The following is a 72,089-nucleotide window of genomic DNA, read 5'->3' on the forward strand; positions in this document are numbered from 1 at the left end:
GATTTGTTATTCTGTCAGGTCTATTAGATAGTATTAGGTCTAAAAGTGCTGCTCCTCTGGTTGGATTCTGCACCAATTGTGAAAGATAATTTTTCTTGGTTATTAGCAGAAACCTGTTGCCTTTATGGGTTTCACAGGTTTCTGTTTCCCAGTTAATATCCGGGTAGTTAAAGTCCCCCATAACCAGGACCTCATTATAGGATTAGGGATTGCGGTCAGCAGAGTTCCCACGTCCCAGAGCTCGTCCTATATTATCAGTAACTATCAGGTCATTCCGTGTGCTCTTATCCACCAGGTCCATTATTGTCCTGACCACCAGGTCATAACAGTTGATACATAAAATGAGAATAATGGGGATAGTGGAAAATATGTGCAAGTGGGTTGAGAGCTGGCTCAGGGATAGGAAACAAAGGGTGGTTATTAATGGAACACACTCGGACTGGGTAGCGGTTAGCAGTGCGGTACCACAGGGGTCAGTATTGGGCCCTCTTCTTTTTAACATATTTATTAATGACCTTGTAGGGGGCATTCAGAGTAGAATTTCAATATTTGCAGATGACACTAAACTCTGCAGGGTAATCAATACAGAGGAGGACAATTATATATTACAGGATGATTTATGTAAACTAGAAGCTTGGGCTGATAAATGGCAAATGAGCTTTAATGGGGATAAATGTAAGGTCATGCACTTGGGTAGAAGTAATAAGATGTATAATTATGTGCTTAATTCTAAAACTCTGGGCAAAACCGTCAATGAAAAAGACCTGGGTGTATGGGTGGATGACAAACTCATATTCAGTGGCCAGTGTCAGGCAGCTGCTACAAAGGCAAATAAAATAATGGGATGCATTAAAAGAGGCATAGATGGTCATGAGAAGAACATAATTTTACCTCTATACAAGTCACTTGTTCGACCACACTTAGAATATTGTGCACAGTTCTGGTCTCCTGTGTATAAGAAAGACATAGCTGAACTGGAGCGGGTGCAGAGAACAGCGACCAAGGTTATTAGAGGACTGGGGCGTCTGCAATACCAAGATAGGTTATTACACTTGGGGCTATTTAGTTTGGAAAAACGAAGACTAAGGGGTGATCTTATGTTAATGTATAAATATATGAGGGGACAGTACAAAGACCTTTCTGATGATCTTTTTAATCATAGATCTGAAACAGGGACAAGGGGGCATCCTCTACGTTTGGAGAAAAAAAGGTTTAAGCATAATAACAGACGCGGATTCTTTACTGTAAGAGCAGTGAGACTATGGAACTCTCTGCCGTATGATGTTGTAATGAGTGATTCATTACTTAAATTTAAGAGGGGACTGGATTCATTTCTGGAAAAGTATAATGTTACAGGGTATATACACTAGATTTCTTGATAGGGCGTTGATTCAGGGAACTAGTCTGATTGCCGTATGTGGAGTCGGGAAGGAATTTTTTTCCCCAAGGTGGAGCTTACTCTTTGCCACATGGGTTTTTTTTGCCTTCCTCTGGATCAACATGTTAGGGCAAGTTAGGTTAGGCTATGGGTTGAACCAGATGGACTTAAAGTCTTCCTTCAACCTTAATAACTATGTAACTATACTTAGACACATCTGATCTAGGCACACACCCTCTCCTTATAAAACACATCCCCAGTGCTCGCATACAGCAACACTATCCTAGCCAAAGTCAAAACCCACTGGTTAGTGGAAATGCTATCATTAAAAAACAATAGTTTCCGCAAACAGAAATGTTTCCTAAATTATGATGAATTAAAAAAGACAGTCAATCAGTATGGTAAGGACCTGACTCTTCTATAGGAGTTGGCTCCAAGCGTACAGGTTGTACAATTTTGGTACACTCAGCATCCTCCCTCAAGGCACCTGTCATGGGTTTACCGTAACAGAGAGTGGCCAGAATACTGCAGTGTCTCATTTCATGTACTCCTGAACTGATTAGAAGTAATTCACCATCATATTAAACAGTGCAGGTTTCTGATAGCAGTGCAGGGGTCAATCTGTTCAGTTGAGAGCTTCTGGAGATTTCCTGCTTTGATGGTCTCAGCTGTTTAGTGATAGCATTTGAGTGTTGTTCAGAATACTGTTGCTTGGTGAGTTGTCTATATGCATAACCTCAACCTGTTCAATTTGTTTTTTCCTACCTTTACTTCCCAGTGTTCCACTCTGTTGTTTGTGAGTGCATATTTGCATTATTGGTATTTTCTTTTATCCCTGTACATCTTCCCTGGTTTGTGTATTCTGTTACATTACAATTCCCCACTTCCTGGGTGGAGGAGTGGATAGATAAGGGTTGACTTAGTAGCTCAGCAACACATATGGCCTTGGTGTCTTCATCATTTGAAGTAATCTTAGGAGCAGGCATAGTTAGAGTGCCCCTATATTTAGGTATAGGGTAGGGGCCCCTAGCCCTGGGATATCCTGCAATAGTGCCATGACATTAACACTGGCCCAAACCATTTTTTTAATCCATCATGGATCCAGTGAATTCTCTGGCAGGTCAACTGCAGCAGCTCAACCTGCAGGTGGCAGACCTACGCACTGTTGTTTTGCAGCACTCAAACAAGTCTGGTTTAGGGACCTTGACTTCCAGGCAACCCCTGGTGAATCCCAAGATTACTCTGTCTGACAGGTTCTCTGGAGGCAAACTTGTTGTTTTAATGGAGGTCTGTAAGCTTTACTTTAAATTACGTCCTCACTCCCCAGGAACAGCGGAACAACGGGTGGGGATAGTAATTTCTCTCTATCAGGGTAACCCCAAGCCCAGGAACTTTCTCTTCTGACAGACTCTCATTTGCTTCAGATGGTTGAGGAATTTTTACAGGCTCTGAGTAGAGATGAACGAATGTGCTCGTTGATACTTGGATATCACTCATCTATCTGGATGCTCAGGTGTGCTTGGCACTCGTCAAGCACTGGCTGATGCTCGGATTTGAAGTTCAAATCCCACTTCACATGTTTGGCGCCTGTTACACAGCCAATAAACATGCATGGATTGCCTGCTAGTCACTGTAATGCCGTAGCCATCTTGATAGTGGCATTGCTTTAATTTTCTGGCCACATGACCTCATCAGAGGTTATAAAAAAACCTGCACCGCCATGCTCGGCACACTGATGCCATTGTACAGCTCAGGGACAGATGTGATTGAAGGGAGAGAATTTGTGATTGGAGGGAGAGAATTACCAGGCCTGTGTGTTCACAGTTTAACTAATCAGAGTCCTCTAGTGTTGATACTGGTGCTGATGCTGAAGTATTATACTAACATTATATGAACAGTCATTCTAAGTGCTAATCCTGTGCTTTGATGTTTGTGTCAGATACATTCTGCATGTAGCCTAGGGACAGTTGCAGGAGCAGGGAGCAGGGAGAGTAACAGAATGCAGCATTAAGATAGGGCTTAGGGTTTTGCAATCCATTGCTAAATATAAAGCTGCTGCATGTGACCACATTCTAAATTTTGGAGGTGAAAATGCACCCCTTCTGAGGAAGAAGTGCTGAAATGCGCATTAAGGGGGGTCCACTGTTGCAGGTTGGATCTCTGGTAATTATGCCTGTCTGTATGCCTGTAAACTAAATTTTGGAGGTTAAAAAATACATACAGTCTAACGTGCTTAGGCTAAATTCACATTTGCGTATATGAGCACAGCGTATCATCTGCATGCGCAAATGTATGCCAAAACGCATGTAAATGCATGTTTACACAGCATTTTTTATTTGCATCAGCTTCTGCATAATGTCAAAAATAACCACTGCGTGTGCATACATTTTTTATGTGTTTTTTGCCAGCATTTGTGTTGTTTATGCGCATGCGTTTGATATCTCCAGGAGGGCGTGTCTCAATGGGCGTGTCTCAAACAGTTCCTGGACATGCGCAGTCCGAAGTAGGCAAGCGCATCGAAGGCATGTGTTCCCATAGACAGTAATGCGTGTTTTAAATGCACTCATCCGCATGCGCATGCCTGCACATACTTGACGGATTTTTGACGCCTCCAAAAATGCAAGATGTTGCGTTCGCGGCGCCCAGCCGTACACCGCAAAATGACTTATGTGTACGAAAAAGCGTGTCCATGTGTACACCATGATAAATATATGTATGCATGACGCATGCGGATCTATGCGGATCAAACACTGCGCAAAAAGACGCAAATGTGAAACCAGTCTTAGTGTTACATTATCGTGGTACTGTATGTAACAAGAAAGTTCAAAAATGTATCTGGATTTAATTAGTCAACCATAGACTCAGGGCCAGCATCACCAACTGGCGCACCCAGGCAAGTTCTGTAGCCCTGAGCAAGCAAGGGTGCCCACTCACCATGGAGGACACCAGCACGCTATGGGGCCCATTAGTTAGGGGGCCAGTGCGGAAGCTGCCACTGCCCCCCATCGTGTTTTAAACTGTTTGAAATACCTACCTCTCCCTGTTCCTCCACAGCTCCAGTCTCTTTCATTTCTTCTGACTCTGTGATGTCTCAGGGCAGAGGGCGAAGTGACGTCACTACAGAGTGCCCTATGCACTGAGCAGTGCAGACTGCAGACCATCAGTAGACACTGAGGAGACCGAAGCTGCAGTCAGCAAGGAGTGAGGAGAGGTGAGCATTTGATTATTTATATTTATGTATGAAGCATTTTATGGGCCTCATTATTCTGTATGGAATATTACATGGGGCCCATTCTGTATGGAGCATTATATGGGGTCTATTATTATGTATGGAGCATTATATGAGGCCCATATTTCTGTATGGAACAATACATGGGCTCATTCTGTATGGAGCATTATATGGGGCCTATTCTGTATGGAGCATTATATGGGGCCCATTCTGAATGGAGTATTATATGAGGCCCGTTATTCTGTATGGAGCAAAATATAGGGCTCATTATACTATATAGAGCAATATATGGGGCCCATTATACTGAGTGGAGCAGTATATGAGATCCATTCAACTGTATGGAGAACTATGTGGAGCCCATAATACTGTATGGAGCACTATGTGGTACTTGTAATACTGTATGGAGCACTGAGGTGACCATAATACTGTGTAGAAGACTATGTAGTGCCCGTGATACTGTATGGAGGACTATGTGGTGCTCATAAAATTGTATGGAAGACTATATGGTGCCCATAAAACTGTATGGAGAACTATCTGGTGCACTATTCTATCCAGTCTAAAATGAAATGTCTGCAGTCACTCTGCAGAGTTGTGATTCCCCCAGGAGGGGATTTGCTAGTTGTAGAATTGACAACAGATATCACTCTTGTATTGTAAGAAGTAGATGAAATCTTTGGCATTGTAATATACCTATATTTCTCTGCCATATCTGTGCTTCATCAATTGTGGTATTCGTAAAAAAAGGCCCACTGAAATTCTTTTGCCCGGGGCCTATAAAAACCTGGAGCCGGCCCTGCATAGACTTTAACGGACGGCTTAATGTTGCATTACGGTAACATAGTAACATAGTTATTAAGGTTGAAGGAAGAGTTTCAGTCCATCTAGTTCAACCCATAGCCTTACCTAACTTGCCCTAACATGTTGATCCAGAGGAAGGCAAAAAAACTCATGTGGCAAATAGTAAGCTCCACTTTGGGGAAAAAAATTCCTTCCCGACTCCACATACGGCAATCAGACTAGTTCCCTGGATCAACGCCCTATCAAGGATTCTAGTATATATACCCTGCAACATTATACTTTTCCAGAAAGGTATCCAATCCTCTCTTAAATTTAAGTAATGAATCACTCATTACAACATCACACGGCAGAGAGTTCCATAGTCTCACTGCTCTTACAGTAAAGAACCCTCGTCTGTTATTATGCCTAAAACTTCTTTCCTCCAGACGTAGAGGATGCCCCCTCGTCTCTGATTAAAAAGATCATCAGAAAGGCCTTTGTACTGTCCCCTTATATATTTATACATTAAAATAAGATCACCCCTTAGTCTTGGTTTTTCCAAACTAAATAGCCCCACGTGTAATAACCTATCTTGGTATTGCAGACCCCCCAGTCCTCTAATAACCTTGGTTGCTCTTCTCTGCACCCGCTCTAATTCAGCTATGTCTTTCTTATACACCGGAGACCAGAACTGTGCACAGTATTCTAAGTGTGGTCGAACTAGTGACTTGTATAGAGGTAAAATTATGTTCTCCTCATGTGCATCTATGCCTCTTTTAATGCATCCCATTATTTTGTTTGCCTTTGTAGCAGCTGCCTGACACTGGCCACTGAACATGAGTTTGTCATCCACCCATACACCCAGGTCTCTTTCATTGACAGTTTTGCCCAGAGTTTTAGAATTAAGTGCATAGTTATACATCTTATTACTTCTCCCCAAGTGCATGACCTTACATTTATCCCCATTAAAGCTCATTGCGGTGGTATATAAAACTAAAAAAAGTTGAAATTGTTTTCTGGATTTAATTAGTCATCCATAGAGTTTAACGTGATTAGTGTTACACTACGTTGTTATATAAAACTAAAGAAAAAGTTCAAAAATATATCTGGATTGAATTTGTCATCCATAGATTTTATTGCACTGCTTAGTGTTACATTATGGTGGTATATAAAACTCTCAAAAAAAAAGTAAAAAAAAAATTTTGGATTAAATTAGTCATCCATGTTTGTGTGGCTGGTCCTGGAACTGAGTATGTCGAGACAGCGAAGATCTCTGGCAAGCAAGTGAGTACAATGCAATGTGCACAGCACAACACTGATGGACTGGGACACGATTTGTTTGTAAAGTGCCAGGGAGTTATGGAGCAGCAGCTCGCCCACAGCTACCGTCCTGGGCACCTATGGAAAGAGAAGCAGGGAGAAGAGAAGAGATGCGTAAGCTGAATCACCGTTTTGTTTTCTCATTTGCTATTGCAAATGCCTACGTACAATGCAACAGTGAAGATAAGTTTTCCAATGGCTGCTACACACTGAGTAGGCAGTGAACCAGATAACAAAATACTCCATTATACTGAGAGATATGTCATCTTGGTTGCTGCCTATGCAGAGCACAGGAGCCATGGGAAACTCATCTCTGCTGATGTGAAACAATTGAGAATACAAAGCAGCCACTGTCTGCTGCACTGATTGAGCTAACCGCTCCAAGAAGTGGGGGGAGAGGAATTATTAATAGCAGTAAAAAGCCATGAATACAAATGAATTCATTTTTATTAAACTTTACTTACAATAATCTCTGGGTTGGGTGGAAAGATGAGACACTCCTGCCCTGGTGATGTGCTAGGAACGTCTGTTTTCAGTCACTACAGCAGCTCCCAGCGCATATCTGTTTTTAGTCAGCTGGATGAGGTTATAGAAGACTTCCAGAAAAAAAAATCTCTTTTGCATGTTAGATGCCACTGCGTTATCACTTTGTGCTGCCCATTGAGGGCAAAGTAATGCACAACATGGATGATACCGTCCCACATGGCACAGCTAATATTCTTCTCACTTTATGACAGCTTGTCATTGTTACTAATGTGGCTAATGTGTATATATAACATGTTTGTGGCTAATGTGTATATATAACAAGGTACAGCATATATACAGCATATATTTAGTAGAAAAAAGAAGGCAGCACTCCAAATCCTTTCAGGGTAAAAAACGTGTGTAGTTTATTCAAACCCACATCTCTGTGCGACGTTTCGGCTCACACTGAGACTTCCTCAAGCCTTGAGAAAGGCTCAGTGTGAGCCGAAACGTCGCACAGAGATGTGGGTTTGAATAAACTACACACGTTTTTCACCCTGAAAGGATTTGGAGTGCTGCCTTCTTTTTTCTACTTGGTATACAATTTGGGTAGATGTGTGGACCATTCTACCCAGGAGGCCAGGCACCCACTGGTGAGCATTGTGCTGTTCCAATTTTTTCAATCAGTATATATTTATATACACTGGTCAAAAAAATAAAGGGAACACTAAAATTCCACGTCCTAGATATCATTGAATGAAATATTCCAGTTGTAAATCTTTATTCATTGCATAGTGAAATGTATTGAGAAAAATAAAACCTAAAAATGATCAAAGTAAATCACAACTAATATCCCACGGAGGTCTGGAGTTGGAATGATGTTCAAAATCAAAGTGGAAAATGAAGTTACAGGCTGATCCAACTTCAGTGGAAATGCCTCAAGGAAATAATGCTCAGTAGTGTGTGTGGACTCCACGTGCCTGTATGATCTCCCTCCAACACCTAGGCATGCCCCTCATGAGGCGGTGGATGGTCTCCTGAAGGACCTCCTTCCAGACCTGGACTAAAGCATTGGCTAACTCCTGGACAGTCTGTGGTGCAACGTCAAGTTGGTGGATGCTGCGAGACATGATGTCCCAGAGGTGTTCAATCAGCTTCAGGTCTGGTGAATGTGCGGGCCAGTCCATAGCTTCAATGCCTTCATCTTGCAGGAACTGCTGACACACTCCAGCCACATGAGGTCTGGCATTGTCCTGCATTAGGAGGAACCCAGGGCCAACCGCACCAGCATATGGTCTCACAAGGGGTCTGAGGATCTCATCTCAGTACCTAATGGCAGTCAGGCTACCTTTGGCGAGCACATGGAGGGCTGTGCGGCGCTCCAAAGAAATGCCACCCCACACCATTACTGACCCACTGCCAAACCAGTCATGCTGAAGGATGTTGCAGGCAGCTGATCGCTCTCTATAGCATCTCCAGACTCTGTCACGTCTGTCACATGTGCTCAGTGTGAACCTGCTTTCATCTGTGAAGAGCACAGGGCGCCAGTGGCAAATTTGCCAATCCTGGTGTTCGGTGGCTAATGCCAAGCGTCCTGCATGGTGTTGGGCTGTGAGCACAACCCCAATCTGTGGATGTCGGGCACTCAGACAATCCTGATGGAGTCGGTTTCTAACCGTTTGTGCAGACACATGCACATTTGTGGCCTCCTGGAGGTCATTTTGCAGTTCTCAGGCAGTGCTCCTCCTGTTCCTCCTTGCACAAAGGTTTAAGTAGCGGTCCTGCTGCTTGTGTGTTGCCCTTCTATGGCCACCTCCACGTCTCCTGGTGTACTGGCCTGTCTCCTGGTTGTGCCTCCAGCCTCTGGACACTACGCTGACAGACACATCAAACCTTCTTGCCACAGCTTGCATTGATGTGCCATCCTGGATGAGCTGCACTGCCTGAGCCACTTGTGTGGGTTGTAGAGTCTGTCTCATGCTACCATGAGTGTGAAAGCACAACCAACATTCAAAAGTGATCAAAACATCAGCCAGAAAGTATTGGTACTGAGATGTGGTCTGTGGTCCCCACCTGCAGAACCACTCCTTTATTGAGTGTGTCTTGATAATTGCCAATAATTTCTATCTGTTGTCTATTCCATTTGCACAACAGCATGTGAAATTGATTGTCAAACAGTGTTGCTTCATAAGTGGACAGTTTGATTTCACAGAAGTTTGATTTACTTGGAGTTATATTCTGTTGTTTAAGTGTTCTCTTTTATTTTTTGAGCAGTGTATATATAAATGTATGTATATATATATACATATATATATATATTTATGTTGTTTCAATGTATTTACTTATATGATATTGCTTGAAGGTGCAGCTATAAAACTGAGAAAATAATTGTAAGTAGTGTTTCAGTATTTCCTGGTTAATATACCTAATATTTTTAATTTTTTAATCTAATGTATAGACTCGTTAAATCATTTACAAAGTATAGTTCTACTCAAAGTCAAATGTAAATTCAAATATATTTGTGCCTGTTAGAAGTCAACAAGGATTATGTTTCTGCAGTGGTGTATCAAGGGATCCAAATCCAGTTTGCCTTGGAACTCTGCATTAGGTTCTTGTGAGGCCTGCAGCTTAGAAAGTCTAGTTGTTTTTGTCTCAGCCCCAGATTAATTCCAACCATTTGTGCCCTGGCTACGATTTAATCGAGTGTTTTGAGGTCTGGCATGCCTCCCTAGTTTGTCCAAATACATTACTTACAGCTGCTGAAATGCCTCTGTAGAATAGTCATAACAGTGAGAAAATGTCATGCAAATGTTATTATGCTACTCCAAGAGTAAGGAGGAGCAAATGAGGATACCCAGACCGCGCTGCGGGCTGTGATGTTAGTATACAGCAGCCAAAATGGTGAAACAGACTTGTACACTTAACACTACGTTTTAATCCACATGACCTTTCTGTATTTGCTGGGTGGCTGTAACCCACACTCTCTTCCTCAGGAATAAAATCTAGCAAGAAACAGTTTGGAGAAAGCATAAAAGGATGCTTTCTTTAGCCATTATTGATACAAGCCCAATAGACATTTGACCTTTCTAAACTTTTTAATCTATTTACATAAAGTAAATTGTGAGATATAATTTCACCAACACTCCAGCATATTAGGGATAATTATGAAATACGCTCTGTTTCTTCTATGTAATGTGTATAAACCAGTCCCAGAGTATCTTATGCTATGTATTTTCTCTAGTCCCAGTGTCTCCTATGTGATGTATATGCACAAGTCCCAGTTCATGCTATGTTGTGTATATGCACCAGAGGTTAATATGTATATGCACTAGAAGTTAGGACCATCCCGATTGGGTAGGCTGGTGGGAAGGTTGTTATACCTTTTTCAATAAAAAAAAGTGTTTACTAAGTACCTTATGTTATTTATATCACTGTTGCTTTTTACTTAATTAAAGCAGAATATACAGTATGTTAATTGTGTTTCTATCTTATAGTTTTGGCCACTGGCAACAGGCTCCTAAATGTTGCATGTATATCAACTTATACTCCAGTTCATTTTTTCGGTTTTGATTTAGATTCTTGCACTCAGTGCACACAAGGACATGGCCTCTATTTCTTTGAGCTGGGCATTACATTTATTTAGCTTCACATTCCTGTGTGTCCATAGTTGAGCCCTGGTCCTCTTCTGCCCTTATTCACATAGATGTCATTTTTCACACGTTTTTATAGTAGAGGTTAGGGCTGTCCCAATTGGGTACACTTTGGCACTGGTTGGAGGGCTTTTACGCTTTTGTTATCAAAAGCAGTGTTTGCTATGTACCCTATGTTACTTATATGCATTATTGCTTTTTACTGACCTACAGCAGGGTATATGTTCATTTTGTTTCTATCTTAGGATTTACCTAACATCTTAGCCTCACCAAAGAGGAGTGGTTTCAGACATCAGATTAGGGTTAAGTTACGTTTGACCAAATATAACAGGATTAGTTTTAAATTGATAATTTTGTACGGCCTGCGACTGAAGTGATATATTTCCTAAAGGTCATTGGTAATAAAAAGGGTCCCCACCCCTATCCTAGATGGTGTCTTAATGAAACTGCCTGCACCAGGGGCGGACATACGATTGGTGCAACCACAGGGGCCCAAGAGGTAAGGGGGCCCATTTCTTGCTCCAAAGCAAGTGCAATTTTGCATTTTTAGGAGTTCTCGGGCTGCAAAGGGCCCATATATTGTTCTTGCACAGGGCCCTTTTTTGACTGTGTCCGCCAGTGGCCTGCACCATAGCTCCCGTCCCATCTTCAGAGAGACAAACACATCAGGGCTTTGTCCCAACTTCCACTCACTCTGTTCTCACTGTAGTCTTCGTCACAGCTCCTGGCTCTCCTCCTGATCCTTGGGGGGGACAGGGCTGCATCTGGCACACTTGCCTTAATTATAAAATGTTCCTCTTCTCTTGTAATCTGGTCTTCAATGGGTCTCTAACCTACAACCTCTATCTTTGCAGGCAGCAGCTAAAGCTATGATCCACAGCCTGCGCTGACAAGTAAAGGATAATTTTGTATACTAGAAGTTGCAGAGCAGGCTCTCAAGCCACAGGCAGAATACATTGGTATATAGAGATACATCTGTACATAGCATTGTATTTCCATATCCCTGTATTTTAGAAGTGAAGAAAACGTCTGATTTTTTTTTTAATATGAAACTACTGAAATAGAATGAAAAACATTTCCAAAAATACATTTTTCTCTTCTTGAGGTCTGGTCTCCCTGGGAATTGAACCCACAACCTCGATCAGCCACAGCCTTCAGTACAAAAAGTACGTATATACTCGAGTATAAGCCGAGATTTTCAGCCCACTTTTTTGGGCTGAAAGTCCCCCTCTCGGCTTATACTCGAGTCATACCCGGGGGTCAGCAGGGGAGCGGGAGCGGGGGCTGTCTAATTATACTTACCTACTCCTGGCACGGTCCCTGCACGTCCCTGCTTCTTCCAGCGCTGCAGCTTCTTCCCGTAGTGAGCGGTCACATGGTACCGCTCATTACAGTAATTAATATGCGGCTCCACCTCCCATAGAGGTGGAACCGCATATTCATTACTGTAATGAGAGGTAACGGTGACCGCTCAGTACAGGAAGAAAATGCGGCGCCGGGGAACAGACATGCAGCGACGGCGCCAGGAACAGGTAAGTATGATGGGGGGCAGTGCACGATACTCACCAGCTCCTCGTGCCACCGGTGGCGCCACTGTGTCTTCCGCAATGACGCTCAGGTCAGAGGGCGCGGTGACGCGATTAGTGTGCACCGCCCTCTTCCTGAACCTCGGCGCAGAGGATGGGAAGACACAGAGGGGAACAGCGGTGGAACGGGAAAGGTGAGTATAGCAAGTGCCGGGGACCTGAGAGGTAAGTATGTAATTTTTTTATTTTTTTAATCGCAGCAACAGCATATGGGGCAAATATCTGTATAGAGCATCTTATGTGGCCATGTGCAGCATTATATGGGGACAAATATCTGTATGGGGCATCTTATGTGGCCATGTGCAGCATTATATGGGGCAAATATCTGTATAGAGCATCTTATGTGGCCATGTGCAGCATGATATGGGTCAAATATCTGTATGGGGCATCTTATGTGGCCATGTGCAGCATGATATGGGGGCAAATATCTGTATGGGGCATCTGTATGGGGCCATGTGCAGCATGATATAGGGGCAAATATCTGCATGGGGCATCTTATGTGGTCATGTGCAGCATGATATGGGGGCAAATATCTGTATGGGGCATCTGTATGGGGCCATGTGCAGCATGATATGGGGGCAAATATCTGTATGGGGCATCTGTATGGGGCCATGTGCAGCATGATATGGGGGCAAATATCTGTATGGGGCATCTTATGTGGCCATGTGCAGCATGATATGGGGGCAAATATCTGTATGGGGCATCTTATGTGGCCGTGTGCAGCATTATATGGGGGCACATGTCTGTATGAAGCATCTTATGTGGCCATGTGCAGCATTATATGGGGCAGTTATCTGTATGGAGCATCTTATGGGGCCATAATCCACATTTGAGGAACATTATACGGGGCAAATGTCTGTATGGAGCATCTTATGGGGTCATAATCAACATTTGTGCAGCATTATATGGGGCATATTTTAATATGAAGCATTTCATGGAGTCCATCATAAACTGTATGGAGCATTATATGGGGCTCCTGATTCAATATGGATATTCAAAAACACTTAACCTACTGATGTCTCAATTAAAGGGAACCTGTCACCTGAATTTGGCGCGACTGGTTTTGGGTCATATGGGCGGAGTTTTCGGGTGTTTGATTCACCCTTTGCTTACCCGCTGGCTGCATGCTGGCCGAAATATTGGATTGAAGTTCATTCTCTGTCCTCCGTAGCACATGCCTGCACAAGGCAATCTTGCCTTTTGCAGGCATGTACTACGGAGGACAGAGAATGAGCTTCAATCCAATATTGCGGCCAGAATGCAGCCAGCGGGTAAGGAAAGGGTGAATCAAACACCCAACAACTCCGCCCATATGACCCAAAACCAGCCCCGCCAAATTCAGGTGACAGGTTCCCTTTAATTTTACTTTTATTGGTATCTATTTTTATTTTTGAAATTTACTGGTAGCTGCTGCATTTTCCACCCTAGGCTTATACTCGAGTCATTAAGTTTTCCTAGTTTTTTTGTGGCAAAATTAGGGGGGTCCGCTTATACTCGAGTATATACGGTAGTTGAATTTTGTGTACATGAACCTGCAGTGTAGGCTGTGAGCAGATTGCATTGATCCATAGAGATACACATGAATATAGTTGTGTATGCATATGTTCCTGTTTAATACAGGGAAAATAAAAGAGGTTTTATTACTCCTATAAAATTTCTAGAAAATCATGAAACACAATTACAATAATGTAATTTTGAATGCATTTATTTAAATAATAAATATTAGAAATCAGCAAACAAAAGACATATTTGGTATCCCTGCAATCTTAACAACCAGCATAACACAGTGATAAGATTATTTATGGTGATCGGTAAATGAAGTAAAAATATGGTGTGATTGTTTTTTTTTTCTCTACTAAATATCCCAAAAATGTAATAAAAATGTAACGGTGAGACTGTGTTCACCAGTGGCGTAAATGCTGCATTTTATCTACTGCTTTTTTTCTGCAGATTTCTGCACAATACAACACAATGACAATATTCTCTGAATATTGAGTGTGTTTTGCACTTCTTTTCTGCATTTCCCCGTTATTTGATGTGTTTTTGGTGCAGATTTGAAGCAGAGTTTTAATGCTTTTTTAATAGTACAAAAAACTGTGATTCTACACTTAAAAATGTTCCAATGTTTTTTTCTTTACATGTGGTTTTTCCAATCTCCACATGGAAGCAGGGGTGCAACAATCGCAGTTGCAGAGAGTCTGACCTCGACCGGGCCTGTGCTGGAGTGAACCTCAGAGCCTACTTCAGCTGAATGTGCATCTGTGGATGCACATTCAGCTAAACTGTATTGCTACAATACACACTAACAGCCAGTCAGGGGCCAGAAGCTGACGTCGGTGTGCAAGGCAGTGGCATCACATGGCACTGATGTCATGCATCACCATAGTAGGCACTCTGATGTCAGCTGTCTGTCTCTGTTCCAGCTATGGAAGAGGGTGCCACATGTCATGGGAGAGGGGGAAAGTGAGAAGAATATTTTTCTTTCATTTTTTGCTCTTTTTTGTGTACAGAACAGGGGATCTATATACCAGAAAGGGGTCAGGATGATGGACATATAATACCAGGAATGGGGAAATGTAAACCAAGATGGGTGACATATATATCAGGATCGGGGACAGTATATACCAGGAAGTGCGCAGGATGGAGCACATATATGCCAGGATGGGGGACATTTATATCAGCATGGAGGGCAAATATATTAGGATGGGAGATATATACGAGGAAGGGGCCCAGGATGGGGTAGCATATATCGTACAGGATGGGGCCTAGGACGGGGGATATACAGGTGCTTCTCACAAAATTAGACTATCATCAACAAGTTAATTTATTTCAGTTCTTCAAGACAAGTGAAACTCATATATTATGTAGAGTCATTACAAACAGATTCATCTATTTCAAGTGTTTATTTCTGCTTATGATGATGATTATGGCTTACAGCCACTGAAAATGCAAAAGTCATTATCTCAGTAAATTAGAATAATCAACAAAAAAACACCTGCAAAGCCTTTCTAAGCATTTAAAAAGGTCCCTTAGTCTGTTTCAGTAGGCTCCACAATCATGGGGATGACTGCTGACTTGACAGATGTTCAGAAGGCAGTCATTGACACAATCGACAAGGAGGGCTGTTATGACCTGGTGGTCAGGACAATAATGGACCTGGTGGTTAAGAGCACACGGAATGACCTGGTATTTACTGATAATAAAGGACGAGCTCTGGGACGTGGGAACTCTGCTGACCGCAATCCCTAATCCTATCACACACATTAGAAATAGCCGTGGATTGCTCCTAACGCTCCCTATGCAACTCGGCACAGCCTAAGAAACTAGCTAGCCCTGAAGATAGAAAAATAAAGCCTACCTTGCCTCAGAGAAATTCCCCAAAGGAAAAGGCAGCCCCCCACATATAATGACTGTGATTAAAGATGAAAATACAAACACAGAGATGAAATAGATTTAGCAAAGTGAGGCCCGACTTACTGAATAGACCGAGGATAGGAAAGGTAGCTTTGCGGTCAGCACAAAAACCTACAAAAAGACCACGCAGAGGGTGCAAAAAGACCCTCCGCACCGACTCACGGTGCGGAGGCGCTCCCTCTGCGTCCCAGAGCTTCCAGCAAGCAAGACAACAACAAAATAGCAAGCTGGACAGAAAAATAGCAAACCAGAGAAAAACAGGCAGGCACTTAGCTTCTACTGGGAAGACAGGTCACAAGAACGATCCAGGAGTGAACAAGACCAATACTGGAACATTGACAGGTGGCATGGAGCAAAGATCTAAGTGGAGTTAAATAGAGCAGCCAGCTAACGAATTAACCTCGTCACCTGTGGAAGGAAACTCAGAAACACCCACAGCCACCAGAGGAATTCCATGGATAGAACCAGCCGAAGTACCATTCATGACCACAGGAGGAAGCCCGACAACAGAATTCACAACAGTACCCCCCCCTTGAGGGGGGTCACCGAACCCTCACCAGAGCCCCCAGGCCGACCAGGATGAGCCAAATGAAAGGCACGAACCAGATTGGCAGCATGAACATCAGAGGCAAAGACCCAGGAAAAATCTTCCTGACCATAACCCTTCCACTTGACCAGGTACTGGAGTTTCCGTCTCGAAATACGAGAATCCAAAATCTTCTCCACCACATACTCCAACTCCCCCTCAACCAACACCGGGGCAGGAGCATCAACGGATGGAACCACAGGCACCACGTATCTCCGCAATAACGACCTATGGAACACATTATGGATGGCAAAAGAAGCAGGAAGGGCCAAACGAAATGACACAGGATTGATAACCTCCGAAATCTTATACGGACCAATGAAACGAGGCTTAAACTTAGGAGAGGAAACCTTCATAGGAACATAACGAGACGACAACCAAACCAAATCCCCAACACGAAGTCGGGGACCCACACAGCGCCGGTGGTTAGCGAAACATTGAGCCTTCTCCTGGGACAATGTCAAATTGTCCACCACATGAGTCCAAATCTGCTACAACCTATCCACCACAGTATCCACACCAGGACAGTCCGAAGACTCAACCTGCCCTGAAGAGAAACGCGGATGGAAACCAGAATTGCAGAAAAACGGCGAAACCAAAGTAGCCGAGCTGGCCCGATTATCAAGGGCGAACTCAGCCAACGGCAAAAAGGTCACCCAATCATCCTGATCAGCAGAAACAAAGCATCTCAGATATGTTTCCAAAGTCTGATTAGTTCGTTCGGTTTGGCCATTTGTCTGAGGATGGAAAGCCGAGGAAAAAGACAAATCAATGCCCATCCTAGCACAAAAACATCGCCAAAACCTCGAAACAAACTGGGAACCTCTGTCAGAAACGATGTTCTCCGGGATACCATGTAAACGAACCACATGCTGGAAAAATAATGGCACCAAATCAGAGGAGGAAGGCAATTTAGACAAAGGTACCAAATGGACCATCTTAGAAAAGCGATCACAAACCACCCAAATGACCGACATCTTTTGAGAGACGGGGAGATCCGAAATAAAATCCATAGAAATATGCGTCCAGGGCCTCTTCGGGACCGGCAAGGGCAAAAGCAACCCACTGGCACGAGAACAGCAGGGCTTAGCCCGAGCACAAGTCCCACAGGACTGCACAAAAGAACGCACATCCCGTGACAAAGACGGCCACAAAAGGATCTAGCCACCAAATCTCTGGTACCAAAGATTCCAGGATGCCCAGCCAACACTGAACAATGAATCTCAGAGATAACTCTACTAGTCCATCTATCAGGGACAAACAGTTTCTCCGCTGGGCAACGGTCAGGTCTATCAGCCTGAAAATTTTGCAGCACCCGCCGCAAATCAGGGGAGATGGCAAACAAAATTACCTCCTCTTTGAGAATACCCGCCGGCTCAGGTACACCCGGAGAGTCAGGCACAAAACTCCTTGACAGGGCATCAGCCTTCACATTCTTAGAGCCCGGAAGGTACGAAACCACAAAATCAAAACGGGAGAAAAATAACGACCATCGAGCCTGTCTCGGATTCAACCGTTTGGCAGACACAAGATAAGTCAAATTCTTGTGATCTGTCAAGACCACCACGCGATGCTTGGCTCCTTCAAGCCAATGACGCCACTCCTCGAATGCCCACTTCATGGCCAACAACTCTTGATTACCAACATCATAATTGCACTCAGCAGGCGAAAACTTTCTAGAAAAGAAAGCACATGGCTTCATCACCGAGACATCAGAACTTCTTTGCGACAAAACAGCCCCTGCTCCAATCTCAGAAGCATCAACCTCAACCTGAAACGGGAGCGAAACATCTGGCTGGCACAACACAGGGGCAGAAGAAAAACGACTCTTCAACTCCTGAAAAGCCTCTACAGCTGCATAAGACCAATTGACCACATCAGCACCCTTCTTGGTCAAATCAGTCAACGGTTTAGCAACACTAGAAAAATTAGCGATGAAGCGCCGATAAAAATTAGCAAAGCCCAGGAACTTTTGCAGGCTCTTCACAGATGTCGGCTGAGTCCAATCGTAAATGGCCTGGACATTAACAGGGTCCATCTCGATAGTAGAAGGGGAAAAAATGAACCCCAAAAATGAAACCTTCTGAACTCCAAAGAGACACTTCGACCCCTTCACAAACAAGGAATTTGCACGAAGGACCTGGAACACCATTCAGACCTGCTTTACATGAGACTCCCAATCATCCGAAAAGACCAAAATATCATCCAAATACACAATCAGGAATTTATCCAGGTACTCTCGGAAGATGTCATGCATAAAGGACTGAAATACTGATGGAGCATTGGAAAGCCCGAATGGCATAACCAGGTACTCAAAATGGCCCTCGGGCGTATTAAATGCTGTTTTCCATTCATCGCCTTGTTTAATACGCACAAGATTATACGCCCCTCGAAGATCTATCTTGGTGAACCAACTAGCCCCTTTAATACGAGCAATCAAATCAGACAGCAACGGCAAAGGATACTGAAATTTGACTGTAATTTTATTGATAAGGCGGTAATCAATACAAGGTCTCAAAGAACCATCCTTCTTGGCCACAAAAAAGAACCCTGCTCCTAACGGTGATGATGACGGGCGAATATGGCCTTTCTCTAAGGATTCCTTTATATAACTCCACATAGCGGCGTGCTCTGGCACAGATAAATTGAACAATCGGCCCTTAGGAAACTTACTACCAGGAATCAAATTAATTGCACAATCGCAATCCCTATGAGGAGGTAGGGCACTGGCTATGGGCTCATCAAATACATCTCGATAATCCGACAAAAACTCTGGAACTTCAGAAGGAGTGGAAGACGAAATAGACAAAAATGGAACATCACCATGTACCCCCTGGCAACCCCAGCTGGACACAGACATAGATTTCCAGTCCAATACTGGATTATGGACCTGTAGCCATGGCAACCCCAAAACGACCACATCATGCAGATTATGCAACACCAGAAAGCGGATATCCTCCTGATGTGCAGGAGCCATGCACATGGTCAATTGGGTCCAGTACTGAGGCTTATTCTTGGCCAAAGGCGTAGCATCAATTCCTCTCAATGGAATAGGATACTGCAAGGGCTCCAAGAAAAAACCACAGCGCCTGGCATACTCCAAGTCCATCAAATTCAGGGCAGCGCCTGAATCCACAAATGCCATAACAGAATAGGATGACAAAGAGCAAATCAGAGTAACAGACAATAGAAATTTAGACTGTACTGTACCAATGGTGGCAGACCTAGCGAACCGCTTAGTGTGCTTAGGACAATCGGAGATAGCATGAGTGGAATCACCACAGTAAAAACATAGCCCATTCCGACGTCTGTGTTCTTGCCATTCAGCTCTGGTCAAAGTCCTATCACTTTGCATAGGCTCAGGCCCATGCTCAGATAGTACCGCCAAATGGTGCACAGCTTTACGCTCACGCAAGCGTCGATCGATCTGAATGGCCAAAGACATAGACTCATTCAGACCAGCAGGCATGGGAAATCCCACCATGACATCCTTAAAGGGACACTGTCACCTGAATTTGGAGGGAACAATCTTCAGCCATGGAGGCGGGGTTTTTGGGTTTTTGATTCACCCTTTCCTTACCCACTGGCTGCATGCTGGCTGCAATATTGGATTGAAGTTCATTCTCTGTCCTACGTAGTACATGCCTGCACAAGGCAATCTTGCACAGCGCAGGCGTGTACTATGGAGGACAGAGAATGAACTTCAATCCAATATTGCAGCCAGCATGCAGCCAGTGGGTAAGGAAAGGGTGAATCAAAAACCCCAAAACCCCGCCTCCATGGCTGAAGATTGTTCCCTCCAAATTCAGGTGACAGTGTCCCTTTAAACAACAACCACAAAACAAATTTCATCAACCAAGGTATCATTTTAATCAGCACAATGGCACCAACCTGACACTGTCTGTAGGTTACTGTGCACAATCCTGCAATAATTAATAATATTAATTCAATATGTTTTCTTTTAAATTATGTATTCTTAGGTAAAATATTCTCTTTTTGACATACACCTCCAAATCCTTGTTTTTTTGAGGTTTTGTAATTTGAGAGAATTGAACCAGTTTGATGTGGATCAAACACAAGTTGAATTTTTTGAAATTTGCAGGTCTCGGCAACTTGAATAAAAATCAATTTGATTTAAAATTACACAGTTTTTACTAATTTATAATGCACTAGAATCCAGCAAGACAGCACAGTTTTGTGGTGCAGAAAAAAAATGAAACCAGTTGTCAGTCAGAGAAAGAGCTCTTGCTAGTCACAAGCGACTGTACAGAGGTTTTGCTTTTCTTGTGCAATCCATTTTGTGAAGATGAAATAATTTTTTTTAATATAAAAAAATACATTTGTCCAAAATACAGACATTAAACTGCGTTTATCTACCTCACAAAGTGTGCATATTTCCAACAATCTTTTTTTTTGCACTGTTGGTTTAGTTGTCAAATTTTACATCTGTACATGCCATACTGCACACTGATGCAGTCAGGGCCGACTCCAGGTTTTTGAGAGCCCCAGGCGAAAGAGTCTTAGTGGGCCCGCCCCTTTAACACATACCACGATTCATGATGCAACAGATACAGCAGAGAAATATAGGTATAGCACAATGCCAGATTTCAATTCTTACATGAATGATAGCTATTATAAATTCTACAATACCATACAGCAGAGGGGCTTTGTATAAGTCAACACCTTATATGCCAATTTTTGTGACCTACTCCCTCTTCCTCAGTTACCAGTAGGCATTTTATTGTTAGCTAAACTTGCTGCAAAGAAAAAACTGCATACATTGAATATGACAATTTTTTAATGGAAAACTTTTTAAAGTAAACATTAGAAAGTATTAACACAGAAGATTTGTAAAAGTGCAAAATGGGTAGCATGTAACAGCCACGTAGTATATAGCACAGCCCACGTAGCATATAGCACAGCCATGTAGTATGTAGCACAGCCACGTAGTATATAACATAGCCCACGTAGTATATAGCACAGCCCACGTAGTATATAGCACAGCCATGTAGTATATAGCACAGCTCATGTAGCATATAGCACAGCCATGTAGTATATAGCACAGCCCACGTAGCATATAGCACAGCAATGTGGTATTTAACACAGCCCACGTAGCATATAGCACATCCATGTAGTATGTAGCACAGCCACGTAGTATATAACACAGTCCAAGTGGTATATAGCACAGCCCACGTAGTATATAGCACAGCCATGTAGTATATAGCACAGCTCATGTAGCATATAGCACAGCCATGTAGTATATACCACAGCCCCCCCGAGAATGGCCTCACAGTCCAGTACTCACTGTTATAGTAAAAAAAACTCCTCACCTCTCCTCGAGTTGCGCTGGGGCATGCTCCGGTCTTGGCTGCTGCCACTGCACTGCCTGGCGCACAGTGAGTGCGTTATGACGTCATCGCACACCCGCAGAGTCAGCGGCAGAGCGGCGAATGATGGGAGAGTGCAGACGCTGGTATAGTTCAATGTGATGGCGGGGGAGTTGGAGCTGGTGGCAGGTGGGCCTCCCTGCCTCACAGGGGCCCCATAGCGGCTGCATGATGTGCCGCTAGCTGAGGGACCCTGGGGAGCAGGGGCCCTAGGCAGCTGCCTGCCCCCAACGCTGGCCCTGAATGGGCCCCCGATCTCGCCAGGGCCCCGGCACTTGCCTGGGTGTGCAGGGTGCTGACGCCGGCCCTGGATACAGTGCCCTGCTACAGGTATGGACGTTTTGGACGTGTACCTACCTAGCATTTTGTATTACACCATTTTTAGGAACAGAGTTGAATTTTATTTAAAAAAAACTTAAAATGTTTTAAAAGTGAAGGATTTATAGTAAGTGTGATTGTCTATTTTTGCACACCTGTTTTATTAGTTTAAGTAAACAATCATACGTGCCACTCTGCAACCACATTTTTTTTTCGTATGTGTGCATACTTAGAATTTCTTGTTTTAACTTTTTTTTTTGCAAGAGCTCCATAACTGGTGTTGAAAAGTTTACAAAAAAAAATAATTTTAGTATTGCACAAAATGTATGTTAAAAAAAGTGGCAATAACAATGGACGGGGTGATCTAAAAAAAAAAAAAAAAAAACTAGACAAGATTGCCTTGTGCAGGCATGTACTACGGAGGACAGAGAATGAACTTCAATCCAATATTGCAGCCAGCATGCAGCCAGCGGGTAAGGAAAGGGTGAATCAAACACCCGAAAACCCCGCCTCTATGGCTGAAAATTGTTCCCTCCAAATTCAGGTGACCCTTTAAGGGCCCCTTTCCACTTGAGAGAAAAAAAACGGTCCGAATTACGGACCAAAAAAACGGATGTAACGTCTGAGAGTGTCATGCGAGTGTCATGCGAGTGTCATGCGATATTTTTATCGCAACATCCATATGACATCCGTATTGCTGTCCGATTTTTACGCATGGGTCTCCCATTCACGGTGATGCGCCCTCTGCTGGTTGTCCTCATATGACCTCGAGCGTGGGAACTTTTCTGATTTTTTCCCACGCTCGAAGGACATCCAGCAGAGGGCGCATCACCGCGAATGAAGGTAACTACAGGTAATTGACCTAGTTTCCATTCATTTGCTGGGGTTTTACAGCCAGGAGCACAGCTGCATTATAGCAGAGGTCCTGCCTGTAAAAATTTTTAACCCCTTCAGATGGATTTACATCGTGGGACGTTACAGATCATCGGAAGGTATGAGATATTGTTGTTTATTTATTTTGCCTTTGTTACAGAGTGAAGGTCTTCAGGTGGATTACCAGGATAATAAAATATTCCAACCTGTGTTTTTATTTCATTAAAAGACTTTGTAATAATGTGTTTGTGTTTTTTTTAACCATTTCAGACTATTGGTTTAATAATGGATAGGTGTAATAATTGACGCCTGTCCATTATTAATCTGGCTTAATGTCACCTTACAATAGCAAGGCGACATTAACCCTTCATTACCCCATATCCCACCGCTACACGGGAATATGAAGAGACTGGCCAAGTGCCAGAATAGGCGCATCTTCCATATGTGCCTTTTCTGGGGTGGCTGGGGGCAGATGTTTTTAGCCAGGGGGGGCCACTAACCGTGGACCCTCTCTAGGCTATTAATAACTGCCCTCAGTCACTGGCTTTACTACTCTGGCGGAGAAAATTGCGCGGGAGCCCACGCCAATTTTTTCCGCCATTTAACCCTTAAATATAATAGCTAGAGCGCCCAAATTTTGCACATACACACTACTAACATTAGTAGTGTGGAATATGCAAAAAAAATGGGGATATGAGATGGTTTACTGTATGTAAACCATGTCTCATATCATGTCGAGTTTAGGAAGGAGATAGCAAAAGCCGGCAATTGAATTACCGGCTTTTAAGCTATCTAGCGCTGCATTAAATATAAATATATATATATATATAGGTGTCTCCCTGACATATATATATGTATATATACCTATTCTATGTGTATATATCTACTCTAATCTAAGCTGTCAGTGTGATTTTACTGTACACCGCGCTGAATTGCCGACTTTTCAAAGGACACCGGTGCGTAAAATATGGACAGGACTCGCATGGTGCGAGTGCTGTGCGTTTTTTCTCTCGCACCCATTGACTTCCATTGGCGAGTCTGGTCCCAGAATCGCAGCAATACGCAGCATGCTGCGATTTTTTTCTCAGTCCGATTTCGGCTGAGAAAAAAATCGCATATGGAATGTCACCTAATAAATAACATTGGTCCGAGTGCAATCCGATTTTTTTATCGGATTGCACTCGTCTGTTTTCCTCACAAGTGGAAAGGGGCCCTAAGTCAGTGTTCTGCAATGAACAATCAGCCTGATCATAAATGAATAAGATGGATAATTTTTGGACTGTTGTTTTTTTTAAAAAAAACATTAAAAGTCTGCACTGTTTAATTAAGGACTGCATTATTAAATAAGTTGATGGTTGCTACCTGGTTAATTTACATTTCTTTGGTGAGGTCAATATGATATTTCAAAGGCTGTGTTTATGTTAAGAGCTGTGAGTTTGGGCACAGTTCTAGGAGACCTCATAGTGGTACACATGCCTTTTAATGGCAATTAAAAAATTAATTGCAAATCACATTTTTGGGAAAAAATGTAAGAACCTAGCTAATTGAATTTGAAAATATTCAATCATCTGTAGCACATACCATGCTTATTGTACCCTTTCTAAATTAAACGTCATACTGTATATATTTAGCACAGTTTATTTGTCTTTTATTAGATGGGAACATAATCAAGTTTAAGAGATTAATGTGAAGCATTTCAAGCTACCGTATTTTCCAGCATATAAGACGACTGGGCGTATAAGATGACCCCCCATATTTTCTAGTTAAAATATAAAATCTTCTTAAAAGTTGGGGGTCTTCTTATACGCCGTGTGTCAACTTATAGGGCGGGTGACCAATGTTCATATGGTGGGGTGGAGTGGTCCCGATGACAAAGAGAGGGGGCGTCTCACAGGGAAGGTGTAAGTGGAGTATCCCTCTATTACCTAACTGTTACAGCGATGCTCTCCGTGCTGGGGGGTGGCGGGGATGGCTCCTCTTTGTACAGCGTGGGGCTCTGTGCTGGGGGGCGGCTGTTGAGTATCTTTGTGCAGCGTCGGGGCTCCGCCAGCTTTTCCTCAAAGCCCGGAGGCCCCGGCAGCTCCATTGCTGCGATGCGGTGGCCTTCGGGAAAATGGCATGCGCCGCCCCCAGCAGCCATTTTCCCGTAGGCCACCGCATAGCAGCAATGGAGCTGCCGGGGCCTCCAGGCTTTGAGGAAATGCTGGAGAAGCCCCGACTCTGCACAAAGATACGCTGCAGCTGCCCCCCAGCACAGAGCCCCCACGCTGCACAAAGAGGAGCCGCCCCCCAGCACAGAGAGCATCGCTGCCACAATGAGGTTATAGGGGGATACTCTACTTGCTCCTTCCCTGTGAGACGCCCCCTCTCTTCGTCATCTGGACCAATCTCCCCCACCCACCATATGCACATTGGTCCGCACCTGCCCTATAAGATGACCCCCGACTTTTAAGAAGATTTTCAGGGGTTAAAAGGTAGTCTTATACGCCAGAAAATACGGTAATTCTTTTTGGAGTATAAATACATTTTCTCTTATCTGGAATTTAACAGTATGGTTAACTAATGCCAACATTACTTAATGAAGATTCCATGTTAATGAGATCTTTGTATCCTGTTTGATTGTTACTTACAGATAAACAGTACCTCTGCCTGATACCTTACTACTGCTCTTTATTCTCTTAAGCAGGGAAAATTAAATGAGATGGCTATATGTGAAATCCAGCAGCTGATTATAGGAGTTATCTGAGTGCAGAGCTTTGACACCTACATTTATCTTTAGAAAAGCCATGGGTGAGTGCCCCAAGTGATGTACTATTAGGGCTCATACTCACATGCGAGAAACTCGGATGAGTCTCGCACGTCCATGCCCGGCACTGCAGTCGGCATTCAGGAGCAGAGCGTGCGGCTGCATATATTGCTAGGTGGCCACATGCTCCGATCCAAGTGCCATTTGTAGTGCCTGGTATTGACGTGCGAGACTCATCCGAGTTTCTCGCATGTGAGAATGAGCCCATAAACTGTAACAAGTTCATAGGTAAAATCATATTGCCCCTTTGGATGTACTTACGGAACACAAATTACATTCCATATCATACTGTCATTTGTGAAAATGTTTCTTTTAGTTAAGGAAGTGATCCGTTATCAGTATAATGGAAATCAATAACATCTGATGCTTCCCTACTGATTTGTCAGGAACATAGATCATTTTATGGCAGCCAAAAATAAATTCTTCAGTTATTACTGACTGTCACATTTTTAATATTTACTGTAGGACTATGAATTTTTAAAAGGGGTGATAGGCAAGTTGATGTTTTGGGGGGCATAAATTATCCTTGAAAAATTAAATATCTCAAAAAATCTGCCAAAATACTTTATTTTAGTCAGGTTATATACAGCTATGACCTAGGATTAGTTGAAAAATTGAACAAAAATTAAAAGGCAAAGTATTTGTATTTCCTTTTGGGGGGGGTTGAACAGATTTATAAAAAAAAGAATATTGATTACATAGACCTCATCAGAGCTTGTTCAGATGTTGGATATTTTTCTCATTAGTAAAAACACAGACCAAGTTTCATCAGTATTTTGGATCAAATTTTCATCAGTCGTTGGTCAGTTTCACTATCTGTATTTCCTCAGTTTTTTCTCATATGTCCAAAATCTAAAAAAATAAAAACTGAAAAGCTTCTCTTATATATTACAATAATAATCTCAGAGGGCACTTGAGTTGCACACACACGGCAATGTGAGCTGTCAGATGATTTTTCATGGACCCGTAGACTTGTATGGGTAATTTCATCTGTGACTTGGATCAAAATCAGGCACATCTCCATGATTCATTTTGCAAAACAAATATAGACATGTGAACAGCTCTATAGATTATAATGTGTCTGTCTTCTATCTGTGAAAATTGGACATCTGAATGAGGCCTTAGAAATTAGTATGGGCCTTCAAGTGGCGTGGCCGTAAGAGATACAATGACTTGACCACAACATCAGAAAAGCTAATGGACATTTACGTTGTACAAAATGCTGACATGACAATGGGTATAGTGGTCATGTAGTTATATGAAGTCATCACATCACGACGACCACAGCTTTCTTAATGTCTGGGTGCTTACATGTGTTCTATGGGTTACATAGAATAGAAACTATGGTCGGTGCAAGTCAACCATGATCTGTATACACCACTGTGTCTGTATTTTATTATTATTATATCTATGCAGGATTCCTACAAGTAAAAAATATGCTTTTCTTCTGCTCAATTTCAAATATATTCTAGCTTCCACACATCTGCTATTCTGTATCCCTTCCAAACAAAAACCTGTTTAAATCCTGCAGGTGTGACACGCCAGGATGGAACATCTGTGAGTTATAAGCGGAAGTGATAGAGAGCACGGCTGATGAGATCAGCTGCTCTCAACTAGTGCATGGCATTTGTACGCCTCTGCAAATTCAGCAATTACTCTGAATATACAGCTTTCAGATGAGTACTTTCTGCAGCTGCACCTCTCTGATACTGGGCATGTGTAAGCTGCATTGATTCTGCTGTGCGAGAGCTCTCCCACGACCCTTGGTGAATTTATCCCTTGTTCCTACAGCCTTTTTCATCACTGTTCACTGCACAAATAGAGCATTTTGTAGTTTCCGCCCCTTGACAAAATCGATTTCCTAAGTAATGGGTGGATGACTGATGCATTAAGTTAAAAGGCTGAAATAACAAGCTTTATTAGTTTGAGACTATATAGTGTTTACAAAATTGGGTAATTTTAGAAAATACCCTTATAGTTGATAATAGTCACGTTGCATTCATACACATGCTCATACATGCACATACAAATTGTATTAATTGATTTAAAACCTCATGACAGTTTCATTTAATGAGTTAAATAAATAAATCATCTTGTTTTTATTTTTGCTGTAGAAGAATGAAATAACACACATTATGCCCTAAATTTGTAATGCCATCTCAATCTAAATTCGCACTTTAATTACTGATAAAGCCAAATTTCCATGTTAGAGTCTATGGATGGTTACTTCATTGATTCAATGTAATCAATTAGACTTAGTATTTAGAATTCTTATAACTAAATAGAGACAAATGCAGATCCTGGTTTATTTGGCCCATCAGACAAAACTATACTGAGGGTACAACATCCATCTATACAGAACCATTATTTTTATTTTTCTACACATAAAACATTTTATCAGTAAAGTTTAATTGATAGTTTGTGAATTAAATTGCAATAAAGATCCCAAATAATATAGACAAAAAACTAAAAATGAAAAGGCTCTGGGAGAAGCATGTTTGATAAATATTAGATTTAGTGTTCCATCAAAAACATGGCACCTTGTCATGGCTGGTGGGCTCTCTTGAATTGCATTCCAAATTTCATATATTAAATGTTTGCATACATTTCACCACCTTCAATATACTGCTGTATTCTTTTGTTTGTATATTATGCAGTCATTGTTAGGTGTCGAGTTCCCGCCTCTGCACAGGGGGAATCTCGAACCATCTCCGCTGTGGTCTCCCATTCTTCTCCAGCCGCAGTAGAGTCTGCTCAGCGGAGACGTCAGTCCCAGCGTCTAGCTCAGGCTAATACTGGACAACTAGTTACTACTGCCCTTCCAGGCTCTGTTCTTGTAGCCAGCAATGTTCAGCAGTGAGCAGGTCTTTCTGGGACTAAGTCCAGATTTTCCTTTTCTGAGCATGCCCACGGGATGACCTCCCATTGTAGGTCGGGGGTCACATGCTTAGATACTGCAGCTAATCCCATTGGTCCTCTAGGAAGGTCCTAAAGGTGTTCTTCTTCTGTGGCAGACTCTCATTGGTCCTTCTCGGAAGGTGTTGTACTTGCTGCAGCTATAAAAGGTTTGCATGGCCGCATGGCTAGTATACAATTGTTATCGTGTGTGTGTTGATGAGTGCAAGTTGTTCCTTAAAAAACCCATCCTTGTGTATGACTGTTCGCGTAAGGTGTATGGCTGCAATCTAGCACCCGGCTGAACTCACAGCTTTAACACATGAAACAGCGTCTAACTGCTGTGACCGCCAGTGCAGCGCCATGTGCTATTAGAGCGCTTACCTTACCCAAGTCTGGGTGGTTAGTGGCGTCCGCTAGTGTGGCACAGCATGCACTTCTGAGCATATTAGTTACTCTGATACCCCAATTGTGGTGTCGATCGCAAGAGGTCTACACTAACTCTAATCCTGTGTCCTGGGATAGAGTTCTGTGGTTCCTTGCTCGCGCTCTCTGTGCGGCACCGCGACCCTGTGACTTAACAGGGATCGCTTTCTTCATACAGGGTGAACTTAACCCATGTTTGTATCCTCATTGTACCACCATATAGTCCGTCATTACTTAGCAGCAGGTTCCATCTCTGCACGGTGGACCCCGGGCTGCAAACGCACCTTATTACAGTCATGGCCAAAAGTATTGACACCCCTGCAATTCTGACAGATAATACTCATTTTCTTCCTGAAAATGATTGCAAACACAAATTATTTGGTATTATTGTCTTCATTTAATTTGTCTTAAGTGAAAAAAACACAAAAAGAATTGTCCTAAAGCCAAATTGGATATAATTCCACACCAAACATAAAAAAGGGCTGGACAAAAGTATTGGCACCCTTCGAAAAATCATGTGATGCTTCTCTAATTTGTGTAATTAACAGCACCTGTAACTTACCTGTGGCACCTAACAGGTGTTGGCAATAACTAAATCACACTTGCAGCCTGTTGACATGCATTAAAGTTGACTCAACCTCTGTCCTGTGTCCTTGTGTGTACCACATTGAGCATGGAGAAAAGAAAGAAGACCAACGAACTGTCTGAGGACTTGAGAAACCAAATTGTGAGGAAGCATGAGCAATCTCAAGGCTACAAGTCGATCTCCAAAGACCTGAATGTTCCTGTGTCTACCGTGCGCAGTGTCATCAAGAAGTTTAAAACCCATGGCACTGTGGCTAACCTCCCTAGATGTGGACGGAAAAGAAAAATTGGCAAGAGATTTCAATGCAAGATTGTGCGGATGTTGGATAAAGAACCTCAACTAACATCCAAACTAGTTCAAGCTGCCCTGCAGTCCGAGGGTACAACAGTGTCAACCCGTACTATCTGTCGGTGTCTGAATGAAAAGGGACTGTATGGTAGGAGACCCAGGAAGACCCCACTTCTTACCACGAGAAAAGCCAGGCTGGAGTTTGCCAAAACTTACCTAAAAATGCCTAAGAAGAAGAATGTTCTCTGGTCAAATGAGACAAAAGTAGAGCTTTTTGGGCAAAGGCATCAACAGAGTTTACAGGAGAAAAAAAGAGGCATTCAAAGAAAAGAACACGGTCCCTACAGTTAAACATGTCGGAGGTTCCCTGATGTATTGGGGTTGCTTTGCTGCCTCTGGCACTGGACTACTTGACCGTGTGCATGGCATTATGAAATCTGAAGACTACCAACAAATTTTGCAGCATAATGTAGGGCCCAGTGTAAGAAAGCTGGGTCTCCCTCAGAGGTCATGGGTCTTCCAGCAGGACACTGACTCAAAACACACTTCAAAAAGCACTAGAAAATGGTTTGAGAGAAAGCACTGGAGACTTCTAAGGTGGCCAGCAATTAATCCAGACCTGAATCCCATAGAACACCTGTGGAGAGATCTAAAAATGGCAGTTTGGAGAAGGCACCCTTCAAATATCAGGGACCTGGAGCAGTTTGCCAAAGAAGAATGGTCTAAAATTCCAGCAGAGCATTGTAAGAAACTCATTGATGGTTACCGGAAGTGGTTGGTCGCAGTTATTTTGGCTAAAGGTTGTGCAACCAAGTATTAGGCTGAGGGTGCCAATACTTTTGCCTGGCCCATTTTTGGAGTTTTGTGTGAAATGATCAATGTTTTGCTTTTTGCTTCATTCTCTTTTGTGTTTTTTCATTTAAGACAAATTTAATGAAGATAATAATACCAAAGAATTTGTGTTTGCAATCATTTTCAGGAAGAAACTGAGTATTATCTGACAGAATTGCAGGGGTGTCAATACTTTTGGCCATTACTGTACAGTATGCAGTTATATTCAGTTGCTAACAAAGCTGTCAGACAGCTTTCATTTAACATAGTCCAATGAAATTTCTTATGTATTTTGCCTTAATCTAATTAAATGTCATATTTGTCACTGAATAAATTACAATTCTAAACATTATCAACTGGAATAAAAGATAAATACCGCGTAACAAATATATTCTCAACCCCATGGGAATTAACTCTGGGCAAGTCCCAAAACACTTAACGTTTTATCTTTCAATTTGCTATTTGCTACTAAAATAAGTATACTCTTTAAAATGAAATTATTAATTAGAGGTCTTAAAACTAGCTGATCTACTGTGTATTGTAAATGGCAGAACTGAAATAATAACCTAGATACAGATTATGATATCTGTGTAGAAATTAAACGTGTAATTATATTATTATCCCTTTATGGGAGGTTCACCTGGTGGGAGGCAATCGGTTTGATTCCGGTAATTACTAATGTAAGACATTAAGAGCAGTACTTACATATTTCTAAACCTTCCCTATCTGATTTGGCCCAGGATGAAAGAATTCTCATTATTCACAATAGCAACAGTGACAATTTCAAAGCAGGGCTTTTTTTAGTTCTGTCTAAATATGAATAGTTTTACATGTTTATTTCTTCCATGATATTACGTTCTTTTATGAAGGGAGAAACTTGCATTTTGCTTTAACACTCTTGATAAGAATCTGAAAGGTGTTCAGTGATGATGAATGAAATATATCTACTATTTTGGGCAAATAAGGATCAAATTCTCCACTATTCTAGCGAAAGTAAGCCATTTGGTAGAGCAAGTCAAGGTTCACATGATAAAATGTAATTTTTCTTTTAACTAGTGAGCGCTATACTTTCCGTTAAGGATGGTATGAAGCTGTTCACATGCTTGGTGCCACACACAGGAGAACAGCTGTGCAGGCTAATTCACATCTGGAGCTTATCACCTATGCTGGAGTTACTTACAAATAGGGAAAGACCTTCAGGTGCAATGGAATGAAGATTTAATATGACAGCTGCAATATGATAATGTTTAATTAGAGGGCTTGTCTAGTTTAGAAAAAACATTTTCATAAACCGTAGTTAGAGAATTTTGAGTTAACCGCCAGAAGTCCCTGATGATCCTCATTTCTTGGAGATACTTTTTTTTAAACAGTTTTCTTACTATTTGATTCTGTATTTTTACAGCAAATAAACTTATGTCTGATGGTAGGTGTGGATTTTTAGGGAATTATGAAACACATTACAAATATAACTGTTGGCTTTTGTGTGTTTTTAGCTTTTTTTTGGTTTTCAAAATGGTATGGCTTGAGGTATGACATTATTTCACAGTGTTTTTACATAGAATATAGAATAGTAGAGATGAGCAAAATGATTCGATGTGAATAGAACATGTCAGATTTTTAGGATATTGCTGAACCTGTCGAGTTAGCACAGTTTGCGATTTGTTTGGCTGGAACTGTTTAAAATTGTTGTTGCTCTTTTACAAAACTTTTAGAGCGATGGGTCACATTACCTAAGGGAGGCTTCCTCATAATATATCTCAGCTATTGCAACTCATGTTATAGCACTGCTAATCAGAATAGACTGTCATAGCCTGGACAAAATCGGAGAATACAGAAGCTAGTTTGTGGGGAATCTGAAGAGTGAGAGGACATTACAACTCACAGTTTGGCTATGGAGATCAGGAGACTAAGCAATGAAATACTAAACAAATTGTCCAGCGCATGAGACTACATAGCAGTAAAGAATATTAGGGGGTGAGCGTAACAAAGTAATGTCATACATGGTTTCATGGTAATTGGGGGCTTTAGTGTACTTTAGATTTGCCTTGAACCTAATTTATTTGACCAAACAAAAAATTCTTCAAAAAAACGTGTAGAGGAGTACAGGATTCTCACGTTTTGCGCATTGGCTGCAAATTTTGTTACAAAAAAAGCTCTGCAACTGACCAATTCATTAGAAAAGAAAACATTCAGATGGATCGAAACCGATTTTCAGTTGGCATAAATATTTGCAACAGAATCCGCAGCATGGGAATTTACCCAAAAAGCTTGAAAATGTCGTATGGACCAGACCCCCCCAAAAATTACTCCAAAAATGTAAATGTATGTAATGATAATCTAAAAGGTTGCGAGTTGTAAGTGCAGCAGACCCCCCAAAAAATTACTCCAAAAATGTAAATGTATGTAATGATAATCTAAAAGGTTGCGAGCTGTAAGTGCAAGGCATTTAGAGCAATGATGCATGCGTACTGCAAGGATATAAATGCATCCAAGTTTACAAAAATAAAATAAGTTGTATTATTTATTGTATGTGATTGTTTTTCTCATCATGATAGGCTATAAAGGAGCTATAGCTTTTGAGACGATCAGAGGACTCTTGATATTCTACTAAATATATTATATGAAATAATACGAGTGCACTGTTTAGGCCACCAGCATCACCATAACACTAGCTCAAGTTGTCAATTTTCTGGAGTGCACTGATGCTTGGCAAGCAGCAACCAGGGACTCAAGTGAGCGGTGCGGTTATTACTAAACAACTTGAGAACAACACTTGTTTCCAATGACAGTTGTTTGTCACTTTCACAATGTGTCCTTTTCCGTGTCTTGGAGTTGTTTGTGTCCGTAGCAATTATTGAATAATAAAGACTATAGTTAACCCCTTAGTGACAGAGCCAATTTGCTGCTTAATGACCAGGCCAATTTTTACAATTCTGACCACTGTCACTTTATGAGGTTATAACTCTGGAACGTTTTAATGTTAATAACATTTCCCACATGTCTACTTTACATCAGCACAATTTTGGAAACAATTGTGAGCAATCCCTTTAAATACTCGTACACTAAGGCCAGCGTCACACTAGAGAGTTTTACGGACGTATGAGAGGCGCAAAAATGACGCATTGCACACTGACCAATAATTCTCTATGGGGCAGCTCCTATCTCTGCCGTATTTTACGGTCGTAGAAAATCGCAGCATGCTGCATTTTTCAGGATATTGCGCAAAAAATCCGCCAATGAAAGTCAATGTGGGGGGAAAGAAAAATACAGATTACACACGGACCAACAGTGTGACTTGCGAGAAATACGCAGCGGTGTTCTATAGAAAAGCTGGCAATTCAGTGCGGTGTACAGTAAAATCACACTGACAGGTTTTATTAGAATAGATAGAATAATGCAATACAATAAATACAATAGATAGAATAAATACACATAGTATAGGGGTATATATATATATATATATATGTCAGTGAGACACATATATATATATTTATATTTCGTACAGCGCTAGATAGCAGATAAGCCGGTAATTCAATTGCCGGCTTTTGCTATCTCCTTCTCAAACCCGACATGATATGAGACATGGTTTACATACAGTAAACCATTTCATATCCCTTATTTTTTAACACATTCCTCAGTAATAATGTTCCATGTGTCTGTGTGCAAAATTTGGGGGCTCTAGCTGTTAAAATAAAGGGTTAAATAATGGAAAAAATTGGTGTGGGCTCCCATGCAATTTTCTCTGCCAGAGTGGTAAAGCCAGTGACTGAGGGCAGATATTAATAGCCTGGAGAGGGTCCATGGTTATTGGCCCCCCTCTGGCTAAAAACATCTGCCACCAGCCACCCCAGAAAAGGCACATCTGGAAGATGCATCTATTCTGGCACTTGGCCACTCTCTTCCCATTCCCGTGTAGCGGTGGGATATGGGGTAATGAAGGGTTAATGCCACCTTGCTATTGTAAGGTGACATTAAGCCAGGTTAATAATGGAGAGACGTCAATAAGTCACCTATCCAATTATTAATCCAATAGTAGTAAATGGTTAATAAAACACACACACATAAGTGTGACGCCCAAGAGACCGGGGTACCCAGCACCGGACCAATGGGGTCTGTCTGTTGAGGGGGGTGTCACGGGTGGCTTGACCCGGTGCTGTGGCCTCAGGCAATGCACAGTGTAAAGGGTATCGTGAGGGAACAGGCACTTACTTGATCAGCAGCAGGTTCTCCCAGCGGTGATGATCCCAATCCTGGATAGATGGCTATTGTCCAAATGAAAGACTGAGGCACTGAAACGTTTAACCAGTTTACTTTAACAAAAAAGGATTTACAACCAGTCCTGTCACCGGTGTCTGTATGGGAACTCTGAGTTACTTTGACCCTGCCGGGGTCTTCGCCTCTTATTGTACGCAATATCTGTGTGGCCCTGCTGCTGTATGTGAACTGGCTGCCGGCCCAATCTGTCCCCTCCGGGTCCTGGTTCGACGGGCAACCCGAGTCCTTTTATCGGCTTACCCCCTCCAGGAGTACCGCTGAACTCTGTGTCTGTTGCTGCGTCCGACCCTAGTGAAGCTGATATCACCTCACGTTTTTCCGGTTGCTGTATTATATGTAATGAATACAGCCACGGATCCGGTATCCGTCTTTGCGCCTGTTCTGGGTAGTGATTAATGCTACCCGGTTCTCACAATGTCCTTTTTCTCTATCCCTCTTCTCCTCAGGCCGGTGATTTAGGCCTGGTAACAGTCAAAAGGCTGTTAGAGATTCAACTGTATGACCTCTCACTTTCAGCTCCTTAGCCCAACTGCCATTTCTTCTCTCAGACCAGAATGGATCAAGGGGAGTCTCTGGAGCTCCCCCTTCTGGCCGGAGGTGGTAGTGCAGTCTTGCTATTTTAGTATTTGTACTTACTGTCAGTAACTATTTTTGTGGCAAATACCCCTAGGGGTGCCACATAAGGAACAAAGTATTTTATTGAAATAAAGACACAGGTTGTTGTAACTACCTAGACTTGCGGTGCTGCGCTCCCTGCTGGCATAAACTCATATGAACTCGAGAATTGGAATTTTTCTGAATATTTTCCCACGCTCGAGTTCATCTGAGGTTATGCCAGCAGGGGGCGCAGCACCGCAAGTCTAGGTACATACGTTCCCCTGCTTTCCATTCATTCCCCAGTTTTTACAGGCAGGGGCGGCTGCATTAGCAGGCTCCTGCTTGTAAAATTATTTAACCCCTTCAGATGGATTTACAGCGTGGGACATGACTGAAACAGCAGAAAGGTATGGGATATTGTTGTTTTTTTAATTTTTCCTTTTTTTACAGAACGAGGGTCATCATTTGGATTAAGTGTTTAATAAACTATTACAACACCCTGTGTCTTTATTTCAATAAAATACTTTTTTCCAAATGTGTGTGTTTTATTAACCATTTACTACTATTGGATTAATAATGGATAGATGTCTTATTGACACCTCTCCATTATTAACCTGGCTTAATTTCACCTTACAATAGCAAGGTGACATTAACCCTTTATTACCCCATATCCCACCGCTACACGGGAGTGGGAAGTGGGAATAGGCGCATCTTACAGATGTGCCTTTTCTGGGGTGGCTGGGGGCAGATGTTTTTAGCCAGGGGGGGGTCCTATAACCATGGTCCCTCTCTAGGCTATTAATATCTGCCCTCAGTCATTGGCTTTCCCACACTGGCGGAGAAAATTGCTCGGGAGCCCACGCCAATTTTTTCCGTGATTTAACCCTTTATTTTAACAGCTAGAGCCCCCAAATTTTGTACACAGACACTTGGAACATTATTAGTGAGGAATATGTTAAAAAATAAGGGATACTGTATGTAAACCATGTTTCATATTCAAATCCTGTCGGGTTTGGGAAGGAGATAGCAAAAGCCGGCAGTTGAATTACTGGCTTTTCTGCTATCTAGCGCTGAATTAAATATAAATATATATATATACATACAGTATGTCTGACTGATATATATATATATATATATATAGACTGTATATATGTTTTCATGAACATTTGAGCCCATGGATCCATTGTATGTCCATTTTGCAAGCCAGCGAGAAAATCTCGCTGTACGGATGCCATACAGATTACATACAGGGGTTTAAATGTGCAAAATACGCTGCCACTATTACGGATACGGATCACTATTTTGGTAACATTTCTGCATATTACGAATGTAAAATACGGAACGTATTTCCCTACGCTGAGTGTGACACCGGCCTAATACATTTACACTGCTAGGAAATGAGAAATTGGAAGACTCCACAAATGAATTGTGTGACTTAAAATAGACACTGTACCAACATCATTGACCTAAATTCTAAAATACTTACGTTTCACATGTAAGATTTTGATGAGTAGTTTCTAGGCTACTACTTGCATAAATTTAGCATACAAATCTAAAATATATTTAGGCATTTTCTAAATAGCAAAAAGGTAAGGGAAGAAAAATACTAGAGATGAGCGAGCATTAAAATGCTCAGGTGCTCATTGCTCAAACCGAGCAATTCCTAATACTAGCATGCTCGCTTCGAGTATCGAATATAATGGAAGTCCATGGGAAAGCCAAGCTTTTTCCAGCAGACCCTACAAAGAGGTCTGAGGGACAGTGAAAATGGATGGGAAAAGTGCTTAATGGAAGGAGAACAGCATGGGGAAGACCCCAGGAAGCATCTCTGACTCCCAGATTGCTGCTGAAAACACTTTTACTCTACTTTAAGGAGTGACAATAAAACATTCAAAATCAAATAGAAATTGCATTTAACAGGAAAAAAAATGTTCAGAAACATTTTTCCTGTATAGTGACTTGTATATAAGGCAAAATTTTAAAAAAGATTTTAAAAAATAATAATTTAAGTAAACAAAAATTATTTTTTATGAAAAAATAGGAAATTTCAGTGTATTTTAAGAAGTAAGCAAGAACTGTCAAAATTATGAGACTCAAAGGGACCTCAGATACAGATACTATAAAAGTCTATCGGTGAGCAATAAGAGTATGTGCACACGTTGAGTTAAATTTCTGCAGTTTTTGCCACATTTTTGCCTGTGTTTTTTATTGATTTGAGTGCAGTCAATGGTGAAAAACGAAGGGCAAAAACGCACAGTGAATTGACATGCTGCAGATTATCAAAAATACTCAATGCGTGCATCAGGGTTAAGATTTCTCCTTTTGGAGAGTGACATACCTGATCTGGCTTGGCTGAAAATTGAGATTCTGATTTGGCTTTTCTCCTAAGTTATATTGCAAGACTCGTTAAAGGGTTGATTATGACTTTTGGTATCGCTACTCCCAGCAGGTGGTGCTATAGTGTTCAAGTCCTCTTTCTCTCTGAAGAGGCATTTTGCATATCAATGTGTGCATGACACTTCAGGTTTCTCATTCACTTTTCTGGCATCAGGTTTTGCTTCAGGCTTTCTCACAAATCTGCGCAGACAAAACATGACCAAATTTGCAACATGTGCACACAGCCTAAATTTTTTAACAAGTTTTTTGAAGCTTATATAGCAACGAAATGTACCCAAGATGTTCGCAAAGTTGGTGCATACTGGTCGACTCACTTGGGTATGTATACAATTTTTTCTTGAATTCTCCCCTCAAGTGTTTGATTGTCTTGAGGTCTGGGGACTGTGGGGTCCATTCCAGCACATCTACTTCATTGTCATTGAATCATTTCTTCACTAATCTCGATGTATGCTTCATTATTAGGACCATCCACAACTTGCGTAGTTTTAGGCGCTCGCTCAAAACTCATTTGTTCAGAGCGGCCTATCACGTTCCCTAATCAGTCATTTTATGTTTGTGTGTGTGTGTAGCCCATTCACTATCTCCATCTACCCCCCACCCCCTGAAGATGGCTGGACCATCATTGTAAATACATCATTGTAAATACACACCTGTACTTTGTATCTCCCCAACCTCATTGTAGATTGTGAGCTCTCACGAGCAGGGTCGTCTTATTTTGCTTTATTACTGTATTGTTAACATTGTTACCTATGGCTGTTGTGTTTGAAACTGTTAAACTGTAAAGCGCTGCGGAATATGTTGGCGCTATATAAATAAAGATTATTATTATTATTATTATGTTGTTGTCCTGTTGGAACACTATGTTGTCCTTTCCACATCCATAATACACTGCTAAAAAAAAAATAAAGGGAACACTTAAACAACAGAATATAACTCCAAGTGATTCAAACTTCTGTGAAATCAAGCTGTCCACTTAGGAAGCTACACTGTTTGACAATCAATTTCACATGCTGTTGTGCAAATGGAATAGACAACAGATGGAAATTATTGGCAATTATCAAGACACACTCAATAAAGGAGTGGTTCTGCAGGTAGGGACCACAGACCACATCTCAGTACCAATGCTTTCTGGCTGATGTTTTGGTCACTTTTGAATGTTGGTTGGGCTTTCACATTCGTGGTAGCATGAGACAGGCTCTACAACCCACACAAGTGGCTCAGGTATTGCAGCTCATCCAGGATGGCACATCAATGAGAGTTGTGGCAAGAATGTTTGCTGTGTCTGTCAGTGTAGTGTTCAGAGGCTGGAGGCACTACCAGAAAACCGGCTAGTACACCAGGAGACATGGAGGGCGCCGTAGGAGAGCAGCAACCCAACTGCAGGACCGCTACCTCTGCCTTTGTGCAATAAGAAACAGGAGGAGCACTGCCAGAGCCCTGCAAAAAGACCTCCAGCAGGCCTCAAATGTGCATGTGTCTGCACAAACAGTTAGAAACCGACTCCATGAGGATGGTCTCAGTGCCCAATGTCCACAGATGGTGGTTATGCTCACAGCCCAACACCGTGCAGGATTCTTGGCATTTGCCACAGAACACCAGGATTGGCAAATTCACCACTGGCACCCTGTGCTCTTCACAGATGAAAGCAGGTTCATACTGAGCACATGAGACAGACATGACAGAGTCTGGAGATGCTGTGGAGAGAGATCTGTTGCCTGCAACATCCTTCAGCATGACCAGTTTGGCAGTGGGTCAGTAATGGTGTGAGGTAGCATTTCTTTGTGGGCCGCACAGCCCTCCATGTGCTTGCCAGAGGTAGCCTGACTGCCATTAGGTGCCGAGATAAGATCCTCAGACCCCTTGTGAGACCATATGCTGGTGCAGTTGGCCCTGGGCTCCTCCTAATGCAGGACAATGCCAGACCTCATGTGGCTGGAGTGTGTCAGCAGTTCCTGCAAGATGAAGGCACCTTATGGATGAGCAATATAATACAGATACATTTTGAGTAAGTTTTTTGAGGCTTATATTCTAACGACATGTACAACAGACCATGGAAGTAAGTGGCTGGAAGAAAGATACAACTTTGCCAACTTCTGTGCATGTTATCAAGCCAAAATCACTAGGGTATGTGAACATTTGATCAGGGTCATTTGGATGTTTTGGGTTGTCATTCTGACTTAAAAAGAGAAAACACAGTAGTTTGGCAATAAATGGCTTTACCCAACCACTAACCATGAGTGTAGAAAAAGTTTTGGTGTTATCATTCATATTCTCTGAAAAAAGGCCAAGAAAGCAAAATTTCTGCCGTGGTATGTAAAGTTTTGAGCACAACTGTATATATTTAGGGACCATTTCACTTTGAAGCAACTTTAAGGGGTCATTATGTCTGAAACCCCCAAACAAGACACCATTTTAAAAACTGCACTCATCAATGTATTCAAAACTGCATTCACAAGGTTTGTTAATCATTCAGGTGCTGCACATGAATCAATGTAAAATGGAATTAAATGAAAATTAGATTTTTTGGGGGGCAAAATTTTATTTTAACCCAAAAGTTTTCTTTTCCACAAGGAGTAACAGGACCTACAATTTTTTTGTGCTATTTCTATTGAGTACTCTGATACTCCATATGTGGTTATGAACTACTGTTTGGGCACACAGCACAGAAGGGAAGGTGCACAATTTAACTTTTTACACATAATTTAGACTGCCATGTTGCATTTTAAAAGCCACTGATCAAACAGGATCATGGGGTGCATTAAAAGAGGTCTGGATACACATGATGAGAGCATTATACTGCCTCTGTACAAATCCCTAGTTAGACCGCACATGGAGTACTGTGTCCAGTTTTGGGCACCAGTGCTCATGAAGGATATAATGGAACTAGAGAGAGTACAAAGGAGGGCAACAAAATTAATAAAGGGGATGGGAGAACTACAATACCCAGATAGATTAGCGAAATTAGGATTATTTAGTCTAGAAAAAAGACGACTGAGGGGCGATCTAATAACCATGTATAAGTATATAAGGGGACAATACAAATATCTCGCTGAGGATCTGTTTATACCAAGGAAAGTGACGGGCACAAGGGGGCATTCTTTGCGTCTGGAGGAGAGAAGGTTTTTCCACCAACATAGAAAAGGATTCTTTACTGTTAGGGCAGTGAGAATCTGGAATTGCTTGCCTGAGGAGGTGGTGATGGCGAACTCAGTCGAGGGGTTCAAGAGAGGCCTGGATGTCTTCCTGGAGCAGAACAATATTGTATCATACAATTATTAGGTTCTGTAGAAGGACGTAGATCTTGGGATTTATTATGATGGAATATAGTCTGAACTGGATGGACAAATGTCTTTTTTCGGCCTTACTAACTATGTTACTATGTTACTATGTTACTGTTGTGCCAAAAGAGAAAAATTCCTCACAAATTACCTAACTTTAAAAACTACATCCTCAAAGAAGTTAACCTAGCTGTGTAGTGAACATCTTGAATCTATAAGTGACTCACTGAAGTTTATAATGGTGGTGGAAATGAAAAATTATGTTTTTTACACTAAGATGTTGCTTTAGCAAAATTGCCCTATTCCCATCTTTGGAAGGCAGAATGAACAAAACAGCATTTCAAGAATTTTTTTATGGTATTGAACAATAAGAAAGCTTTAGTCTTTGGGTTAGTATGACTTCAGATATATCACTTTAACACACTATAGACAATTTTTTACAAAAAAAAATAAAAAATTTGCATCTTAATTTTTTTTAGTGTTTTTTAATTTTCTCACCAAAAGAGCCATTTGATGGCTTGTTTTTCTGTAATGAGTAAAAATAATTAAAAATATTATTTGCAATGCAGTAAAAGTAATACAGCTCATGCTGCACTTGCCCAAAGTGGAGAGAGAGGGAGTCCCCTTCCTCTCACAACCTTCTAAATGCCACGATTACTATTGATCGTGATATCTTGGGCATTAAACAGTCAGGGCTGTTGCTGGCAGGGATAATAGAAAAAATTGGAGTCTGGCTCAACAGGACTGGATTTTACTTTTCTTTTTCTTTTCAAAAGAAAATATGGTGCATACAAAGGAAAAATGTGCATGGTCGACATGACCCAGTCGACGCGTTTCGACTGCACTAGGCAGTCTTACTCATGATGCTATACTGGTGCTGGCAAGACCTTGACTGTCAGTTTGGCCATGTTCACATGTTCAGCATTTGGTCCATATTTTACATCAGTATTTGTAAGGCAAAATCAGGACACAATCACACTCTCCTAGTTTTGGCTTACAGATACTGGTGTGAAATACTGACTAAATTTCCAATGTGTGAACGTCACCTTAAACTGAGCTCCCACAATTATCACCAGGATATACTAGTACGTCCATTTGCAGGAATTTTTCTGTACCACAGAAATTTTCACATTGCAGCATGTTTAAACAGATACTTTTGCCATTTTAAGCTTTGATCTGACAACTGAGATAAGAAATATGTTCAATTAGGCCATTCATTTTTGTGCTCAAATTACTCACAAATACAGTCATATGGCTGGCAGGCGATATCTGCACAACTTGAAGGATCTAATATGTCTCACATAATGACCCTTATTGCCAAACATGAATAAGAGCATACTCATTGTAATGACACAGCATTTCTTCTTAATGATGCATAAGTTCAGTCGGCACAGAGACATAGACTATTATCTTTATGTTGACTTTTCAGTTGATGTTTATTGGAACTTATTATCTGCTATCTTTGGATAGATGTTTGCTTAATATGTTGGTTGACCATTGTGTGGATCCTGTATCTTGTTGACCTGCAAAAGCCCAGAGACTTTACAAGGCCACAGCTAGGATTATTCTACAGAATGTCAGCTTAGGGGACTATTGCCCCAGCTAGAAGAACACAGATCTGCTCTATTGATTACTGAACCCTCAGAAACGTCTTGACAAATCAAGGTTGGGACATCAGGTCACCTTGCCATGTACCTCAGCTTCCTAAGATTTTTGTTACCTCCTCTCTCTGCTTGCCACGGGTGGGGTAGCCGGCCCTGGAAGCTCCGAAGTCACAGCTTTTATCTTCCTGGTGAGTCAATGGAGAGTGAGACTCTAATTTTGCACCATCTTGAGTACTTTTCTAGGACTGTTTCTTATGTTATCTGTTTTGTGGTTCAATAAAATATTGTCACACTATTTTACCCTCACCCTGTGTTGTCTGAGAAGTATTATGCTCACTGTAAAAGGAGAGCAGACATTCAGTGGGATGATCCCTGGTCCATGTGGTCTTGGGCCAGCGGACTAGAGCACCCACTGGACCCCGAATGTGTCACGTCAACTTGGGAGATCTGGGGGTAGAAGATCACTGTGTATTGTGAATCACAGATCTTCCATTTTGTGTTTGAATCCCTTATTAAATTAGTTGGATTTTCTTTGGTGATGAAAAGCCTAAAGAACCCTTCTATGCTGGTCATAAGCTTGCAGCTCCATTTTTTGCTGCTTCTGATTTGGTCATTATCTCTCCCTTTAAAACCTGGCCTGACCCTCTCTATCTTGCCAGTAAAAGCTTTGCTTCCTAGCTCCTTGGAGTGCTGAAATGAAGATCGTTGTTGCTACTATAGATTGTTGCATGCTGTTTTGGGGTGTATGCCTTCCTCTTTATTCCTATTCCCATTTGGTTAGTACCTGCCTATCTATCAGTATATACCATAGTATAACAGGAACATAGTTAGGTCAGAGACTCAGGCCTCTCTACAATCAAGAGTACCCCCAGGGCAGGGACAGTTAGGGTCCCAGTTACAGGGACAGATTGAGGTCCCCCTTCCTTACCGAAGACCATCACAGCATGACAAATAGTAACTTTAAAACAAATGAGAAAATACTTTAACCCCTTCATGACCAGGGGATTTTTCGTTTTTCTCTCCCCTCCTTCCCTGAGCCATAACTTTTTTATTTTTCCGTCAATTTGGCCATGTGAGGGCTTATTTTTTGCGGGACGAGTTGTACTTTTGAATGACATCATTGGCTTTAGCATGTCGTGTACTAGAAAACAGGAAAAAAATTCCAAGTGCGGTGAAATTGCAAAAAAAGTGCAATCCCACATTGGTTTTTTGTTTAACTTTTTTGCTAGGTTCACTAAATGCTAAAAATGACCTGCAATTATGATTTTCCAGGTCAGTACGAGTTCATAGACACCTAACATGACTAGGTTATATTTTATCTAAGTGGTGAAAAAAAATTCCAAACTTTGCTAAAAAAAAAATTGCGCCATTTTCCGATACTCGTAGCGTCTCCATTTTTCATGATCTGGCGTCGGTTGAGGGCTTATTTTTTGCATGCCGAGATGACGTTTTTAATGATAGCATTTCGGTGCAGATAAGTTCTTTTGATCGCCCGTTATTGCATTTTAATGCAATGTCACGGCGACCAAAAAAACGTAATTCTGGCGTTTCGAATTTTTTTCCCGCTACGCTGTTTAGCGATCAGGTTAATACTTTTTCTTAATTGATAGATCGGGCGATTCTGAGTGCGGCGATACCAAATATGCGTAGATTTGATATTTTTTTTATTGATTTATTTTGATTGGGGCGAAAGGGGGGTGATTTAAACTTTTATGTTTTTTTTATTTTTTTCACATTTTTTTAAACGTTTTTTTTTAACATTTGCCATGCTTCAATAGCCTCCATGGGATCGCTGCTATGTAGCAGAAATGGAGGTGTGCTGTGAGCGCCGACCACAGGGTGGCGCTCACAGCCACCGGTCATCAGTAACCATAGAGCTCTCAAGGACCTCTATGGTTACAATATACAAGCATCGCCGACCCCCGATCATGTGACGGGGGTCGGCGATGACGTCATTTCCGGCCGCCTGGCCGGAAGCGGTAGTTAAATGCCGCTGTCTGCATTTAACTAGTTAATAGGTGCGGGCAGATCGCGATTCTGCCCGCGCCTATTACGGGCACATGTCAGCTGTTCAAAACAGCTGACATGTCCCGGCTTTGATGCGGGCTCACCGCGGAGCCCTGCATCAAAGCAGGGGAGCCAGCATCGGACGGTATAGTACGTCCGATGCCGGTAAGGGGTTAAAGAGCCTTTATTAAAGTTCAATTTCATTTAAAAAAAATCTGTGAAAATGCAAAATATAAAAATAAATTGTAAAATAAGTATTTGATCCCTTGCAGACATGAACAGTCTATAATTTTAATGGTAGGTTAATTTTAACATTGAGAGATGGAATATCAAAAATAAAATCCTGAAACTCACTTTGTATAATTATATAAATGTATTTGTATTTTGCAGTGAGAAATTCAAAAAATTCAAAGTAACATCAGTAGCAGTAGCAACAGCAGGTTCACAGACTGCAATAATGAGAGATCAATGCAGCACACTAAAAAAGACACCATCGCCTATTCTGGGGTGCAAAAGTCATTGTAGATCCATGACTTGTTCATCTTGATGAAAGTTAGGTGGTCTACACTTTCAGGGGACAGCTGGATGCGTTAATCCGTCAGGACACCACCAGCAGCGCTGAAGACATGTTCTGAGAGCGCTTACCTCCATGGCATGACAGAGCTCAAGCCACTCTTCCATTTTTGAAGACCAAAATGCAAAAGCGTCCAAACCCCTGATGACATTGATGTTGAAATCGAGATACTCCTGCACCATCCTCTCCAGTCGTTCACAATGTGTCAGACTTGTACTGCTGGTGTGAAAAAAAATGTGTGAAACAACTCACAGAAATTGCTTATGCCACTTACACTGCTGCTGCAGCTGCTAATGTTTTTGCATTGATGACTCAATGTTCCTAGGGTTGGAAGTCTATAAGGCTACGTTTACATTTGCATTGTGCGCCGCTGCGTCGGCGATGCAACGCACAACGCAAATAAAAATGCACCAAAACGCACGCAAAAACGCTGCGTTTTGCGATGCAAGAAAAATGCAACTTGTTGCGTTTTCTGCGTCCGACACTTGCGGCAAGAAAAACGCATGCGTCGCACAACGCAGCACAACGCATGTCCATGCGTCCCCCATGTTAAATATAGGGGCGCATGACGCATGCGTCGCCGCTGCGTCGCCCGACGCAAACACGCAAAACGCTAATGTGAACGTACCCTAACTGTGATGCACACTGTGTGCCTCACTGGTGTCTTGGAGAAAACCACCCTTAAGATTGTCTACAAGTGTGTTTTGATACTCCAGCATGTGGACATCCCTTACCAGGGAGGAAAGCATCTGGTAAAACTTACTCTTGTACAGTGGATTTAACAGAGTGGCCAGTAGTCAGCACTATTTCTAGTCCTAATAATACAGGCATCATGTTGCATGCTGCATGGTGTATTGGTGGCAGGGTAACGTTCAAGCTTGCTACCTCCCTCCTCTCCCTCCCACCATGGACAACAGAGAGGGGATCATTATCCTTTTCATTTATTTCTTGACTACTGCACCTTCACTAACAGTTTCTCTGGTACCATGAGCCCCCCTCGATGTCTGTAATCGTAATCCACCATACCATTGTTATCCCTTCCGCATCCTCCTCTGCTTCCACATCTTCCTCTGGGACCACCACCTCTCCCCACAGATTATTCAACGTGTGCTCCAGCATGTAGATGACCAGAATACTGATGCTGATGATGGCATCATCAGTAGTGTTGAGCATTCCGATACCGCAAGTATCGGGTATCGGCCGATATTTGCGGTATCGGAATTCCGATACCGAGTTCCGATACTTTTGTGGTATCGGGAATCGGTATCGGATCCATATTAATGTGTAAAATAAAGAATTAAAATAAAAAATATTGATATGCTCGCCTCTCCGGAGGCCCCTGGACATCACCGCTGGTAACCGGCAGCCTTCTTTGCTTAAAATGAGCGCGTTTAGGGCCTTCCATGACATCACGGCTTCTGATTGGTCGCGTGCCACTCATGTGACCGCCACGCGACCAATCACAAGCCGCGACGTCATTCTCAGGCCCTAAACTCCTCATTATAGGACGGTATCGCTCAACACTAATCATCAGTGATAACCATCTTAGTAGCCAGTTTAAAACTGTGCAGAAGAGTGCAGAGATCCTTCATCTGTGCCCATTCCGCAAGAGTTATTTGCATCATGTCCATACTGCGTTGGCCCAGGCTATGCAAAAAGACATACTGCACTAGCGCTCATAGCTAGTGATGAGCGAGTGTACTCATTGCTTGGGTTTTCCCAAGCACACTCGGGTAGTCTCTGATTATTTATGACTGCTCGGAGATTTAGTTTTCCTCGCAGCAGCTGGATGATTTGCGACTGTTAGACAGTTTGATTACATGTGGGAATTCCCTAGCAACCAGGCAACCCCCACATGTACTCAGGCTGGGTAATAGCTGTAAATCATTCAGCTGCTGCAATGAAAACTAAATCTCCGGTCACTAATAAATATTCGGAGATCACCCGAGCATGCAAGGGAAAAACCGAGCAACGAGTAAACTCGCTCATCACTACTCATAGCTGCTGCCACAGTCGCTGCAACATGTGCAGATTAGAATTCCACTGTGTCAGCGCATCGCATATTAACCGGTTAATTGGTAGCCTGAAAGTCCCCTGTAGCAATGCAAGTCAATGACACACGTGGTGCGAATGGCAGAAGTGAATACACAGCACCTATGCTTTCTACACCAGCACATCCAGACTGAGATATTGGCAGAGAAGTTGCTGTACCACCAGGTTGAGGACACTAGCCATGCAAGGTGTTAGGTTGCCCTGGCATAGAGCCGCCACCAGGTTGACACTGTTATTGCACATGCCAGGTTCAGTGTAGACAACCATTGATCAAACTCTTGAGCTGCATGACTATGATTTCAAAGGAATATTAATTTAAACGCTGTCTGACTGTGGTGAGCCCTGGCTGCAGAGTTGAAATGCGTGTCCCATTATGGTAGAGGTTGAGGGTGCAGATGGAGGCCCTAGAGGTTTGTCCTGTAAGCGTTGCAAATTCCAAGACTTGGTGTCTAGTGGTTTAGTTCACCATTCCTTTGTGTGTAGTGGTTTAATTATTCATCTCCTGGAGAGTAGTGGTTTAGTTCTCCAACTCTAGGTGTTTAGTAGCTTAGTTATCAAACCCCTGTTGTCTAGTAGTTTAGTTCTCCATATTCTGGTGTGTAGAGGTTTAGTTCTCCATCCTTTGGTGTCTGGTGGTGTAGTTCTCCATCCCTTGGTGTGTAGTGGTTTAGTTATCCAACCCTAGGTGTTCAGAAATTTAATTCTCCAACCTCTGCTGTCTAGTAGTTTAGTTCTACATCCTCTGATGTGCAATGGTTTAGTTCTCTATCCTCAAGCACCCTGCCAGGCTTAGGAATTCCAAGACTTGTGGAGCAGACCCTTCACCGCCTGCCGCCACAGCCACCAGAGCCACCCAGTGCCCAGTCATCGAGATGTAATTCCCCTGACCATGCTTGCTCATCCAGATGTCAGTGGTGAAATACACCCTGGCAGGCACAGATTTTTTCAAGGAATGGGTGAGGTTGTCTGCAACGTGTTGGTGTAGTGCAGGCACATTTATCTTAGAGAAGTAATGACAACTGGACAACTGGTGCTGGGAGACTGCGACGGCTATCAGCTTTCAGAAAGCATCTGTGTACATCATGCAGATAGGCAACCTCTCCATAGCCAACAGATTGTAGATGGTGAAGTTGAAACTCTTAGCTTTGTCATGTGCAGGAGGAAATGATATTTTATGTGACTATAACTGCATAACTAAGGGCTGGCTGCTGTGCTGATAGAGGGTGAAGTAAGGTGAACATGGCAAAATGCTGGACTGTGAATGAGGTGCAAGCGAAGATGTAATGGTGGTTTGAGAAAGTTGTGATGGGCTCGGTGTCTGAAATTGATAAAAAATAGCAGGCATGTCCACTTCTGTAACAGCTGACGGGTTCTCACTCACCCCACATGTAGCGGGTAAACAAGTGGAGGAGCTGCTGAAGGAGACATGTGGGAAAACAATTCACTTGGTAAAAGAGGAGGAAGAAGCAGCAGATGTGGTTGATGAAGCGTCCGGTGGTTGGCGAGTGCATTTTAGTGCACTGAGATTCCCAGACTCATACATGTAACAAGGAATATCACACAGCAGTGATTATCGGCCGTAGGGCCATATAGAAGGTTCTCTCAGGCAACAGAGTACTCCAATACACATATGCAGAATCAGGAAGACAAGGAGTAACAACTTCTGTTTAAAAGTTGTAGAAAAATATTTTATTGATAGCAATAGTATCACATTACAAAAATGTATAAGTAAAAGATGTCAAGTAGGGACAGAAAAACTAATAGTGAAGGACTCATTAATTGTGTATCGTATTGGCAAAAAACATAAGCGTAATAGATGTAGTTTCATAGTCACACTACATTACAAGCTGTATTCGGAAATTCCATGTTTTTTTTATTTTTAAAAACAAACAGGATTAATGTCTAAAATGAGTCTGTTGCATAACTGACACAAATAAAAGCAGAAGGACCCCACTGATTATTATGGGGGGCTTCTGGGTCTCAAAGATACGTTCTGCATGATGCTACTTTTCTTCAGTACTAATTATGTGAACGTAGTGGGACCCTGATGCACCCATTAATAAATGGGACCCTTCTTCATCCATTTGTAGCAGGTATGTAATGAATCCAATTTGAACATTTATTCCATTTGTTTCTAAAACTGGAACAGACAAACGGCATGTACAGTAAGTGTGGAGATGTGATGTAACCATAGACTCACGTCAGACATTTTACCGTGTTTGTATGAATAGCGATCTCCAGATTGACCGCTGCTCTCCTCACCTGGACTCAACTGCTTCATAGGCATATAGGAGGCTGCTGAGGTTGGGTCCAGAGATCTGCAGTTGAGCATCATGGTTTGTACTTGGACAGTGAAATATGCCACACCCCTAAGAAACACCACTTTTTTAACCCTTTAAGGACCTGGACATTTTTTGTGCTTTTGTTTTTTCCTCCTCGTTGTCATAGCTTTATTTTTCCGTCACCTTAGCTGAATGAGGGCTTGATTTTGTGGCGTGAGTTCCTGTTGTGTATGCATGGACAAAATTTGTTTGGGAGGGCACCACAGCAGGTATAGAGGGATACACCCAGGGTCAATATAAAAATTACAGAAAATTATACAAAGAGAAAGCTGCAGACCAAAAACTGAGGATCACCGAAAAACAGGTACAAAAATGGTAATTTTATTGAATACCAAGCCAACACATCTAATAAAAACAATTAAAAGTCAAACAACATGACGGGGAGCCCGTTGAGATGTCCAATGCATGTCGTCAGGGGCCCCTGACCCCCGTTCCTAGGCCATTTACATACCATGCGCCTTATTGGGTCTGTATTAGCCACCTGGTTATCTTGCATAGCCGGTTTTGGATGTGCTTCATTGGCTTTAGCATGTGTTATTAGTGATGTCCGTACTGTTTGGATATATTACCAAGTGGCCATGTATCTATTGTAAGGTTGATCTGGCGTCCTATAGTAGTGGTATATTGTATTATGGCTTATTGCTTTCTTGAGGTCTCTATCTTTGAACAGTATCAATGTCTATAACTTGCACTCTTATATAGGTTTTGTTGGCACCTGCACACATTGATCTAACCTTTATTAGCATTTGCCACACCAACTCAGTGTATCAACTACGATATTAAAACTATTTATTGGCTTTAGGAGGGGTAGTCCTAAGCTTTATTACAAGCTATTTGGGTTTCTATCTGTCATGTTGTTTGACTTTTAATTGTTTTTATTATGTGTGTTGGCTTGGTATTCAATAAAATTATCACTTTTGTACCTGTTTTTTGGTGATCCCCAGTTTTTGGTCTGCAGATTTCTCTTTGTGTAATTCCTGTTGTGTATGATAACATTCACGTTACCATACAATGTACTGAAAAACAGGAAAACAAAAATCCAAGTGGGATGAAACAAAAAACCAAATGCATTCCAATATTATGTTTTGTGTTTTGTTTTTATGGTGTTCAATCTTTGATAAAAAAAAATGACCTGGCAATCTGATTCTCCAGTTTTGTATGATTATAATGATACCAAACACAAATTTTATTTTTTTTTCATTTTAGTGGTTAAAAAAAATCAGAACTGGGTAAAAAAAATTATTTACTGAGACCTGTAACTTTTTTAGGGTATGTGCACATGCTAAATATTTGCTGCTTTTTTCTGCACAGTTTCATCTAAAAAATGTATGCATTTTGTAGTGCTGGCAAAGTGAATACGTTTGCTTGAAGTCTCATGCACACATTGCTTATTTTCCTTACAGATTTGAAGCAGGTTCAAACCTGCAGCATGTCAATTCATTCAGCATTTTTCACCTATTCCAATGCATGAGAAAAAACACAAGAAAAATACTTAGCAAAAGCATGTGAATCTTGCTAAGGGCTTGTGCAGAAGGCCGTAGTTTCATCTGAGAGAATGGGCCGATTATGCTAATCACGCTCAGACCAGAGTTGGAGCATAGTGTGATCCGATTTTCTCAGATGAGGAGAAAAAATCTCTCCACCTTTTCCATTCTGTGAGAACGTGGAAATCGGACTGCACTCCGCACTGTACACTCCTGCAGTCTGATATTTTCCATGCAGAAAAATGAGGATGGAGGGCACCAATGCCAAATAATATTAGGATCACCTATGGCAAGTAATTAATGAATAACAAAAGAAGAAAAAGATCCATCATACACAATGGGATCACCAATCAATTTCTTTATTAAAGTACAGCTACACACACAACAAATTTAAAAACACTTTAAAAAGTCCATAGCAAGACTACAAAAACTGTGATCAACACAATCAGTTAATCACCCCTGTCAGACCACTCATGGAAGATGTATCCACTTATTAAATGCACAAATAGTAGTAATAATGAAACCCAGAAAAAATACACAAAGGTATAATGTTGACAAATATATATACCACCTAAGGCGCACTAAGCATAAACTCTTTCAGCACAAATCTATATGAAAAAACATAGAAATCATATAAATGACAAAATTAGAATAAGCACAAAATACACACAAGATCTATCTCAATACAAGTGCATAGAGGGATGTACCACACAATGCAGATGAATGGCAGATAAGCCAATAATCTATATATATAAAAATGAGTGTGTATGTGTGTGTGTATGTGTGTGCGTGTGTGTGTATGCAGGGGCGGATTATAATGGGGTCAATCTGGGCGGTAAACCAGGGCCCAGTGGTGTGGGGTGGCCCTGGGCAACCGCTCAGACTGCCCACCGCCATCAGGGCATTACTGCCCTGACTGGTGTATGGGCCCGGTGGGCAGAGGGGGCCCGCATCAGGCCCCGTCTCATCTGCTCACTGGGCCCCTACCGGTGCTGCGGCAGTTAAACGCTATTGATGTGCAGGCGCGTGCCCACACGTCAATAGTTAACAGCCGCCAGCCAATCAGAGTCGCCGGCGAGTGCATGCTTCAGCTGCGAGGAGAGAACTTCGCCGAAGGAGCGCGGACAGGTGAGGAGAACTCTTTTTTATTATTATTGCGAGCGGGCAATGCAGGGGCCCGGGCCAGTATGCTGGACACTGGGGGCAGAGATGCTGGACACACTGGGGGCAGGATGCTGGACACATTGGGGGCAGGGTGCTGTACACATTGGGGGCAGATATGCTGGACATTGGGGCAGATATGCTGGACACTGGGGCAGAGATGCTGGACACTGGGGGCAGAGATACTGGACACACTGGGGGCAGGACTGGAGACATGGACAGAATATAGATACGGGGCATGATTGGAGACACAGGGTAGAATGAAATACATGGGGGCAGGATTGGATCATGGGGCAGGATGGATATGATGGAGACAGATGGGGCAGGATGGGGAGATCATATGGGGCAGAATGGATACTCATGAGGGCAGGATGGGAGAACATATGGCTGGAGCCAGGAATGAGATACACGGGGCCAGGATGGGGGATATTATTATTACCATAGGGGCTAATTAAGGGATATTATTACTGCAGTGATGTATTTATTTTATTTATTGAGGACATTGTTTTAAATGGGGGGGTGGTCCTATTACTGTGTAGAGTGACACTATGTTGCCTCTTTTTCTTAATGTGGTGTAATGTAGAAGTTGGTAAAAATTAAGCAATGTGTTCTACAAAGCGGAGCTCGAGATAACTGTTATTTCCTGCAAAGACGAGTCCTGGCTGAATGAAGTGATGGTGGTCTGTAGAGTTGAGCGACCTTGACCTTTTTAGAGTCGAGCCGGGTTTTGCGAAACCCGACTATGTCCAAAGTCGGGTCGAGTGAAATCGGCCGATTATGACGTAAAGTCGGGATCGACCGAAACACGAAACCCAATGCAAGTCAATGGGGCAGCATAGTCGGCAGTGAGTGGGGGCCAGGAAAACACCTAGAGTGGCCATTTTAATGTCAAAACCATCCATTCTTCTTAATGAAGCTTGTCAAGCGTAATTTACCTTATAATAATTGGAAGGCATTTGAAATTGGGGGTCATTTGGCTAAAGTTGTGGGGGGTAGGGCTGGTTCAAGTAATTAGTGGGCCCAGGAAATCTGGACCACGTCACGGCAGTGGAGCAGGGAGAGGTAAGTATTTCAACTTTGCAAGTGCTGTGAACCTGAGCAAGCAGGGGGGGCCCACTCGTTGGCATTGGCACTGGCACAGGGCCCCTCAAAGTACAGCGGTGTGTTTGCACGGCGGGGGCGCCTCCCACCGGCAGCAACACTTTTGCGTACTATGAGAGGCCCTGTGCCAGTGACGTCGCCAACTAGTATTCCTCCCCCCACCTGATGAAGGAACCTGCACTTTCATCTGCACCTTCCTCTTTGTCCCCGTGTAAGGTGGTATGGTATGCGGGAAGAGCAACCTGACTTTCAGCAGGGTCACAATGTTGTTGTGTAGCGTGCACGGGGAATGTTGCGTTATGGGTCAATGTACCAGCAGACTCATCTATCACTGGCTGGGCAATGGGCACGATGAAGTGGAAACACAGATATAGGCCCAAAGAAGAAAGTGGGCTAAATGCAGTTCAAAATTGGTAACACAGGAATAACCAGGGGGCATTGCAGTGGAGGACAACTGGAATGAGAGGCTGACACAGAGAGTAGGGCCAAATCAGTAAGTAGTCGAAATGCAGTTCAAAATTGGCAACCGTAGTAAACAGGCGGCACAGCTTTGTTCAGTGGAGGAGAACAGCAAGGAGTGGCAGACACCGATAGTAGGCCCCAAACCAACTAGTACGCCAAATGCAGTTGTTCCATTTAACCACAATTTAATGAGAGCCTGAAGATAGAAGCTCAGGAAAGGCAACCTGGGGAACACCTTGGAGTGTAACACACCATCTCTCTCCACCCCATACCCATTTTGTATGGCCTAATGCAGTGTACTTTTCTACAACTACTAAACGAGAGTCGGAAGACCGAAGCAATGGCAAGGAAACCTGGGGAACACCTTAGAGTGTAACACACCCTCTCTCTACACCCCATACCCAATTTGAAGGTCTAATGCAGTGTAGTTTCCAAGAACTACTAAACGAGAGCCGGAAGATCGAAGCTCAGGAAAGGCAACCTGGGGAACACCTTGGAGTGTAACACACCCTCTCGCTACACCCCATACCCAATTTGAAGGCCTAATGCAGCGTAGTTTCCAACAACTACTAAACGAGAGCCGGAAGATCGAAGCTCAGGAAAGGCAACCTGGGGAACACCTTGGAGTGTAACAAACCCTCTCTCTACACCCCATACCCAATTTGTAGGCCTAATGCAGCGTAGTTTCCGACAACTACTAAACGAGAGCATGAAGATCGAAGCTCAGGAAAGGCAACCTGGGGAACACCTTGGAGTGTAACACACCCTCTCTCTACACCCCATACCCAATTTGTAGGCCTAATGCAGCGTAGTTTCCGACAACTACTAAACGAGAGCCGGAATATCGAAGCTCAGGAAAGGCAACCTGGGGAACACCTTGGAGTGTAACACACCCTCTCTCTACACCCCATACCCAATTTGTAGGCCTAATGCAGCGTAGTTTCCGACAACTACTAAACGAGAGCCGGAATATCGAAGCTCAGGAAAGGCAACCTGGGGAACACCTTGGAGTGTAACACACCCTCTCTCTACACCCCATACCCAATTTGAAGGCCTAATGCAGTGTAGTTTCCAAGAACTACTAAACGAGAGCCGGAAGATCGAAGCTCAGGAAAGGCAACCTGGGGAACACCTTGGAGTGTAACACACCCTCTCGCTACACCCCATACCCAATTTGAAGGCCTAATGCAGCGTAGTTTCCAACAACTACTAAACGAGAGCCGGAAGATCGAAGCTCAGGAAAGGCAACCTGGGGAACACCTTGGAGTGTAACAAACCCTCTCTCTACACCCCATACCCAATTTGTAGGCCTAATGCAGCGTAGTTTCCGACAACTACTAAACGAGAGCATGAAGATCGAAGCTCAGGAAAGGCAACCTGGGGAACACCTTGGAGTGTAACACACCCTCTCTCTACACCCCATACCCAATTTGTAGGCCTAATGCAGCGTAGTTTCCGACAACTACTAAACGAGAGCCGGAATATCGAAGCTCAGGAAAGGCAACCTGGGGAACACCTTGGAGTGTAACACACCCTCTCTCTACGCCCCATACCCAATTTGTAGGCCTAATGCAGCGTAGTTTCCGACAACTACTAAACGAGAGCCGGAATATCGAAGCTCAGGAAAGGCAACCTGGGGAACACCTTGGAGTGTAACACACCCTCTCTCTACACCCCATACCCAATTTGAAGGCCTAATGCAGTGTAGTTTCCAAGAACTACTAAACGAGAGCCGGAAGATCGAAGCTCAGGAAAGGCAACCTGGGGAACACCTTGGAGTGTAACACACCCTCTCGCTACACCCCATACCCAATTTGAAGGCCTAATGCAGCGTAGTTTCCAACAACTACTAAACGAGAGCCGGAAGATCGAAGCTCAGGAAAGGCAACCTGGGGAACACCTTGGAGTGTAACAAACCCTCTCTCTACACCCCATACCCAATTTGTAGGCCTAATGCAGCGTAGTTTCCGACAACTACTAAACGAGAGCATGAAGATCGAAGCTCAGGAAAGGCAACCTGGGGAACACCTTGGAGTGTAACACACCCTCTCTCTACACCCCATACCCAATTTGTAGGCCTAATGCAGCGTAGTTTCCGACAACTACTAAACGAGAGCCGGAATATCGAAGCTCAGGAAAGGCAACCTGGGGAACACCTTGGAGTGTAACACACCCTCTCTCTACGCCCCATACCCAATTTGTAGGCCTAATGCAGCGTAGTTTCCGACAACTACTAAACGAGAGCCGGAATATCGAAGCTCAGGAAAGGCAACCTGGGGAACACCTTGGAGTGTAACACACCCTCTCTCTACACCCCATACCCAATTTGAAGGCCTAATGCAGTGTAGTTTCCAAGAACTACTAAACGAGAGCCGGAAGATCGAAGCTCAGGAAAGGCAACCTGGGGAACACCTTGGAGTGTAACACACCCTCTCGCTACACCCCATACCCAATTTGAAGGCCTAATGCAGCGTAGTTTCCAACAACTACTAAACGAGAGCCGGAAGATCGAAGCTCAGGAAAGGCAACCTGGGGAACACCTTGGAGTGGAACACACCATCTCTCTACACCCCATACCCAATTTGAAGGCCTAATGCAGAGTAGTTTCCAAGAACTACTAAACGAGAGCCGGAAGATCGAAGCTCAGGAAAGGCAACCTGGGGAACACCTTGGAGTGTAACACAACGTCTCTCTACACGACGGAAGGGCTGATTCTTAGGAAGGAAGGCTGTTGGAAATAAGCATTGCGCGTCCGAGGGTGATTATATTCTTATTAGGTATATACTCACCCTCGGACGCGCCCTGCTTCTTTATTTGGAATGAATGTTTATTTGCAATGTGGTGTTGACTTTCTCTATTATTTTGGTAATTAATGATTTTATTATTTTCATTATTTTGCATCTTCTCGGCAATAATATAAAGAAGACGCGACAGGACAACACTCGGTGGATGCCATATGTGTGTTTTCAATTTAAAAAAACTTTCAGTTAACTACTTGCAGGAGAAAGTAATTGTAGCTGGTGGCCATTTTTAGTACTGTACCAGATTTTAGTTGTGTGTTTGTTTTTAATGTTAAAATGTCTGCATTTGATATCTCACCAGTATTTTCTTTTTTATAAGCAAAATACTTATTTTTATATTTTCTGATGTTGGTTCCAGGGGTACACGGCCAGCAGTGCCCTGGTCAGTGTAGTAGTAGTTGAAAGAATGGACCGCAGACAGGCATCGAAGGCCTAAAATAATAACACATGGCTGTAGGCAATTTTAAATTGGTTCCAGGGGTACACGGACAGCAGTGGTGTGGTCAGTGGAGGCCTAGTGGAAGGAGTGACCGCAGACAGGCATCGAAGGCCTAAAATAATAACACATGGCTGTAGGCAATTTTAAATTGGTTCCAGGGGTACACGGGCAGCAGTGACCTGGTCAGTGTAGTAGTAGTTGAAAGAATGGACCGCAGACAGGCATCGAAGGCCTAAAATAAAAAAATTGGGCTGGCTGTAGGCAATTTTAAATTGGTTCCAGGGGTACACGGGCAGCAGTGGTGTGGTCAGTGGAGGCCTAGTGGAAGGAGTGACCGCAGACAGGCATCGAAGGCCTAAAATAATAACACATGGCTGTAGGCAATTTTAAATTGGTTCCAGGGGTACACGGGCAGCAGTGACCTGGTCAGTGTAGTAGTAGTTGAAAAAATGGACCGCAGACAGGCATCGAATGCCTAAAATAATAACACATGGCTGTAGGCAATTTTAAATTGGTTCCAGGGGTACACGGGCAGCAGTGACCTGGTCAGTGTAGTAGTAGTTGAAAGAATGGACCGCAGACAGGCATCGAAGGCCTAAAATAAAAAAATTGGGCTGGCTGTAGGCAATTTTAAATTGGTTCCAGGGGTACACGGGCAGCAGTGGTGTGGTCAGTGGAGGCCTAGTGGAAGGAGTGACCGCAGACAGGCATCGAAGGCCTAAAATAATAACACATGGCTGTAGGCAATTTTAAATTGGTTCCAGGGGTACACGGGCAGCAGTGACCTGGTCAGTGTAGTAGTAGTTGAAAAAATGGACCGCAGACAGGCATCGAATGCCTAAAATAATAACACATGGCTGTAGGCAATTTTAAATTGGTTCCAGGGGTACACGGGCAGCAGTGACCTGGTCAGTGTAGTAGTAGTTGAAAGAATGGACCGCAGACAGGCATCGAAGGCCTAAAATAAAAAAATTGGGCTGGCTGTAGGCAATTTTAAATTGGTTCCAGGGGTACACGGACAGCAGTGGTGTGGTCAGTGGAGGCCTAGTGGAAGGAGTGACCGCAGACAGGCATCGAAGGCCTAAAATAATAACACATGGCTGTAGGCAATTTTAAATTGGTTCCAGGGGTACACGGGCAGCAGTGACCTGGTCAGTGTAGTAGTAGTTGAAAGAATGGACCGCAGACAGGCATCGAAGGCCTAAAATAATAACACATGGCTGTAGGCAATTTTAAATTGGTTCCAGGGGTACACGGACAGCAGTGGTGTGGTCAGTGGAGGCCTAGTGGAAGGAGTGACCGCAGACAGGCATCGAAGGCCTAAAATAATAACACATGGCTGTAGGCAATTTTAAATTGGTTCCAGGGGTACACGGACAGCAGTGGTGTGGTCAGTGGAGGCCTAGTGGAAGGAGTGACCGCAGACAGGCATCGAAGGCCTAAAATAATAACACATGGCTGTAGGCAATTTTAAATTGGTTCCAGGGGTACACGGACAGCAGTGGTGTGGTCAGTGGAGGCCTAGTGGAAGGAGTGACCGCAGACAGGCATCGAAGGCCTAAAATAATAACACATGGCTGTAGGCAATTTTAAATTGGTTCCAGGGGTACACGGGCAGCAGTGACCTGGTCAGTGTAGTAGTAGTTGAAAAAATGGACCGCAGACAGGCATCGAATGCCTAAAATAATAACACATGGCTGTAGGCAATTTTAAATTGGTTCCAGGGGTACACGGGCAGCAGTGACCTGGTCAGTGTAGTAGTAGTTGAAAGAATGGACCGCAGACAGGCATCGAAGGCCTAAAATAAAAAAATTGGGCTGGCTGTAGGCAATTTTAAATTGGTTCCAGGGGTACACGGACAGCAGTGGTGTGGTCAGTGGAGGCCTAGTGGAAGGAGTGACCGCAGACAGGCATCGAAGGCCTAAAATAATAACACATGGCTGTAGGCAATTTTAAATTGGTTCCAGGGGTACACGGACAGCAGTGGTGTGGTCAGTGGAGGCCTAGTGGAAGGAGTGACCGCAGACAGGCATCGAAGGCCTAAAATAATAACACATGGCTGTAGGCAATTTTAAATTGGTTCCCGGGGTACACGGGCAGCAGTGACCTGGTCAGTGTAGTAGTAGTTGAAAAAATGGACCGCAGACAGGCATCGAATGCCTAAAATAATAACACATGGCTGTAGGCAATTTTAAATTGGTTCCAGGGGTACACGGGCAGCAGTGACCTGGTCAGTGTAGTAGTAGTTGAAAGAATGGACCGCAGACAGGCATCGAAGGCCTAAAATAAAAAAATTGGGCTGGCTGTAGGCAATTTTAAATTGGTTCCAGGGGTACACGGACAGCAGTGGTGTGGTCAGTGGAGGCCTAGTGGAAGGAGTGACCGCAGACAGGCATCGAAGGCCTAAAATAATAACACATGGCTGTAGGCAATTTTAAATTGGTTCCAGGGGTACACGGGCAGCAGTGACCTGGTCAGTGTAGTAGTAGTTGAAAAAATGGACCGCAGACAGGCATCGAATGCCTAAAATAATAACACATGGCTGTAGGCAATTTTAAATTGGTTCCAGGGGTACACGGACAGCAGTGGTGTGGTCAGTGGAGGCCTAGTGGAAGGAGTGACCGCAGACAGGCATCGAAGGCCTAAAATAATAACACATGGCTGTAGGCAATTTTAAATTGGTTCCAGGGGTACACGGACAGCAGTGGTGTGGTCAGTGGAGGCCTAGTGGAAGGAGTGACCGCAGACAGGCATCGAAGGCCTAAAATAATAACACATGGCTGTAGGCAATTTTAAATTGGTTCCAGGGGTACACGGGCAGCAGTGACCTGGTCAGTGTAGTAGTAGTTGAAAAAATGGACCGCAGACAGGCATCGAATGCCTAAAATAATAACACATGGCTGTAGGCAATTTTAAATTGGTTCCAGGGGTACACGGGCAGCAGTGACCTGGTCAGTGTAGTAGTAGTTGAAAGAATGGACCGCAGACAGGCATCGAAGGCCTAAAATAAAAAAATTGGGCTGGCTGTAGGCAATTTTAAATTGGTTCCAGGGGTACACGGACAGCAGTGGTGTGGTCAGTGGAGGCCTAGTGGAAGGAGTGACCGCAGACAGGCATCGAAGGCCTAAAATAATAACACATGGCTGTAGGCAATTTTAAATTGGTTCCAGGGGTACATGGGCAGCAGTGACCTGGTCAGTGTAGTAGTAGTTGAAAAAATGGACCGCAGACAGGCATCGAAGGCCTAAAATAAAAAAATTGGGCTGGCTGTAGGCAATTTTAAATTGGTTCCAGGGGTACACGGGCAGCAGTGACCTGGTCAGTGTAGTAGTAGTTGAAAGAATGGACCGCAGACAGGCTTAGAAGGCCTAACATAACAAACTTGGGCTGGCTGTAGGCACTTTTAAATTGGTTCCAGGGGTACACGGGCAGCAGTGGTCTGGTCAGTGGAAGTCTAGTGGAAGGAGTGACCGCAGACAGGCTTCCAAGGCCTAACATAACAAACTTGGGCTGGCTGTAGGCACTTTTAAATTGGTTCCAGGGGTACACGGGCAGCAGTGGTCTGGTCAGTGGAAGTCTAGTGGAAGGAGTGACCGCAGACAGGCTTCCAAGGCCTAACATAACAAACTTGGGCTGGCTGTAGGCACTTTTAAATTGGTTCCAGGGGTACACGGGCAGCAGTGGTCTGGTCAGTGGAAGTCTAGTGGAAGGAGTGACCGCAGACAGGCTTCGAAGGCCTAACATAACAAAATTGGGCTGGCTGTAGGCACTTTAAATTGGTTCCAGGGGTACATGGGCAGCAGTGTATGGTCAGTGGAAGTCTAGTGGAAGGAGTGACGGCAGACAGTCTTCGAAGGCCTAACATAACAAAATTGGGCTGACTGTAGGCACTTTTAAATTGGTTCCAGGGTAACACGGCCAGCAGTGGCCTGGTCAGTGTAGTAGTTGTAGAAAGAAGGGACCGCAGACAGGCTTCGAAGGCCTAACATAACAAAAATGTCAAAACAATGGTATTGTCAGTGCCAGGCATTGAAGGATGTCAGCGGCTAGACTACACATTGGTGAAGCTGTGAGAGATAATTTTGCTAGTGGTAGAGCACTGTTTGAGCTGGGGGGGGGAACTGTCTTGTGGCCGGCGGTACAGGCACAGGGCCCCTCATATTACAACGGTGTGTCTGACGTTGGGTGCGCACCACCACCGCCAGAGACACTTTATTGTACTATGAGGGACCCAGTGGCAGTGCCGTCGACCAAAAGCGGCCACACCCACCTCTTCAGACAAACAGCACTCTCAAGGGTCCAAGCGCAAAGTGGCGATAGCACGGCCCCGTGTGGGGAGTTTGGCCATTTCGTGAGGTGGAAACATGTCGTATGCTGGACAATCAGGTGAAGAAAATTACGAGATTGGAAAAGTCATTCAGAATAGTCCACAGGCAAGACCTTTTCATAGGAAAGCTAGGTGTCAGCCGGGCAGGGTGGGGCAAAAGATTTTGAAATCCAGTTGTGGTTCATTTTAATGAAGGTTAGATCATCTACATTTTGGGTAGCCAGACGAGTCCTTTTTTCTGTTAGTATTGAACCTGCAGCACTGAATACTCTTTCTGATAGGACACTAGCTGCCGGGCAAGCAAGCTCCTGCAATGCATATTCTGCCAATTCTGGCCAGGTGTCTAATTTGGATGCCCAGTAATCAAATGGGAATGACGGTTGAGGGAGAACGTCGATAAGGGATGAAAAATAGTTTGTAACCATACTGGACAAATGTTGTCTCCTGTCACTTTGAATTGATGCTGCAGTACCTGTCCTGTCTGCGGTCATAGAAAAATCACTCCACAACCTGGTCAGAAAACCCCTCTGTCCAACGCCACTTCTGATTTCTGCCCCTCTAACACCTCTGGTCTGCTGGCCCCTGGAGCTCGTGTGAGAACGATCACGGGCGCTGTGTGCAGGGAATGCCAGAAGCAAACGGTCAACAAGAGTTGATTGTTTTGTTGCTAATATTAGTTCCAAGTTCTCATGTGGCATAATATTTTGCAATTTGCCTTTATAGCGAGGATCAAGGAGGCAGGCCAACCAGTAATCGTCATCGTTCATCATTTTTGTAATGCGTGTGTCCCTTTTGAGGATACGCAAGGCATAATCCGCCATGTGGGCCAAAGTTCCCGTTGTCAAATCTGCGGTTGTGCTTGGTTGAGGGGCAGTTGCAGGCAAATCTACGTCACTTGTGTCCCTCAAAAAACCAGAACCCGGCCTTGCCACGCCACCAATTTCCCGTGCCCCCGGGAAAGCTTCCTCATTAAAAATATACTCATCCCCATCATCCTCCTCATCCTCCACCTCCTCTTCGCCCGGTACCTCGTCATGTACACTGCCCTGACCAGACAATCGCTGACTGTCATCAAGGCTTTCCTCTTCCTCTGGTGCAGACGCCTGATCCTTTATGTGCGTCAAACTTTGCATCAGCAGACGCATTAGGGGGATGCTCATGCTTATTATGGCGTTGTCTGCACTAACCAGCCGTGTGCATTCCTCAAAACACTGAAGGACTTGACACATGTCTTGAATCTTCGACCACTGCACACCTGACAACTCCATGTCTGCCATCCTACTGCCTGCCCGTGTATGTGTATCCTCCCACAAAAACATAACAGCCCGCCTCTGTTCGCACAGTCTCTGAAGCATGTGCAGTGTTGAGTTCCACCTTGTTGCAACGTCTATGATTAGGCGATGCTGGGGAAGGTTCAAAGAACGCTGATAGGTCTGCATACGGCTGGAGTGTACAGGCGAACGGCGGATATGTGCGCAAAGTCCACGCACTTTGAGGAGCAGGTCGGATAACCCCGGATAACTTTTCAGGAAGCACTGCACCACCAGGTTTAAGGTGTGAGCCAGGCAAGGAATGTGTTTCAGTTGGGAAAGGGAGATGGCAGCCATGAAATTCCTTCCGTTATCACTCACTACCTTGCCTGCCTCAAGATCTACAGTGCCCAGCCACGACTGCGTTTCTTGCTGCAAGAACTCGGACAGAACTTCCGCGGTGTGTCTATTGTCGCCCAAACACTTCATAGCCAATACAGCCTGCTGACGTATGCCAGTAGCTGCCCCATAATGGGAGACCTGGTGTGCAACAGTGGCAGGTGCGGATGGAGTGTTTGTGCGACTGCGGTCTGTGGACGAGCTCTTGCTTCTGCAGGAGGACGAGGAGGAGGAGGAGGAGGGGGTGCGAACGGCTACAGACAACTGTTTACTAGACCGTGGGCTAGGCAGAACTGTCCCAAACTTGCTGTCCCCTGTGGACCCTGAATCCACCACATTTACCCAGTGTGCCGTGATGGACACGTAACGTCCCTGGCCATGCCTACTGGTCCATGCATCTGTTGTCAGGTGCACCTTTGTGCTCACAGATTGCCTGAGTGCATGGACGATGCGCTCTTTAACATGCTGGTGGAGGGCTGGGATGGCTTTTCTGGAAAAAAAGTGTCGACTGGGTAGCTCGTAGCGTGGTACAGCGTAGTCCATCAGGTCTTTGAAAGCTTCGCTTTCAACTAACCGGTAGGGCATCATCTCTAACGAGATTAGTCTAGCTATGTGGGCGTTCAAACCCTGTGTACGCGGATGCGAGGCTAAGTATTTCCTTTTTCTAACCATAGTCTCATGTAGGGTGAGCTGGACTGGAGAGCTGGAGATCGTGGAACTAGCGGGGGTGCCGGTGGACATGGCAGACTGAGAGACGGTGGGAGATGGTATTGTTGCCGCCGGTGCCCTAGATGCAGTGTTTCCTACTACGAAACTGGTGATTCCCTGACCCTGACTGCTTTGGCCTGGCAAAGATACCTGCACAGATACAGCAGGTGGTGCGCTAAATGGTGGTCCTACACTGCCGGAAGGGATGTTGCGTTGATGACTAGCTTCATTGGCCGAGGGTGCAACAACCTTAAGGGACGTTTGGTAGTTAGTCCAAGCTTTCAAATGCATGGTGGTTAAATGTCTATGCATGCAACTAGTATTGAGACTTTTCAGATTCTGACCTCTGCTTAAGGAAGTAGAACATTTTTGACAGATGACTTTGCGCTGATCAATTGGATGTTGTTTAAAAAAATGCCAGACTGCACTCTTTCTAGCATCGGATACCTTTTCAGGCATTGCAGACTGAGCTTTAACCGGATGGCCACGCTGTCCTCCACCAGGTTTTGGCTTTGCCACGCGTTTTGGGCAAGATACGGGCCCGGCAGATGGAACCTGTGGCGATGTTGATGCCTGCTGCGGCCCCTCCTCCTCCTCTGCTTCAGAACTGCTGCCGCCTGCACCCTGTTCCCCCAATGGCTGCCAATCGGGGTCAAGAACTGGGTCATCTAATAACTCTTCTTGTACCTCCTGCGCAACTTCGTCTGTGTCACCGTGTCGTTCGGTGGTATAGCGTTCGTGATGGGGCAACATAGTCTCATCAGGGTCTGATTCTTGATCAGCACCCTGCGAGGGCAATGTTGTGGTCTGAGTCAAAGGACCAGCATAGTAGTCTGGCTGTGGCTGTGCGTCAGTGCACTCCATGTCAGATTCAATTTGTAATGGGCATGGACTGTTAACTGCTTCACTTTCTAAGCCAGGGACGGTATGTGTAAAGAGCTCCATGGAGTAACCCGTTGTGTCGCCTGCTGCATTCTTCTCTGTTGTTGTTTTTGCTGAAGAGGACAAGGAAGTGACTTGTCCCTGACCGTGAACATCCACTAACGACGCGCTGCTTTTACTTTTACCAGTTTCACGAGATGAGGCAAAAGAGCTAGAGGCTGAGTCAGCAAGATAAGCCAAAACTTGCTCTTGCTGCTCCGGCTTTAAAAGCGGTTTTCCTAATCCCAGAAAAGGGAGCGTTCGAGGCCTTGTGTAGCCGGACGACGAACCTGGCTCCACAGCTCCAGACTTAGGTGCAATATTTTTTCCCCCACGACCACCTGATGCTCCACCACTACCACTACCCTCATTACCAGCTGACAATGAACGCCCCCGGCCACGACCTCTTCCACTAGACTTCCTCATTGTTTTAAAAACGTAACCAAACTAACGTTATTTGTTGCAGTCACACAACTTACACGGTGAGCTATAACTTCAGTATGATTTAGCTACCCCTTTACAGGTTGGTGAGACCACAGCGAAAATCAGGCCCAATGTTACACACTCTTTTTTTGGTGGCTGCAAATTAGAGAGATGCCCCACACGCAGGACTGTCACTGAAGCACAAATGTTAATATTAATGTCACACTATTATTTTTTTTTTATTTTTATTTTTTTCAGGAACACTTTAGAAACCCCCCAAAAAAAAAAAAATAGATTTTTGCAGGGAGAATTTAGAAAACAAATGTAACAAACTATATGCTTTCTATGGGCCACTGAGTGAGAGATGACGCACACAGGAATCAGGAGTGGCACACAAGCCCAGAGGCCAATATTTTTCTACCAATGATTGATGGAGTTATTTTCTCTGGTAGATTTTGGAACCCAAATCAAGGAAAAAAAATGTAGGCTTTCTATGGACCACAATTGGAGAGAGAGAGAGAGAGATGGCACACCCAGGAGTCAAGACTGGCACACAAGCAGAAAGGCCAATATTAATCTCCCACTGTTTTTTTTTTTTTGTTTTTTTTTTTTTTTTTTCAGGGAGACTTTAGAAAAAAAAATAATAAAAAAAATATGATTTTATCAGGAAGAATTTAGAAACCAAATAAAATAAAATGATTTTTTCAGGGAGAATTTATAAAACAAATAAAAACAAAAATAGGCGTTCTATGGCCCACTGACTGAGAGATGACGCACACAGGAGTCAGGAGTGGCACACAAACCCAGAGGCCAATATTTTTCTACCAATGATTGATGTAGTTATTTTCTCTGGTAGATTTTAGAACCCAAATCAAGGAAAAAAAATATAGGCTTTCTATGGACCACAATTGGAGAGAGAGAGAGAGAGAGAGAGAGAGAGAGAGAGAGAGAGATGGCACACCCAGGAGTCAAGACTGGCACACAAGCAGAAAGGCCAATATTAATCTCCCACTGTTTTTTTTGGTTGTTTTTTTTTTTTTTTTTTCAGGGAGACTTTAGAAAAAAAAATAATAAAAAAAATATGATTTTATCAGGAAGAATTTAGAAACCAAATAAAATAAAATGATTTTTTCAGGGAGAATTTATAAAACAAATAAAACCAAAAATAGGCGTTCTATGGCCCACTGACTGAGAGATGACGCACCCAGGAGTCAAGACTGGCACACAAGCAGAAAGGCCAATATTAATCTCCCACTGTTTTTTTTTTTTTTTTTCAGGGAGACTTTAGAAAAAAAAATAATAAAAAAAATATGATTTTATCAGGAAGAATTTAGAAACCAAATAAAATAAAATGATTTTTTCAGGGAGAATTTAGAAAACAAATAAAACCAAAAATAGGCGTTCTATGGCCCACTGACTGAGAGATGACGCACACAGGAGTCAGGAGTGGCACACAAACCCAGAGGCCAATATTTTTCTACCAATGATTGATGTAGTTATTTTCTCTGGTAGATTTTAGAACCCAAATCAAGGAAAAAAAATATAGGCTTTCTATGGACCACAATTGGAGAGAGAGAGAGAGAGAGAGAGAGAGAGATGGCACACCCAGGAGTCAAGACTGGCACACAAGCAGAAAGGCCAATATTAATCTCCCACTGTTTTTTTGGTTGTTTTTTTTTTTTTTTTTTCAGGGAGACTTTAGAAATAAAAATAATAAAAAAAATATGATTTTATCAGGAAGAATTTAGAAACCAAATAAAATAAAATGATTTTTTCAGGGAGAATTTAGAAAACAAATAAAACCAAAAATAGGCGTTCTATGGCCCACTGACTGAGAGAGAGAGAGAGATGGAACGCTTAGTACTGGCACACAAGCCCAAAGGGCAATATTAATCTCCCTTTTTTTTTCCAGGGAGAATTTCTAAAACCCAAAAAAAAAATAAAATAGGCTTTCTATGGCCCACTATTTGTGAGAGAGATGGGACGCTCAGGACTGGCACAGATGGCACGCTCAGGACTGGCACAGAAGCCCAGAGGCCAATATTAATCTCCCTTTTTTTCTGGGAGAATTTATAAAACCAAAAAAATATTTAAATAGGCTTTCTATGGCCCACTATTTGTGAGAGAGATGGCACGCTCAGGACTGGCACAGATGGCACGCTCACAACTGGCACACAAGCCCAGAGGCCAATATTAATCTCCCTTTTTTCAGGGAGAATTTCTAAAACCCAAAAATAAAATAAAATAGGCTTTCTATGGCCCACTATTTGTGAGAGAGATGGGACGCTCAGGACTGGCACAGATGGCACGCTCAGGACTGGCACAGAAGCCCAGAGGCCAATATTAATCTCCCTTTTTTTCTGGGAGAATTTATAAAACCAAAAAAATATTTAAATAGGCTTTCTATGGCCCACTATTTGTGAGAGAGATGGCACGCTCAGGACTGGCACAGATGGCACGCTCACAACTGGCACACAAGCCCAGAGGCCAATATTAATCTCCCTTTTTTCAGGGAGAATTTCTAAAACCCAAAAAAAAAAAAAAATAGGCTTTCTATGGCCCACTATTTGTGAGAGAGATGGGACGCTCAGGACTGGCACAGATGGCACGCTCAGGACTGGCACAGAAGCCCAGAGGCCAATATTAATCTCCCTTTTTTTCTGGGAGAATTTATAAAACCAAAAAAATATTTAAATAGGCTTTCTATGGCCCACTATTTGTGAGAGAGATGGCACGCTCAGGACTGGCACAGATGGCACGCTCACAACTGGCACACAAGCCCAGAGGCCAATATTAATCTCCCTTTTTTCAGGGAAAATTTATAAAACAAAAAAAAAAATTAAATAGGCTTTCTATGGCCCACTATTTGTGAGAGAGATGGCACGCTCAGGGCTGGCACAGATGGCACGCTCAGGACTGGCACACAAGCCCAGAGGCCAATATTAATCTCCCTTTTTTTCAGGGAGAATTTATAAAACCCCCAAAAAAAATAAAATAGGCTTTCTATGGCCCACTATTTGTGAGAGAGATGGGACGCTCAGGACTGGCACAGATGGCACGCTCAGGACTGGCACAGAAGCCCAGAGGCCAATATTAATCTCCCTTTTTTTCTGGGAGAATTTATAAAACCAAAAAAATATTTAAATAGGCTTTCTATGGCCCACTATTTGTGAGAGAGATGGCACGCTCAGGACTGGCACAGATGGCACGCTCACAACTGGCACACAAGCCCAGAGGCCAATATTAATCTCCCTTTTTTCAGGGAGAATTTCTAAAACCCAAAAAAAAAATAAAATAGGCTTTCTATGGCCCACTATTTGTGAGAGAGATGGGACGCTCAGGACTGGCACAGATGGCACGCTCAGGACTGGCACAGAAGCCCAGAGGCCAATATTAATCTCCCTTTTTTTCTGGGAGAATTTATAAAACCAAAAAAATATTTAAATAGGCTTTCTATGGCCCACTATTTGTGAGAGAGATGGCACGCTCAGGACTGGCACAGATGGCACGCTCACAACTGGCACACAAGCCCAGAGGCCAATATTAATCTCCCTTTTTTCAGGGAGAATTTCTAAAACCCAAAAAAAAAATAAAATAGGCTTTCTATGGCCCACTATTTGTGAGAGAGATGGGACGCTCAGGACTGGCACAGATGGCACGCTCAGGACTGGCACAGAAGCCCAGAGGCCAATATTAATCTCCCTTTTTTTCTGGGAGAATTTATAAAACCAAAAAAATATTTAAATAGGCTTTCTATGGCCCACTATTTGTGAGAGAGATGGCACGCTCAGGACTGGCACAGATGGCACGCTCACAACTGGCACACAAGCCCAGAGGCCAATATTAATCTCCCTTTTTTCAGGGAAAATTGATAAAACAAAAAAAAAAATTAAATAGGCTTTCTATGGCCCACTATTTGTGAGAGAGATGGCACGCTCAGGGCTGGCACAGATGGCACGCTCAGGACTGGCACACAAGCCCAGAGGCCAATATTAATCTCCCTTTTTTTCTGGGAGAATTTATAAAACCAAAAAAATATTTAAATAGGCTTTCTATGGCCCACTATTTGTGAGAGAGATGGCACGCTCAGGACTGGCACAGATGGCACGCTCACAACTGGCACACAAGCCCAGAGGCCAATATTAATCTCCCTTTTTTCAGGGAAAATTTATAAAACAAAAAAAAAAATTAAATAGGCTTTCTATGGCCCACTATTTGTGAGAGAGATGGCACGCTCAGGGCTGGCACAGATGGCACGCTCAGGACTGGCACACAAGCCCAGAGGCCAATATTAATCTCCCTTTTTTTCAGGGAGAATTTATAAAACCAAAAAAAAAAATAAATAGGCTTTCTATGGCCCACTATTTGTGAGAGAGATGGCACGCCTAGGGCTGGCACAGATGGCACGCTCAGGACTGGCACACAAGCCCAGAGGCCAATATTAATCTCCCTTTTTTTCAGGGAGAATTTATAAAACCCCAAAAAAAATAAAATAGGCTTTCTATGGCCCACTATTTGTGAGAGAGATGGCACACTCAGGACTGGCACACAAGCCCAAAGGCCAATATTAATCTCCCACTGTATTTTTATCAGGGAGAATTTATACACCCCACAAAAAAAAATACAGAAAAATGAAAAGGCTTTCTATGGCCCACTATGTGAGAGAGATGGCACACACAGGGATGGCACTCTAGCAGAAATGCCAAATTGCCAATCTTAATCTCCCACCAAAAAAAAAAAAAAAAAAAAAACAGGGAATGTCCTACAATTACTATCTCCCTGCCTGCAGTAATCTCAGCCAGGTATGGCAGGCAGCTACTATCTCCCTGCCTGCAGTAATCTCAGCCAGGTATGGCAGGCAGCAATAAGGAGTGGACTGATGCACAAATGAAATAAAAAGTGTGGACAAACAAAAAAGATAGCTGTGCAGAAAGGAAGGAACAAGAGGATTTGTGCTTTGAAAAAAGCAGTTGGTTTGCACAGCGGCGTACACACAGCAATGCAGCTATCAGGGAGCCTTCTAGGGCAGCCCAATGAGCTACAGCGCTGAGGGGAAAAAAAAAAAAAAAAAAACTTCCACTGTCCCTGCACACCGAGGGTGGTGTTGGACAGTGCAAATCGCTGCAGCACAAGCGGTTTTGTGGTTAATGGACCCTGCCTAACGCTATCCCTGCTTCTGACAAAGCGGCAGCAACCTCTCCCTAAGCTCAGATCAGCAGCAGTAAGATGGCGGTCGGCGGGAACGCCTCTTTATAGCCCCTGTGACGTCGCAGACAGCAAGCCAATCACTGCAATGCCCTTCTCTAAGATGGTGGGGACCAGGACCTATGTCATCACGCTGCCCACACTCTGCGTTTACCTTCATTGGCTGAGAAATGGCGCTTTTCGCGTCATTGAAACGCGACTTTGGCGCGAAAGTCGCGTACCGCATGGCCGACCCCGCACAGGGGTCGGATCGGGTTTCATGAAACCCCGACTTAGCCAAAAGTCGGCGACTTTTGAAAATGTTCGACCCGTTTCGCTCAACCCTAGTGGTCTGTACTGGATGAAAGATGAAGGACTTCACCTAGAGACGTCACTGGTGAGTCAGTGTGTTACCTATACACTGACACTATACACTGTATACTATATACTAAACTGAAGGGTAAATTGATTAGAGCAATGGATGTTTGACAGGTTATAGTTTCACACAGCAACTATTTTTCTGGAATAATCTGGTTCAGGTATATGATGACCCCGTCGCATGACCCCATCACATGACCCCGTCACATGACTGGGAGGCCTACAGTGTCTGAACAGCCCGGGGCCCTGGCTACACTTAATCCACCCGTGTGTGTGTGTGTGTGTGTGTGTGTGTGTGTGTGTGTGTGTGTGTGTGTGTGTGTGTGTGTGTGTGTGTGTGTGTGTGTGTGTGTGTGTGTGTGTGTGTGTGTGTGCGTATCGGCAACCAATCACTAAGCATCTTTCATTTCACCAGAGCTGTTTATAAGAAGCTGAGCTGTGACTGGTCGCTATGAGCAACAGTTTTCCATCTAAACAGTTGTGATAACTGAGGCTTATCATTCTTATCATTTCTATGGTGTTATCTTCCTTCTGTAAAGCTGGAAATAACATAATTTATTACCATGCTGACACAGACCACCCTCTGACACGGACTGCAGGGTAGCCCAGGGGAAGACCAGTATAACACAAAATAGGATTAGATACACGGCTCAGCAGACTGTATCACACAGGATAGGATTAGATACACAGCCCAGTATCACACAGGACATGATTAGATACACAGCTCAGCAGACAGTAACAAACAGGAGAGGATTAGATATACAGCTCAACAGTCAGTAACACTATAGGATAGGATTAGATACATGGCTCAGCAGACAGTAACACAGGACAGGATGAGATACACGGCTCAGCAGACTGTATCACACAGGATAGGATTAGATACGCAGCCCAGCAGTCAGTATCACAGGATAGGATTAGGTACACAGCTCTGCAGACAGTATCACACAGGACAGAATTAGATGCACAGCTCTGCAGACGGTATCACACAGGATAGGATTAGATACACAGCTTAGCAACAGGATGTGCCAAAGGAAAGAACCTTTTCATTTCAAGAATTCCACTCATTCCATCAGATTTGCCTTTTGATTTTAAATGCCTCCAGTTTCCACT

The sequence above is a fragment of the Ranitomeya imitator genome, chromosome 1 (assembly GCF_032444005.1).
Source record: "Ranitomeya imitator isolate aRanImi1 chromosome 1, aRanImi1.pri, whole genome shotgun sequence".
Classification (NCBI taxonomy): Eukaryota; Metazoa; Chordata; class Amphibia; order Anura; family Dendrobatidae; genus Ranitomeya; species Ranitomeya imitator.